This window comes from Chenopodium album, chromosome 26 (assembly GCF_948465745.1).
Source record: "Chenopodium album chromosome 26, dcCheAlbu1.1, whole genome shotgun sequence".
Classification (NCBI taxonomy): domain Eukaryota; kingdom Viridiplantae; phylum Streptophyta; class Magnoliopsida; order Caryophyllales; family Amaranthaceae; genus Chenopodium; species Chenopodium album.
In genome coordinates, this window is record NC_137859.1 from 13,450,438 (window position 1) to 13,521,582 (window position 71,145).

The 71,145-nt window shown below is 34.6% G+C and overlaps 4 protein-coding genes across 5 annotated transcripts; all 4 read left to right on the plus strand.

Annotated features, from left to right (window-relative positions):
- The first annotated feature begins 2,799 nt into the window (after positions 1 to 2,799).
- Positions 2,800 to 11,964, plus strand: LOC145616476 (SAGA-associated factor 29 homolog A-like). 2 transcript variants are annotated; one of them, XM_081671204.1, is made up of 10 exons: positions 2,800 to 2,934; positions 3,377 to 3,577; positions 5,654 to 5,747; positions 5,855 to 5,931; positions 6,683 to 6,792; positions 6,886 to 6,971; positions 8,175 to 8,228; positions 10,703 to 10,856; positions 11,019 to 11,032; positions 11,502 to 11,964. In XM_081671204.1, exons 2-10 carry the CDS (start codon positions 3,460 to 3,462, stop codon positions 11,605 to 11,607), a joined length of 813 nt encoding a protein of 270 aa, XP_081527330.1. In that variant the 5' UTR covers positions 2,800 to 2,934; positions 3,377 to 3,459; the 3' UTR covers positions 11,608 to 11,964. The 2 variants fall into 2 exon arrangements, with proteins under 2 accessions (XP_081527330.1, XP_081527331.1); XM_081671205.1 differs by having other exon boundaries at positions 6,686 to 6,792.
- A 21,000-nt stretch (positions 11,965 to 32,964) lies between these two features.
- Positions 32,965 to 43,173, plus strand: LOC145616257 (uncharacterized). Its single transcript, XM_081670953.1, has 15 exons — positions 32,965 to 33,245; positions 34,558 to 34,630; positions 34,766 to 34,787; positions 34,882 to 34,960; positions 35,076 to 35,108; positions 35,274 to 35,422; positions 35,565 to 35,721; positions 36,550 to 36,790; positions 37,006 to 37,247; positions 38,101 to 38,364; positions 38,830 to 38,940; positions 41,645 to 41,869; positions 42,193 to 42,396; positions 42,487 to 42,663; positions 42,762 to 43,173. Exons 1-15 carry the CDS (start codon positions 32,988 to 32,990, stop codon positions 42,951 to 42,953), a joined length of 2,427 nt encoding a protein of 808 aa, XP_081527079.1. The 5' UTR covers positions 32,965 to 32,987; the 3' UTR covers positions 42,954 to 43,173.
- Positions 43,174 to 48,998: 5,825 nt separating this feature from the next.
- On the plus strand, positions 48,999 to 54,701 carry LOC145616327 (zinc finger CCCH domain-containing protein 58-like). Its single transcript, XM_081671026.1, has 7 exons — positions 48,999 to 49,508; positions 49,649 to 49,791; positions 50,646 to 50,711; positions 50,813 to 50,932; positions 51,046 to 51,336; positions 51,430 to 51,738; positions 53,833 to 54,701. Exons 1-7 carry the CDS (start codon positions 49,436 to 49,438, stop codon positions 54,199 to 54,201), a joined length of 1,371 nt encoding a protein of 456 aa, XP_081527152.1. The 5' UTR covers positions 48,999 to 49,435; the 3' UTR covers positions 54,202 to 54,701.
- Positions 54,702 to 55,262: 561 nt separating this feature from the next.
- On the plus strand, positions 55,263 to 56,462 carry LOC145616851 (F-box protein CPR1-like). The gene has a single exon (XM_081671573.1). It carries the CDS (start codon positions 55,263 to 55,265, stop codon positions 56,460 to 56,462), a length of 1,200 nt encoding a protein of 399 aa, XP_081527699.1.
- Positions 56,463 to 71,145: the final 14,683 nt, after the last annotated feature.

Consider the following 71,145-nt stretch of genomic DNA (forward strand, 5'->3'; position numbering starts at 1 on the left):
ATACAAACAATTAATCCAATATAATTCAACATGCTTGCATCCATAATTCCATACAAACATAATCAATTCACCAAAACATGTTTCATAAACATAAGCACATGAACTAAATCAATGTGTAACCAAACAATTTCCATCCAAGTGTTCCCTAATCATGAAACTAAGTTCTTTCCTTTCGGTACCTAACATGATACTACTTATAACGAAGTAGACATGTACGTACCTCGTACAAACAATCCTTTGAAACACTTTTAATCACTTAAAATTCTCCTAGGGAATAATCACTTCCTAGAAAACAACCAACAATTAATATTACTAACCCAAGTAATTTCCAACAATATAATATGATGAAAAACTTTATTAAAATAAAAAAAAACATATTTATATGCTTAATTAACTTTAAACATAATTAATTTTATTAATCAAACTCAAGGATAAAATTTTAAGCATAAGAAAAACTTCGTTAAAAATGAAAAACTTCCCAAAAATCATATTTAGAGGCAGAATTTGGCCACGAGAGAGTGGTGCACACTACCAAAGGTAGTGATTCTTTCTTAAAACATCGTTTCCACATGGAAAACACTACTCTTTTGTCAAAATCGGATGAGTTCAGAACCTGATCGGGATTAAAACGGGATTAAAATTAACGAACCGAAATCTAAACATTAAAACACGAATTTACGTGTTCAAAATAATCTGGAAACTAATTAGTATTATAATCACCAAAATTTCAAAATATCACTACTATAAAAGCCCTAAATCAATTGTTCATAAAAACCCTAAAATCATGATTTTCAATAATTAAAAACCCTAGGTTATTAAATTTACAAAATTTGAAAATTATAACATTTATAAAATCTGAAATTATAAAGTTTAATCATCAAAATACAATTTGATACTAATTAAATTGATTTCAAACAATAAAATCAAAACCCATAATCAATAATTATAATTACACAAATTAATAAAACAAAAGAGAAAGAAAATAAGACTAACCTTTTGTGTGGGGAAATTTTGGGGATGTATGGGGTATTTATAGGAGAGAGAGTGGTGTAGGGTTAGTTTTAAGATTGGGCCTCATAAAATTAATGGGCCAATTAAGAAAGTAAAGTGGGTTTGGTTTGTTTGTTGGACATAAATTATTGAACAAAGGTTCATAAAAAGTTCTTTGTAATAAAATCGTTCATCAAACCCAAAAATAATTTGAAACTTTTAAAATTAAATCCGAAAAAATATAAATAAATATTATGAATAAAATATAATTTCATTAATAATATATTTAAAAATACGAGGGATTACACGGGTGCACTATGCTCATATGCTCATCATTATGAGCAGAAGGCAAGAAATAAGTTTTATTTTAAAGAAAAAGTTTTTTTTCCATACAAATATGATTCAATAGTAAAAAATGTTATACAAGATCTACAAAAATATTAAATCATAACAAATATATGACAGTTAAATCAAATACAACATTCTTTCATCAAAGCTACGATCGGGGTTGCATATCTTATATTCTTGAATGATTTCCAACGAAATCGTTAAAACAAAAATAAATTCCCAAAATACCGTCCACGTAGGATCGGTGTTGGGTGTCAAATTTTTTTAATTTGGTTTAACTCTAAACTGTTAATGGTATTAGCGATTTTAACTTTAAAATTGTTAACAATATTAGTGGTTTCATGAAAGAGACATCCTTTTACATTAACAGATCTCTTTTCCTCCTTACTTTGTGTAACGCAACCCACACCCTCGAAACCCTAACTATCGCAGTGTCATCAGAGTTGGAGTAGGTTTGGGTTAGTTTTGAGGATGAAGCAACTGGGGAAGGGTTGTAGGGGAAGGCGATGGGCGGGCAGGGGATGGAGGTGGAGTAGTAGGGAAAGGGTATGGGTGACTGGCTAGGGACGGAGGAGGGAGAAAAGGTGGTGGTGGTGGGAGTTGGGTGGTGAACTAGTGGTGGTAGGGTGGTGGTGAGTCAATAAGAGTTTGTGTAAAATAATTTAAGGGGTAGGTTAGTAATTTAATGAATTTGGGTTAAAAAATGAGTCCAAATCAGAATGGTTAATAATTCTTGGGATCACTAGAAATTATGACATTTTTTTTGTCCACCTTTGTGAAACCTATAGGCCTTCCTTACAATTTAATTTGATTTGCAAGCAAGTTCTTTTTGTAAACCATTGGAGATGCTCTTATGCACTCGATGAACATAAAAGTTCAATTAAAGAACATAGAAACTTTAACAAATGAACATAAACCCTAAAAGAACATGAAGTTAAAACAAATGATCATGAATTCAAAAGCAACAAAAACATACTCCATATTCAATCTTCATGTTCAAATATTAAGAACATGTAGTTAAGATTCAAAATACAATGTATAATATTGCGAATATTGTAAGTTTAAATACTTCATATTATATACGTAGTAGTTTAAAACCAAAGAATATAGGGCCTATTCAATTCAGCTTAATTTCATTTCAGTTCAGTTTCGTTCAGCTCCAATCAGTTTAGTATAGCTCCAATCAGTTCAGTTCAGTTCAATTCAGCTCCTAATTTCCTTCTCTCATAAAATATTCAGTTCAGCTCCAATCAGTTCAGTTCAGTTCAATTCAGTAAATGTGAATAGACCCATAATTCAAATGCAAAAAAAATTAATTGTTATTTTGACCGTAAACATTTATATTTATATATTCATAAAATATTACGATTGCATTAAAATCTAAAAATCAAATACAGTAGATGACTTTAACCTAAAATAGATGTTGCATTATAAAAACGATCATATTAATAGATAAGAACAAAACTTCTACAAAATTTAATTTTATCCAGTATAAATATACTTCATACTCCATATATTTTTTAACTACTTTTAGATCTTTCGCTGCACTGACTGTGCACATCCCCTCTCTCTCCTACATTGTTGCGGTTATTCAAGGTACTATCAAATTGTTTAATCATTCAATTAATTAATTATTGATCGTTAATTTAATTTCTCATTATAATTTAGGGTTCGTTTAAGGTAGATTATTGAATTATTGGTTATAATTAATTAATTATTACTGTAATAATGAAATGTTATAATTACCGTGTTTTTTTTTAATAATTCATGTTCGTAACTATGAAAATTTATCGTGATTTTTCGATCCTACATTTGATAATTAAGTCAAATTTGGTTGCTTATTATGTGATTATGTTATCCTTTAATGTTTTAAAGAATCATGTAATTATGTAATTATGGAAGAATATATTTTTGTTTGGTAATAAATCAATTCATAATCAGCCCTAATTATTCTTGATTTTTTTCCCAATAATATACAATTAATTTTTTTCCCTTTTTTGTCAATTTTATTGATGATTTATTTCTTTATAATTTGTAGATTGTGCTGTTTATAAATTCAATCAAATGAAAAAATACAAAAGAGAGGAAGTATAGTACAATTGCAAGAAGAGTTCACCAACAATGTCTACATCGGAAATTGCCAGCATTCTGGACAACTCGAAGGAGCTCGACCGCCTTCGGAAAGAGCAGGAAGAAGTGTTGTCTGATATTAATAAGCTTCATAAGAAGCTCCAAACCAGTGTGTTACTATTCTCTCCTTTCAATTTCAGTATATGATTCATTTCTGCTATTTTTGCTGTTTATTTTATTTTGATTTGTTTATTATTTTTTTTTTCTTTTTTCAATATTGTATTGATCAATTTCAATTTGATTTAGTTTATTAAATTGTAGAGGGTAATTATAAGTAATTGATTTGTGCCGCTTAATTTCTGATTGAAATTGAAAAGCATGATTGATTACTCGAATATGGTATTATAGAGTGGCCGGTTAGTATGGTTGTAAAGCTGGAAAAATAATAATGTGATCAACTCCTATGTGTTTGGTTTGGGCTTAAGCATTATGTGGTACCGTTGATGGTGGGATTATCTAATTTATTTTCCAATAATTGTTTGTGTCTAGCATGGGTACATGTTTAAGTGTCAAACTTCGGTATTATTTTTTATTATTATTATTATTATTTTTTTTTTTTTTTTGTAATAAATTCTATGATTTTGGCTTTTGATTGAACTGTCAGAATTCCTTGAGATATAATGCAAAGTAAACTTTGTGATAGAAATCATTTTGTGGTTTGATGGATAGATACTTGTTAATGGAGAAGCATAACTTTTTATTCTTCATAATTGATATTTTTTGGGTCGTTTTTGGCCGAGGAGGCTAAGACACCAAATGCCCTGAACATCTTGTGATACTGCTTTGGCTAAATATGTGAAATCATGAGAAGTATTTCATAATATATGAAAATTCTCTTAGGATTTCGGGGGGTGTTATCCTTTGAGTGTTTCTTGAATAATGTCTTGTGAATATGATTTGAGATTTTTTGGTCTTAGGGAATGGTATAAGGAGAGGTCAAGGTGACATGTTAAGATATATTTTTGGAGACTTTTATAGTGAGTTGTTTTCTATACTTTGTATAGAGGTCCTTCTGGTTGCAGCAAGTAGAGTAACCTTTAGCTGCACAATGAAGTTGTTTGTCATATCTATAGACCAATGGAACTTTTTGGGAGCATGATACAAGAGATAAAGGCCCCGTTTGGTTTGATTTAAAATATTTTCATGGAAACTGATTTCCCTATTATTTCCCATTTTCCTTTGTTTTGGTTTTTGAAGGGGTGGAAAATAATTTTCTCAATGGTGGAAAATTGCATGGACAATGGTGAAAACATTATCCTTCACAAAACAAGGGAAGCTACATTTTCCTCTCTTCTCCTTTTTACTTTCCTCTCATCCATCTCCACATTTCCACCCCTATTTTAATTTCTCTTTACCTTTTCTTGTAAGAACCAAACAAAGGAAAACTATCTTGCAAGTGTGGTTTTCCTTGAATTATGTTTTCCATGAAAATTAATTTTTCATTGAAAATGTTTTACATCAAACAAAAAGAGGCCAAAGTGCAAACACATGGCCAGGTTCATTTATAAGCTCATTGGTGTTAACTTCATTTTATTCTTTTGTAATTTAGTCTTTTATCCTTTCTTTTACTCTTGTAGGAAAATTTATAAGCTCATGTGACCTTATATGACCTCGATGTGTAGAGTTATACATGATTGATCGGATGAAAGCTTTAGTCATGTATCAGTTTCACGTTTAATCCTATCTCTGCATTTTTTTTGTTGCTGTTGAGTTGGATGTATTTGCAGTCTCTTGGAATTGTTTTAACAAATTGGAATGGGTTTGTGGTTGTGAGCAAGTATATTGTCCATCTTATTTCGATATTATAAGAATGAAAACAATTGGAAAAGCTAACTGTTGTTCGAGTAGCTTAATGCAATAGACCCTCCATTTGTAAATCACCAACAGATTCTACACTCTTGTAAATGATGTAATTAATAATAGGTAGAAAGAATAGTGGAGTAGGAGTTGCATATAAAATTGCTGACTACACAAATTAAACAGATCCCAAAGAAAGTGGTTTTAATAATCGTAAACAGCAAATTGCTTCTATTATCAAATGAAAAATGCTTAAAAAAAAAGGTAACAATGTAAGAGGGTAATTTTTACTTTGGTTGATTGATTGAGCTACTTGTTGATGTGCTTTATAGAAGTTGGAACTCAGGACATTTTATTTGAAGAATAAATGGTGATTACTTTGGTGCAGATCCTGAAGTAGTTGAAAAGCCTGGGGACACATCTTTATCGAAGCTTAAGCACTTGTACACCCAAGCTAAGGAACTAGCTGAAACTGAAGTGAGGTACATAACATTAGCTATATGTTAACAAGCATTTTGCCTAAGCTTTATTATGGAAGTTTATTTTTTGATATTTTTAGAAGAGCTGATTATATGGTTAAACCCTACAGAGTATCAAATGTTTTACTAAGTCAGCTGGATGCTTTGCTCCCCCCTGGGCCGCCTGGGCAGCAACGAAGAAGAGTAGGTGTGTATATTATTCATCTATAACAGCTTGGCCTTTTCGCTAAACATGACTCTTTAAGAGCCCTAATGTGTGTCTAAAGCAACAATTTAATGTAAATTTTGAAAAATGAAACAACATAGGATAGGACTAGGCCATGATATGTTTTGACTTAAATTTTTTATTAATATTCCTTTCAGTCCCCAAATATTTGTCCTAGTTCACCCAATAATTTTTGTCCCCCAATAAAAAGTCTCATTTCATTATTATTATTATTTTTTTTTCCTATTGTTTTGGTTTCATATTTTATTCTTCCTCTGAAACTCCCTTGTGAATTGTGATATATAATTTAAAAGAACGATTAAATTTGAATCATGCCCAACCATTTTTTTTTTCTTTTTTAAATTTCTTATCATTCATCTTTAGTTTACCAAACCTAAAGTGTTTTGCTTTTGGGACTTAGTGTGCGGTTTGGGTGTATGTATGTTCTTAATTTTCTCCCGAGTGGGTTTATGTATTTTGACTATTTTCTTAAAATACTCCAGAGTAGGTGTTGGTATTTTGTTAGTCAAAAGATAAACTTACCCAAACAAAAGGTTGGCATACTTGAATACTAGTTTTTAAGAGACTTGTCAATTCTAAAAGCATCATATAGTATAACTCATATTTTTTCATGAAAGAAATAAATTTACTTATTGTTTAGCATTAAGTATTCATTTTGTTAAAAACCAAAAAAATAGAAAACTGTTTCCTTATTTCTGATTTTGAGTTGCAGAAGGTAATGAGCAGAAGAAGAAACAGAAGAAAAATGATACTGATATCCCAAGGGTCTCTCCTTCCATGAGAAACCAACTTGATAACTTTGCTAGTTTGAAAGGTGAACAGGTATATATCCGTTTTACTTTCTACTGTACATTGAATTTTTAGTTTTAAATGATTTTCTTCTAAGATCTTAGTACTGGGCTGATGTGTCTTCAGGTAGCAGCTAGGGTTACAACAGATGAAACAGAGAAGGACGAGTATATTGTGGTGAAAGTGATGCATTATGACAGGGAAACAAGAGAGTGAGTACAAATCTTACTTATTACCTTGTTTTTGAATGATCTGTTATTTGCCTTTGCTTAATTCAAAGTATATATTTTGCCATATTGTACCAGTTTTGGATAAGCCGCAAAAGCTATTTTTGTTTCTCTATAGATAATCCACAACTAATTTAGGAGCAAAGATTACCATAACTCAATATCTTTTGAGTGAGCACCTTGGCATTTGGGCATGATGTCTTCATTTACTAAATAAGCCCTCTTGAGCACTATATTTGGGCATGATATCTTGGTGTTCATTGTACCTTTCACAAGTGTTCAATTAGGAAACATATATGGTGTTTTCTCGATTAGAAGTAACACATGATTTCCCAGTGAGATTGAATGAGCTATGGATGATTCATATTGTAAAGGAGAACATTTCTCATGATTCTATAGGTACATGGCAATGAGGAGAGAACTAAGAGTGAGATGCTAACTAATTCAAAATCTATCTTTGGTAGTTGGTACATAGGAATGGGAACGGATTAAGGGGACGAAGTGAAAGCCAAAGGCCTTTATCTCCATTATCCTCCTTTGGGAGGAGGCAAGGTTTTCGTTGTAAATATGTAATCACGGTGATGATTATGCATCATGTTAGTACTATATCACAGTGTTGTTTAAGTGGTTGCAATGAGAGAGAGAGGGGGAGAGAGAGAGAGAGAGAGAGAGAGAGAGAGAGAGAGAGAGAGAGAGAGAGGTGTTGATCTCCAAAGGGTGTAAGACCTTAGGTTGAGTACTCTACCAATTTCAAAGAGTCTTGAATGCTTTGCTTATTCTCTCACCTGACCTATTAATGAAGAATTCTCAGTTTCTTTTCCTAATCTACCCTTCTCTGTCTCAGGTTGCATCACTTGCTTGCTTATATAATTATCTGGGGTAAACTTATGGAAGGAAGGTGCTTAGGTGGATGCAGTACACTATAGCATAGGCAACTTAAAAATTGTTGTAGCCTAGTAGTTGATATGCTAACAAAACAGTTTTTACTTTTTTTTAAGGAAAATGATTAGGGTTTTAAAATATATTGTAGGGTCTTGGCATGATACTTGGTTTTAGTAGCTAATTCCATTAAAGTTTTCTGTGATTGCTTCCACTTAGTCATTTTCAACACTTGTTGCTTGTTATTTTCTGAACAATTCTCTACACCTATTTCACCCATATTCTAATTCTCAGTATTTCCAATCTCAGATTTGAAGTACTTGATGAGGAACCTGGTGACGATGAAGAGGGTGGTGGCCAAAGGTAGCCCACTTCATATCTGTTCCTGGTTGGTTTGATATGGCGAATCATGATACTTCACTACCTTCATGAATGTCGGCTTTTACCATTCTAAATGCTGGGGAATTGAACTGATTGCATGCCTTTTTGTATTTCTTTACATGGTAGATAAAGATAAAAAAAAGGACAGGCAAATCTATTTTCTATCACCATCGTAGCCTACACAGAGTACTCATTGGATCCACAGTGTGCAGTATTTTGATATCAACCATTCTATATCATGGGAACTCGTTACTTTTGGGAGATACTTGTTGAAAACTTCCCTGGATGTTTTCGTTGAACAATGCAAAAAGTCAAGTTATAAAGATAGTTGAAAGTTAAAATAATGAACTATTGCAAGAAAATTTAGGGCCCATTTGGTATCATTGCCAACTTATGGTACTTGTCTTATTATTATTATTATTAAAAGTGAATTTATATAGGTTTTATATTGAATTTTATTTAGTCATTCTTCACTAAAAAAAATCGAATACTGTCCCTAAAGTTCCATTTACATTATTCCACGGTTGCTCTTGTCTTGCTGAAACTTGTTCAATCTAAAATCTTGTTCAATCTAAATTTTTCCATTTTGCCAATGTTGAAGGAGATATCTAAGGATTTTGTACTGACTGAAAAAGGATGATAAACTCCAAGAAAATTTATATTTCTAAATTACCTTTAAATGCCTTTCTTTTCTGTTGGGCACAGTGGGGAACTGTGGTCAATCAGGGAGCTTGAAATATCAATTTCTTGTGCTGCTCTTTTTTTTGAGTGTTTGAGTGGTTTTGTTAAGTATTACATATTGCATCTGCAATTGGGATAAGTGCTATAGTAAACTGTCAATGTCCATTAAACCATATTTTTCATGTTTTTGGAGCTCCTGATTTTTTTTATAATTTTATTTAAATTCTAAGTCTTGTTATAGTGCTTTAAACTCTACCCTAGTAAGAGGTCATTGTTTTGAGGTAGGCATTCAATGTCTTTTTTTCAATCAATTGATAATTATAACTTAGTTTTGCTGTGAGTTTTTAATACTGAGACAAGTAGCTGAATCTCAATTTTGCAATTGAAGTACACACACATTATTGAAAGAAGATTCTACCACAATTACCATAGAATAATAATTGTTTAAAATGTATTTTGATTGATTACTTATGAAGTTGATTTGGCTAACGATTTACACTGTAATCTGATTTTTTTTTTTTTTTTTTTTTTTTTTTTTTGGGCTGGTGTTGTAAATGTTATACCCATGCTGCTGCTTTTAATCAACCCTTAATTCAATAGTAGCTTACTTCAATTACATTACTACTGATGAAATCACAGCTTAATTAGTCATCACAATTCACAAGTCCATTAATAATAAAAGGCCAAAAAATTGCGGAGGATTGACTCCATTAGAAATCGACAAGCGTTGAAGGGATTGGAATTATGTATTCATAGGCTGATTAATGAATTGTTTTGGTTTAAAGATATGAAACATAAAATAGGTTTTGACATTTGTAAGCCTTGTTGATTCATGGAAGCTTCAATTGTTGATTTGATGTGCTTAATGCTATTTTAGATACTTGACAATTCTACTGCAAGAGAACATGCAGGCTTCTGAAGCTTTCCTCATATTTTGTAAAATAGGAATGTGTACCTACACTGATCAGTTAATCAGTTTCAGTTTACGGGATAAGTTGTACCTCTTATTGGTGAATATTTTTCTAAACCAAATCTATTGGCTTCATTGTGTTGAGTTGTTTGTGATTTAGCTTCCTATTATGTTGCCTTTGGTTCTGAATTCCATGATCATGTTGTCTTGCATCTGGGCATTTAATCACTTTTCTCTTAGATGCTAATTTCTCCCTTGTTTGACCTACAAATCAAAAGTTCTTTCTTATTGTAGTTCTCGTTGATTTCAAAAGTAAATGATGCATGGCTGAGGTTGATATAAGCTTCTTTACACTGCATTTATGGACATTTGGAACGCCTTATTTCTAATTAGGTTTTTTTTTTTTTTTTTTTGGGCGGGGGGGGGGGGGGGGGGGGTTGTTACGTACTGTTTCACTTTTTGAAGTTTGATTTATATTCTGAAGTATCATAGCTTCCAGGACTGGATTTTATGATGCATGGCTGAAGTTTATATAATCTTCTTTACACATTGCATTTGTGGACACTGGAATGACTTATTTCTAATTTGGTTGGGAGGAGTGGGGGGTGTTGGGTTTACGTGTTGTTTCACTTTTTGAAGTTTGATTTAGTGTGAACATATTCTGAAGTATCATAGCCTTCTTCCATGCCTGGATTTATGGCAACTGCTTTCTTTTTCCTTGTATGTTTGCAGTGAGCTAATTGCTTCCTCTTTTATGTCCCTTCTTAGATTGCATGTTTTACTTTTGGTATATATTTGACTGATACTTAATGTGTCATAATTGCTTGTTTTGCATATTAAATAAAATTGCTTTTCCCTTGTATAGAAAATATAAGCTTCCTGCTTCACATATCATACCTTTCCCCAAACGGAATGATCCTTCTACTGCTCTGGACTTCCCTCCTGGCAGAGCAGTTTTGGCTGTGTATCCTGGTACAACAGCATTGTACAAAGCAACAGTAGTGAATCCAAATCGCAAGGTATATCAAATCAATCGTTATTTTGGTTTCTTTATATCCTGTACAAAAAACTGCAGCTTCTAATCTAAGAAGCCAAATATCATGGAATGTATCTGACTGAGATTGGCTTCATATCACTGTTTCTTGGTGTGGTGTTATTGCGGTCCATATTACCTTTTCCAGAGGAAGACTGATGAGTGAGTACTATCTTGCCTCTTCAAAAATTTTCATTTGGTGAATAGATTGAATTTGCAGAATTCTATGTTTTGCTTGAAGAAACTAAAAAGGACGAGATGCTAATGTAGAATGATCTAATATGTAAATGCACTTGAGAAACTATGAAGAAACTATGGAATTGTTTTACCTCTGCTGCGTTATTTGTTACATTTTTGTATTTTAGGTTTGGGGAGGGGTGTGTCTTAGGCGGAGTAGGAGAATAATTTGCTGCTTTGATTTTGTTACCCCAAATTTCAAATGGAGATCTTATTTCTCTGGGTAGCTAGAATGTGAAACAATTTGTAATTCTATTTGAGTCTGATCAATGAGGAATACGCTGATATAGGATTGTTAATTAGTTTGCTCAGGAAAAAATAATTGTATTTGATTTGTGTATCTGACATCTCATAGATGACTGATTTTAATTGCAAATAAACTGTTTTTGTGCAGTTATCTCCTTGAGTTTGATGATGATGAAAGTGAAGATGGATCCATGCCAAAAAGGACAGTACCATTTCATAATGTGGTTGCCTTGCCAGAAGGACACCGACAATGATTATGATTTGCTCTTTTTTTTATTGAATATTATTATAACTATTCAAACGAATAAGGCAATGTTAGGGTTTGTGCCTAGAGTGTCTTGAGGTAGCAGAGAGGGCATGGCCTGCCTATTATGTTGATGTCTTGAAGCTATGGTTGTGAAGAAGGTGAAACATCTAGATTTCCGTGCATTAGAGTGGTTTTAACATGTAGGCTTCTGTAGGTGTTTGGTTGGTTTGGCGAAGACAAGGTAGTTGTATATGATGAATTCTGGTTTCTAGTGGTTATGCCACGCATTTACTGCTTCCGTTTGAGATCTGCAATGTTGCACACATTGCTCAAGTGAATAACTTATGAATGAGGATTTAGTTTGCACGTATGTAGTAGTGGTAATCTGCCAGAAAAGCAAGGAGAGGAATTAGTTTGCAAGTATGTATTAGAGTTAATCTGCCACAAAAGCAAAGAGAGCTTGCTGTATTAGAAATTGTAAAGTGGCATATCCTTGTATTCTGGAAAGAACTTGTAATGCTTTGAGTAGTGATTTGTACAAGAAACTGTAAAACACGCATTTGTATGGTTTATATGCATCACAGAGATCTGCGTGAGTGGGTGTTTCTTCCTTGCTCCCGACCATGCTTTGTTTAGCTCGTTGAGGGACCTTTCCATTCTTAAAAACAGGTTGTAGAGAGGTTGATTATCTTCTTTATTTAAGCAACTTCCAAACCCAATTACCATACTATGATAAACACCCGGAGGAACTGTCTCAATTACAACTGGTACAATAAATTTCATTAGCTCATTTACAAGTGAAAACAATGTCAATCTATTAAACACACCAAAAAAAGGACCAAAAGTTTTGACATCCTCACATAATTTTCAGCTATACTACTGTCAAAACTTTCTGAACATCAATTTGTTATAATACCATTTTTTTTAGTCTTTCGAAAATATATACGTAAATCGTGTTATTTTGATTACATATTATTTTTGTGAGATGCCGAAGCGAAAGTTTGGCAATTGAATTTTCAAAATATTTTTTGAGTATACATTACCTGTTTAATTTTTATTTTATTTTACCACCCCTTAAATCGAAAAAGTATTCAGTTTCCCACCTTTTTTGAAAATCAAATGAACTTTCCGTTACTAGGACCCACATAATGGCTATATTGAGCCTTCATTACTAATTCCCCCTCGATTATTTCTATAACTCATTTCCTTAAACTTAATTTGTTGTCTCTACCCCAAATTCTCACAAATTTTGCTAACTTGTATTTGAAGACGAATCTCCCACAAGTGCAAACGCTCAATTTGCAATCAGGTATCCTCAATTCTATTTTAAAATTAGGGTTTTACACACATTGTAATTGGAGGAAATTGGGGAATTTCATGAATTAGGGTTCTTCGCACAAAATAATTGGGGGATTTCATGAATTAGGGTTCTTTGCACAAATTAATTTAGGGAAATTGGGGAAATTCATAAATTTGGGGTTTTTGCACAAATTAATGGGAAAATTGGGGGAATTCATGAATTAGGGTTCTTCGCACAAATTAATTGGGGAAACTAGGGGATTTCATGAATTACGAATTGGGGGATTTCATGAATTAGGGTTCTTTTCACAGATTAATTGGGGGAATTTGGGGGATTTCATGAATTAGGGTTCTTCACACATATTAATTGGGGGAAATTGGGGAATTTCATGAATTAGGGTTCTTAATGATAGATGAATTTCAGAAATTAGAGAAGATCGATGGTTTTTCAGAGATTTGATGAAGAAATTGAAAAAAGGAAGGGTTTAGTTGAGTGCAATAGAATAGTGAGAGGGTAAATTGAGAGAAAAGAAGAAAAAAAAGGAGGGAAATAAGTTAGGTAGCCGCCATTGACGGAAAAGCCACCGGATTCATGAAAAAGGTGGGAATCTGAGTACTTTTTTAATTTAAGGGTGGTAAAATAAAATAAAAATTTAAACGGGTGGTAATTTCAAACAAGTCTGCATTTGGGTGGTAATATACAAATTTTCCTATTTTTTATTTATTTTTTTTATCAATATCTTTAATTTCATAAAAAAAAAATTTGAGCAATTACGAATCTAATAAGACCACACTTAATATTTTTTTTACTTATAGATTAGCGTACATATAAAGTCAAAGTTGAGTAAAAGCAAACAATCAGATTAGAAAAATACAAAGTATTGGGTGCGGCAAGCTGCACCCAACGCATCGTTAGTCGGAGGAGATGACGATGACGATAAAGACAACAATGACGATGATGACAACAATGGTGTCTCCCCCTCTAGACGACAATGACGATGATAATGACGACATCAATGGTGAATGAGAGAAGCGAGGTCATTCATGGTGAAAGAGAGAGAGAGAGTTTAATTCTCGTTTTTTTTCCGAAAATGCACACAAATCGAAGTGGGGCTTTCTTATGTGATGTATAATTGTTGAAATTGATTATCCCATATGATTGTATGTTGAATCGTGAGCATTTTGATAACATATGCATGTATTTTGCTTGAGAAATGAGCAAGTTATGTTATACCCATGTCCTTAGTACGAACACTTCAATGGAGGTTCCACCATTGTTATGCATATTATCAAACAAATTATACATATCATCAAATAAGTTATACATTTGATCCATCAAATAATTTATATATCCTCCAATAATTTGTACATATCCTCTACTGGTTGGATGATATCCAATTAGTAGAAACATCATCCAACCAATAAAGGATATCATATAACTAATAAAGGATACCATCCATTTAGCAGAGGATATCATCCAGCCAATAGAGGATATCATCCAAGTAGTAGAAATATCATCCAGCCAATAAAGGATATCATCCAGTTAGTAGAGGATATCATCTAGCCAATAAAGGATATCATCAAGCCAATAAAAAAAGGATATCATCCAGGTAGTCGAAATATCATCCAGCCAATAAAGGATATAATCTAAATAGTAGAGGATATCATCCAGCCAATAAAGGATATCATCAAGTCAATAAAGGATGTAACACAGTTAGTAGAGGATATCATCCAACCAATAAAGGATATCATCCAGGTAGTAGAAATATCATCCAGCCAATAAAGAATATAATCCAGTTAGTAGAGGGTATCATCCAACTAATAGAGGATATCATTCACCCAATAGAGGATATCATCCCGCCAATTGAGGATATCAAATTTCCGCATTTTGTCAGTGCGGACTGACGAAACATTTCATTAGTTTGGACTGACCTTCTCTTAGAAAAATAAAGTTCATAATAGATCAAGTTAGAAAAATAAATTTATTTTAGGTTTGACAAGCAAAATAAGGTGAAACTAAACATGCCAAAACACATATATACCGGTAGTATTCTCTCCATTTTCATTTAAATGTCATGTTGATTTTTTGCGGTGTTGACATAATCTATTACGGAGTATGTACAATGTTATATAAAAAAATACAATCATATAGATATTTGTTGGAATCGTCTTAATGTATATTTTTCAAATATTGACTTTTCATAATGTATACTTATTGATATTCAAATTTATATGATCAAGGTTCTGCATAGACATACGTGCTCCGCGAATTAAGGGACTTACCAAGTTAAAAAAAAAACAAAGAAGTGGAAGAAAAAATAGAGGAAGTTTTATGTTGGCGTATCTAACATGCTACATTGCTACATCATCCACTTAGTCATCAATTATAGCAAAATTTATTCCTATATTTTTGTCAGGGAGAATGTAGTTTTAGCTTTTATCTTTGCTCAAACCATTAAACCCAACTTAGGAGAAAAGACCCTGCCGCCCTTCCACTTACAAACCTATCAAAGGTTCCATACTAAGGGGCCGTTTGGTTGTGGTTAATTAAAGGGAATGAGAATCAACTGCCCTTATTCCCTTTCTTGTTGTTTGTTAGACCATTTTTCCCATTCTCTTTACCCTCTTCATTCCCCCAAATCCCTCTAAGTTCATTCCCCACCCTCCCCCAAGGTATTTACATTCTCATTCCCTAGCCACCACCATACCACCACATCACCACCTTCCTACCTACATACACTACCGAGAAACCCAACCACCGCATCATCCACCGCATCACCGCTCCTCCCCTGACAGTCGTCGCACCGCCTCCGCCCCTCCCCTACTTGTCGTCGCCCTTCCCGTTGCCCCCCAAATCTGCCCCCTCCCCGTAAAACATCCCACAGCCCCCCGCAAAACCCTAAAAACGCTTCTCCATCACCTTAACATCGTTAGCCACTTCTCCCACCACCCTCGAAACCCTAGCGCCTAGGGTTTCGAGGGTGGGGGAGGGCTAGCCGATGGGTTTTACGGGGAGGGAGAAGAGTTTTTAGGGTTTTCTTGCTAATTTAAGGGAGGTTTTTTGAGGGAGGGATGAGCCGCGTTAAGGCCAGCGAGGGGCGAGGGAGGTCCAGCGAAGGGCGGCAAGGGGCGGGGGAGGGCCAGCGAAGGGCGACAAGGGGTTTGGTGGCTGGAATAGGTGGAAATTAATGAAATGTGTGGTTGTGTGGTGGTTGTGGTGGTGGCAGTGTGGTGGTGGGATTGTTTCCCTTTGTTTTTAAAACAAACAACAAGGTAAAAATAAGTTATTTTCATTCCATTCTCTTTGTTCATTCCATTCCTATTACCCCGTGCGAACCAAACGACCCCTAAAATCAATTATTAATAAAAGCGACTCCTGTTAACTTATAAAATGCTTCTTTTTTCTTTTTTCAATGTGGGACTACTAACGTTAAGTACTTTGCTTTTTCAACAAATGCATAATTTTATCATCAAATTAACCAATCAACAGATGGTCACAGCATGAAATACTCTTCTGCACTTGCATCACTCACCTCATAAGAAGTAACATTAAAAATGGGGGTAAGGTGAAAACACCAAATTTGCCATAAACATAACATACACGAGCCCAACCACCCATTCAAACACTCAAAATAAAGAGCTCGCATGTCCAAACTAAATGCATAAGTAACACATATTTAAACACCAGAAATAGAATTAAGTTGCCCCGGGTGGCAGCTGCATCCGATCCACTGTAATATGTGAACCTAACCAAGATTTCGCCGAAGAGAAATATCAGAAAACTAATCTTAAGCAACGCTTAGAAAGATACATAGTTTACACCAGAGACTCGGCATGACAAAAACTCACCAAGGCTTCTTCATAGATAATATTCATAATAATACTGTTCTATTTTTCCTTCAAAAGAAGAGCTTGAAGAGAAGTGGGATCAAAGACAGGAGGCATGCAGGAGAAGTTTTGGCATATGAGACCAACAACTTTATCCTCAGAGAAGCCACCTTTTGCCATATTTGCAATTTTGGCGTTGTTTGCTTCCCAAAATTTTCTCTCCTTTGGATCGCTTGGATCGATGTGGATCACCTACAAAGTGTTCCACCATGGAAGAAAGCATTGCATTATGGAAGATAATGTAGTAAGGAAATAAATGCATGGATTTGAAATTATAAATTAAGCACGTATTGTTTTATTAAGATCGTAAATTGCATGAGCAGCAGCCAACATGCTGTCAAACTCTGTTGAAGATTTATGTCCAACCAAAACCACCTGTTTTCTGGAAGGGATGGCAAGCATGTCAGCTGCACAACACATCAAAGGTACTGCCATTGGCATATCTTTTAGTCTTGTTTGGAATGTTGCCTGAAACCAGAAAATTTGCAAATTAAAAAAGAAAAAATACTTGAGTTATATAATACAAGACTCAAATAAAGGAAATAGATTATTACTAGAAGTAGATCAGCGTTTTTCCTGTAGCGATCAGATTGGCTGTCAAAATTATTGAGGTCGACTTGGCGAGGTCGATTGCAGCAACGAAATTGCCCGAAGGCTCAGCACCATCATGATCTTCTTTAACACGCAAAAGAACAGAAGGATCTTCCCCTGGATTGTTGAAATAGCCTCCACCTTCCTTATCCATGAATAACTCATCCTAAAATATTTCCAGCAAAGAATCAATGGGTTGGACACCGGACTTCTACATTTAAGATAGAACTAAATAGTCATTTTTCTTTCAGTTCCTTTCTCTTCCTTCTCGTTACATTGATTGATTACTTGATTGACATAAGATATACTACTTTAGCTAGTTTGCCTTAAACAACCTTAGTTGAAGAAGCAATGATGCGATTGACGCCCCCAAGAAATTCAGATTATTTAGAAAGAAACTTGAGCATTATTTTATAATTAAAGGCAGAATTCCTAATATAAATATGTGACTTTTGTGATGTTAAAATGGCAAGGGTCATGAGCAATAAGAAATAAGAAACCCATAGTCATCTTGAAAACCACGGGCTTTAGCTGGCCCATTTCGGAAGCTGTGTTGCAGTCTCTTTATTTCTTCATCATATAGATTCCTCAAAGATGTCGCCTTTTCAACCACTTCAATGTATTCACTAGGCTGAATAAGATCAATAACTTTCAAATTATGTAAGGTAACTTCAGTAGCTAAAAAAACTAAAATATGCACCAATCAATTGATTACTAAGCATACAAAATTTCAAGTAGATTCCAATCTAGAGAGTGATGAAACCATATAATATCTGAAAGTAATCCCACTTGGACATACTCATGAGGTTGCTCACTACTTCTTTCTCATATAATTGTAAGTCAGGTAGGCAATTATACTGAGAGGAGTAAGCTAAATTGAACATATGGAAGAGTGAGCAACTCAAAACATCCTCTAGTAGCATGTCTCAACTTACGCATGTAAACTAAAGAGCAGAAAATAGTTTTTTATTTGATTTATTTTGTTATGGTACATTTTTATTATGCAAATTGACGTATAATGTTTGAAACTCTCACCTGATTAATCAAAACATAGTCTCTTTTAACACTTTTTGAACTCTAGTGGATCTCTCAGTTGGATATGTAAAGATGAAGTTCTGAATACTTGCTAGGAAAAAATAACAAACTGATTCCTTTTAAGGTTTTTTAATTTCTTCTAGAAGCAGTTATGTGATTCTGAAAAAAAAAATCGGGATATAAACTTATATAGATAAAAAAAACGAGATATTGAGAAATTTCTAGATAGGCAATTTGGTAACGATCTTTTCGGAGTCAGCAGTACCAATGGGTAGCTGCTTTGGTACACTTGGAAGTATATATTAGGCACAACTTTCTCAAATAAACTACTTCAACTATTTCAAAATAGAATTTCCATTTCTAAGTGGCACTTAAATTACCCGGGATTTCCTCCTCCCATACACAAAATTCCCAAGATTAATGTGCCAAATCATGAGTGACCGACCTCATCACCATTAGGCTCAACTAAAGACCAAACTACATTATCAAAATACCTCTAAAATATCTTCAATATCATAAAGAAAGCACTAAGACCCTTCAGCTTCTTTTGTAGAGCTTGTATAACCATGAAGCAGTCACTTTCAACCACAATCCGACGAAAACCAACATCCTTTGCCACTTTTAGGCCCACATAACGCTTAAGTTTCCGCCACAATCGTCTCCAATTTCTCTAACCACTGAACCACTATGCAAACCAACACCTCATCCTCATTGCTTTGGATCATAGCACCTACACCCAAGCCAGCTTCAGCCAACAACCCTGTGACAATATTCACCTTTAACCACCCAATCTCAGGATGTGCCCTTATGAAAGCTCCCATCACCCGCACCCCTCTTGATACAGTCTTAGCAGCTGCAACTCATGCAGTCATGCCTCCCCATCAAATTTTATTGCATAGCTCACCATCTTATCTGGCTCAACCACGACATTCTGAATCACATACATTTACAAGCACCCCAAAACGCCTGACACATTGTTAGGAAGTTTTCCATATAAGCCTCCAGCTCCTTGAAGGATCGGAACACCCCAGCCAAATGACACATTTTTTTAGAAAGAAGAATAAGGATGTCAATAGGACATCAAATTATCAAACTCCCTCCTTTGTACCCAAGTAGACCACCAAACAGGCCATAACCACCACCAAAACAAGAAAATTATTGGCACTACTAACCCATTCCTACCACTCACCACCACAACCTTATTACAATCACCACGAGAGAGAGAGAGAGAGAGAAGGCATTCCATCTGTTACACAATAACTCCACTACATCCAAACTTCCAACTCTTCATCCCCCAAGTCTATGATTATGTTTTAAGACCTCCAGTCAATTCTGACCACCAAGAGCTATAACTTAGCCATAGGCTACAACTATCTTGAAACAGAGGAAGTATGAAAGAGATGCATGACAGACAAACCACTTGTTAGTTGAGACAATTAATACAAGAGGGGGGGTGAATTGTATCGAGTTCCTAATGACTACTTTTTGCGGATTAATAAACAATGCATATAGGAACTTGGTAGAACACACAGATTTTACGAGGAAACCTTTCAGGGCCCAATTAGAAGTAAAACCTCGACCCTGCCTTAGGGATTTCAAACACACAAACTCCACTATAATAGGGCAAACACCAAGTTACAACCTATTAGACACGGACCTTTAGTTTCACAAGATCCTTACTGGACTTGCTACTTGATAGGACCCTATCCTACCCAACCTAAGCACCACACTTAGATTTACTCATACCACCAAAGTACTACACGTACTGCCAAAATAAAAAACTCTCAGCCTCACCAAGAAGCTTACAAAACTGTGTGTAAAATAAACAATAAACTCACCCAAATAACCCAACCCAATACAAGTGTACGACACCTAGTATGATAGGTAAGCAATGCACAAAATCCGAAACTAATATGACAAGTTAGAAGCTTGGTAAACTTACTCAATTATAGCACAATGATTTCCTCGCGCATAAACTCACAAAAACCTAAAACCATTTTGCTCTCTACTATTTATACAAGTAACACTCGTATAGAAAGTAGGTTTTCTAAAAGATAAATAAGTTAACTTAACTTATCTTTAAAACACGGTTTTATGTAAATCAAGTGAATAAAATCTTTTCCGGAAAATAAAGATAAAAAGATATTTTGTTAAAAAGAATTATCTTTTTAACAAACCGATTTAAAGGAAATAAAACGTTTAGAAAATCTTTTCCTAAAATCTATCTTTTATGACTTTCCATATTATTTTATTTACCAAGCCAACTTGTCACGCTTCTAATAAATTTCGTACAATAACCTACTTAACATATTAACAATAATCTAGAAGAAAAAAAATTAACTAAAATAATTGTTGCGCTGCGCCTTTGTTCAGGTAGATTACTTGGGCTCCAAGCTTATTAAGTTCCACCAAAGAACTTAAGCTTGCTGTCTTCAAGTTCCTGTTAGGGAACTCAGTTCCTGTTGGGGTTCTAAGATATGTACATTACTACTAGCAAATTTAATTAAGCGTTTAATGAACTAACCTCCAGTGATCAACAACGGTGACACTTCAGCTATGTTTAGCACACCAAAATTGTGCTAAATGCTCTCTTTGCTCTATTTACATTATTTTCGACTTTGCCATATCTTGGAACTTCAGAAGCAATCAATTCAGCTTGATCATCTCAAGTTCCAGTCTCAATTTCTCGAATCTTTCTCTGTTTAATGCAAGTTGATATTCCGTATTACAAAATTCCAATTTAATATTCCCTTGCTCCACATTATCTTTTAGAAAGTGATGTCTAATGTGGATTTGTTTTACCTTAGAGTGCTGAACTGGATCCTTAGAAATACATATAGCACTTGTGTTATCACAGTAAATAGGCACACATTCAAAAATAAGACCAAAATCTCTAACATGTTGCTTTATCCAGAGTACTTGTGAACAACATGCTGCTGCTGCCACATACGCAGCTTCAGCTGTAGATAATGCAACTGTGTTTTGCTTCTTGGAACCCCAAGAAACTAAACAAGGTCCTAAAAATTGTACCATACCTGAAGTGCTTTTTCTATTAACCAAGTCACCTGCATAGTCAGCATCATTAAAGCCATTTAAATCAAATGAGTCACTTCTAGGATAGAAGAGACACAAGTCATCAGTTCCTTTCAAGTATCTAAGGATTCTCTTTACTGCTTTCAGGTGAAACTCCTTTATATTTGCTTGGAACCTGGCACACAAACCTACACTGAAAGATATGTCAGGTCTACTAGCTGTTAGGTAAAGTAAAGATCCTATCATACCTCAATACATAGGTTGATCAACACAAGTTCCAGTTGGATCTTCATCCAATCTAATTACTAAACCCATTGGAGTATCATTGGTCTTAGCATTTTCAAGCTTGTATTTCTTGATCAGTTCCTTGATGTACTTTTGTTGATGGATCATGATTCCTTCTTCAGTTTGCTTGATTTGCAATCCGAGGAAGAAAATTAATTCTCCCAACATACTCATTTCAAACTCTCCACTCATAAGGTCACAAAATACTTGCACAAAGATTCGTTAGTTGCACCAAATAAAATATCATCTACGTAAATCTGTACAACTAGGATATCAGTTCCATTTGACTTCAAAAGCAAAGTTTTATCAATTTTGCCTCGTTTAAAATCATTTTTCAAAAGAAACTTTGATAACCTTTCATACCATGCTCTAGGAGCTTGCTTCAACCCATAAAGAGCTTTGTCAAGCTTATAGACATGGTTTGGGAACTCTTGACTTTCAAATCCAGGAGGTTGTTCCACATAGACTTCTTCATTTAGAAATCCATTTAAAAATGCACATTTAACATCCATCTGGAACAAAGTGAATCCCATATAGGCAGCAAAAGCAATAAGTACACGAATAGCCTCTAACCTGGCTACTGGAGCAAATGTTTCTTCATAGTCTATTCCTTCTTGTTGATTGAAACCTTGTACAACAAGTTTGCTTTATTTTTGACAATAATACCATGCTCATCCAGCTTGTTACTAAACACCCACTTTAAACCTATAGTACGTCTTCTTATTGTTCCAGATGCCAAACTTTATTTCTTTCAAACTCATTTAGTTCAGCTTGCATAGCATTAATCCAGTCTGCGTCAGTTAAAGCTTCAACATAGTTCTTAGGTTCCATAGAAGAGAGGTTGCATAGAATGCACAGAAGTTTATAAGCTGAGATCTGGTTTGAGTTCCTTTTGAGATATCACTCATAATTGCATCTTCAGGATGAGACTTCTGATATTTCCATCGCTTAGGTGTAAAGTCCTTGACTGGATACAATCTTTCCTGATCATTGTTAACTGGTTCTTATGTAGGAACTCGTTCTTGAGTCTCAGCTGGAACTTCAACAAGATCTCCCTCATTCTGATTTATATTATGTTCTTGAGGGGGAGTTCCTGGTGCATTCTCCATTTCTTGACCTTCATTTGCTTCAGAATTCGTTTGCTCAGCAATTTCAACTTGCTGCTTCTGCAATGATGTTGATTCTTCATCTGGATCTGTCTTGTGTACAAGTCTAATTTCAAAATCATCATCACAATCCTGCATCATTTAATTGTTCAGTTTCATCAAATGTAATATGTACAGATTCCTCAACACACATTGTCCTTTTGTTATAAACTCTATATGCTTTACTATTAGAGGCATATCCTAAGAATATAGCCTCATCACTACGTTCATCAAACTTTCCTAAATTCCTTTTACCATTGTTATGAACAAAACATTTACAACCAAAAGATCTAAAGTAAGAAATATTAGGCTTTCTCCCTTTGATTAGCTCATAAGGAGTTTTGTTGGTGATAGCTCTAACTGATACTCTATTTAGAATATAACATGTTGTATTCACTGCTTCTGCCCAGAAGTTCCTAGGCAGACCACTTGAGATCAGCATTGTTCAAGCCATGTCTTCAAGGATTATGTTCTTGCGTTCCACCACTCCATTTTGCTGTGGAGTTCTTGGGCAGAGAAATTGTGATCCATTACGTGCTCAGTGCAAAAATCATCAAATTTTGAGTTTTCAAATTCTGTTCCATGATCTGATCTGAGGTGAACCAATGGATTACCTGTTCTTCTCTGTTCTTTGTTTACAAAAGCTACAAATTCATCAAACGTTTCATCTTTACTAATAAGAAAGAAAACCCAAGTAAACCTTGAAAAGTCATCAACAATAACCATAACATATCTCTTACCACTTCTGCTTTGGATTCTCATAGGACCACATAGATCCATATGAATGAGTTCCAAAGGTCTTTTGGTACTTACCATCTTCTTGGACTTAAAAGAAATTCGAGTTTGTTTTCCTCTAACACAAGCATCACACACTTTGTCATACAGAAACTTAATGCAAGGAAGTCCTTCCACTAGTTCCTTAGATCTCAATTTATCAAGTAAAGTAAAGCTTGCATGGCTAAATCTTTTTTGCCATAATAGAGGATCATCCTCAATGACAGTCGGACTTGTTAGACTGCTGTAAGGAACCTCGGTAAGATCCACAACATATGTGTTCCCTTTACGAGTTTCTTCTAAAATAATGTTCCCAGTGTCATTGTGAATGATTCTGCATTTATTGGAAGTAAAGCTTACATAGTTACCTTTGTCACAAAATTGTGAAATACTTAACAAGTTGTGCTTGAGACCCTCGACCAAAAATACATTATCAATAGCATGGGAACTTGACCTTCCTACTTTGCCAATCGTAACTATATCTCCTGTCATGTTATCACCGAAGGTCACAGTTCCCCCATAGTAGGCATCCAGTGAGAGAATTCTAGATTTGTCCCCAGTCATGTGCTTAGAATAACCACTGTCGAGGTACCAAGTGTTGTTCCCCCTCACTGGAACCTGCATGAGAAATCAAACGTTAGTTTCAGGAACCCAGGTTTCCTTGGGTTCCTGTGTAACAGCAGCAGGTTCATCATTCTTCTTGATCCAAATCCGTTCTACATGTTTTTCATTTTTCTGTGTACTCTTTTCTTTCTTAGGACACTTAACCTGTTTGTGTCCAGTTTTGCCACAGAAATAACAAACAATACTACTAGCAGGTCAACATACTTCTTTTCCTTTTGGAACTTCTTTTTGAAACCCAAACCTTCTGTTCTCTTAGTTTGGGCTTTAGTGATCCAATCTGGAACTCTATAGTCTATAGGTTGTTTACCTTTCCTGGCTTTCTCAAGTTTCCCCTCAATTCTTGCCCTATCCGCTTTTACATCTTCCAAATCAGATTTTAGTTTTTCAATATTCGGATATTGAGCAGTTAGAGGAACTTCAGAATCAGGAGTTTTAAGACAGAGTTTCATCAAGGATAGTTCCACATTTAACATTATGTTATCATGTTTCAACCTGTCTATAGTTTCTTTCAAATAATTATTATTATCAAATAGACTAAAGAATCTATATTGAATGTCAAATTTCATATTATCGACCCACTCACTGTTTTCTTTAAAAGTTACCAAAGCTTCATCACTTTGCTGTTTAGCTCTATGTAATTCTTTCGATTCTTTTTGAATTTCTAAAACAGCAAATATCAAGTTTTCTTTAGAGAAATGTCTAAGTTCTTTTTGAGAAAACCATACCTCAGATTCTAACTCCTTCAATTTTGCTTTTTCATCAGTTTTTGCCATCAAGCATAGATGTGCAGTTTCTTCTGATGGTTGATCTTCCTCTGAATCTAAATCTGAATCTCCCCAAGCAGCTAGCATGGCTTTCTTCACATTGTCCATGTTGAAGTAAGGCTTATAGACTCTTGACTCTTTGGATTGCTCCTTGCCCTTTGTCTTTCCTTTCTCACCATCTAGTAGAGGACAATCTTTGATGAAGTGATCTTTAGACCCACATTTGAAACAAGTTGTGTTTCTGGAACTTGCATACTTCTTGTTCCTATCAAACTTCTTGTAGTTCATCATCCTTTTGAACTTTCTAACTAGCATCACCATTTCTTCCTCATCAGCTTCCGATTCCTCTGAGTCGATCTTGAGCCTTAAGAGCAAGACTCTTGTTCTTGGAACTTTCAGTGTTGGAACTCAGGTGAAGTTCATGAGTCATCAATGATCCAGCTAGTTGTTCCATGTTAAACTTCGTGAAGTCCTTGGCTTCTTGCATGGCAGTAACCTTGGATCTCCATCGCTCATCTTGTGGTAGGCTCCTTAAGATCTTCCTAGCCTGTTCATCAATAGGAATGTGTCTGTCAAGGGAGTTCAATTCAGTAATAATATCATTGAACCTAGTAAACATTTCCTCTATAGATTCCTTTGATTGCATTTCAAACCTTTCATATCTAGACATCAATAAATCAATTTTAGAACGTTTTACCTCATTGGTACCTTCATGAGTTACCTCTAGTAGATCCCAAATCTGTTTAGCAGACTTGCATCCCATGATACGATTATGTTCATGAGGTCCAAGTCCTCAGTGCAAATACTTTATAGCTAAAGCATTTAATTCAAGTTTCTGATAGTCTTCCTTATCATAATCAGAAATAAGTTTAGGAATTACCTCTTCTTGTGATTGGTTGCAGTTATTTCAAAATCACCAGTTTCAATAACACGCCAAACCTGATAATTTTCAGCCTTGATAAAGATCTCCATCCTGTTCTTCCAGTAGGTGTAAAACTTACCATTGAACATGGGTGGACGTTGGGTGGAATACCCTTCTTCAAGTTTCTCCTTGTAATTCATCTCTCCAGGAACTTACTCAGCAAAGTTATCTACTTACACGTGAGAACCTTGCTCTGATACCAATTGTTAGTTGAGACGATTAATACAAGAGGCAGGTGAATTGTATCGAGTTCCTAATGACTACTTTTTGCGGATTAATAAACAATGCATATAGAAACTTGCTAGAACACACAGATTTTATGAGGAAACCTTCCAAGGCCCAACTGGGAGTAAAACCTTGACCCTGCCTTAGGGATTTTAAACACACAAACTCCACTATAATAGGGCAAACACCAAGTTACAACCTATTAGACACGGACCTTTAGTTTCACAAGATCCTCACTGGACTTGCTACTTGATAGGACCCTATCCTATCCAACCTAAGCACCACACTTAGATTCACTCGTACCACCAAAGTACTACACGTATTGCCAAAATACAAAACTCTCAGCCTCACCAAGAAGCTTACAAAACTGTGTGTAAAATAAACAATAAACTCACCCAAATAACCCAACCCAATACAAGTGTACGACACCTACTATGATAGGTAAGCAATGCACGAAACCCGAAACTAATATGACAAGTTAGAAGCTTGGTAAACTTACTCAATTATAGCATAATGATTTCCTCACGCATAAACTCACAAAAACCTAAAACCATTTTGCTTTCTACTATTTATACAAGTAACACTCGTATAGAAAGTAGGTTTTCTAAAAGATATGTAAGTTAACTTAACTTATCTTTAAAACACGGTTTTATGTAAATCAAGTGAATAAAATATTTTCCGGAATATAAAGATAAAAAGATATTTTGTTAAAAATTTTAACAAACCGATTTAAAGGAAATAAAACCTTTAGAAAATCTTTTCCTAAAATCTATCTTTTATGACTTTCCATATTATTTTATTTACCAAGCTAACTTGTCACGCTTTTAATAAATTTCGTGCAATAACCTACTTAACATATTAACAATAATCTAGAAGATAAAAAACCTTAACTAAAATAATTGCTACGCCGCGCCTTTGTTCAGGTAGATTACTTGGGCTCCAAGCTTATTAAGTTCCACCAAAGAACTTAAGCTTACTGTCTTCAAGTTCCTGTTAGGGAATGTTCCTGTTAGGGAACTCAGTTCTTGTTAGAGAAATCTTCTTCTAATTAGTTTAACTTCTTTGATAAAGATCTCTCCATGTCTTCTTAGTTCCAGGTACTTCTTCCATCACTATGATCAACTTCACCTAAACTAATCAAACACTTGAAAACCTTTATTAGTCGAGTTTGCTTTAGTTTAAGTTCCTCATTATCAAAACCTTTATACTTCAACACCACTTTTATAAATTAGTTAGCAGAGAGCAATCAGTTCAAATTCAAGTGATTAAGGTATTTAGTTGTGCTTTAAGTGAAAAACGATGGGGCGAACCACATATTGGTTGTCAATATGTTTGCTGGTCCAAATCTAGCTCTTCCCCAAAAATCACTGATCTATTAGGGCGTTGCAATATGAAGATTTTATGCTCCTAAAATGGATGATAGAAAGATAAAAGTGTCTATCTGTCATTTACTCATTCTAGTTAAACATTTTGCTTTCTACATCGGTAAAGTTGATGTCAATGGACCTAACACCATATAGTTGTTATGGGGTATGTAAATTTTTTTTACTATAGTGATAAAATAGATTCATATTATGATCAATTAGGTTCACCAAAAATGATACATACAAGAATGTTCAAAACTTCTCAAACCCCTTACTTTATTGGAAGGAAAAAAAAAGAATAGAAATCCAAAATTTCTTGGGGGTAGTAAAGCCAAAATATCAACATTAGTTCTTTAATTAGGGGTGAGTATAATACAATTAGGTGACATACGAAAATCTGGCTTCCTGTAAAAAAAATCCATCAGGCATCCTGACTAAAAAGGCAAAGGAGCAGATTTTGAAGAGCTATTTTTAAGAAGATTTAAAGAATACAGCTTTCAACAGTCACAGTTGTACAGAAAAACTAGAGAATAGTACCTTGTCATCCAGATTTGGACGTAGTCTCTTAGATCTCACATCAAAAAGTTTTTTCCTGCACATCCCCAAAATATCAAGATACTGCTCAATATGCATGCCGTGTTTCTTTGCCAGTGTTTTTGTGCTGCTTCTCTCAATAAGCACGTTCTTGTATTGCCTCTGAATTCATTGTGAGGGTCACTTATTCTAGATAGATCACAGTTCCCAGCGGGCTTTATATAGTAATGTTCCTTGAATAGATTAGCATGCTCTTTAAGGATGTCCTCAATCTGAATATATTTAAACAAAAAAAAGGTAAATCAAACTGGAAACAAACATATAAGCTGTGAAGTTACATATTTAACAAGTCAATAAACAAAGTCTCAAGATCAAAATATCAGAAAATTCAAAGGGTAAGAAGAAATCAAAGGACACCGTAAGAGACATAAGCATCTTTTAAGTGGAATTTATACATTACTGATTGTTAATTGTAATTAATACATTACTGATTTTTCATGTGTAGTGCATTGGGAAGTAGCGCTAAAGTTATAGTTGCTCTGAACAAAGTTGATTTGGTTGAAGGAAACTGCTTAGAGCGCACCCCAACCTCTGTGTTGTGATATCGGTTTTGGTTTGTATATGGTAATTAAGTTAAAACCCAAAAAAAAAAACGGAAACAGAATAATAGATTTTATTTTGGTGCGAAACCCTAAAATCTTTGTCACCGCCGCCGCCAAAACCACCCATAAAACATGTTGTTGAGACTTGAGAGCGGTTTTATTACACGAATAAAAAATGTTAGACCTTTTTTTATTTTTAAATAACAAAAAAAACAAAAAAAGAAGTTTTTTTTCGGAATACATAATTATCATTATTGGTATCATTATTGCACCAGCAGCATTATATTTTTTTTTTTAAAAAAAAAATGAGTTGATTTAACAATTATCTAAAAGAGTTAGATTTTTTTTAATATATAATGTGTAATATAATATATATTTTTAATATAATATATACTTAGTTTCATGTAATTTGTTAATTCATAAATTATTATAATATAATTTATTTAATTTAGAGTTAATTTGAACTCATTTGTATAAAATGTTGTATTCGCCACTAGTTATTACTAAATAAATTACTATGCACCCCTAATCGAATTTCATAAGATCCCTATAAATATTTGATAATGAAATAATAAAATTTGAGACAAAATAAAAAAATTAAACCAAGCAAAGTCTCAACATGGGTAAACTCAAACATTGTCAGGTTCATTACTTTTGAATGTCCGGAAGAGTGGTTGAGCTATCTGGTTTTTTGGTTAGTTGTATTTTAGCCTTTGATTTTAATTGAATTTGCCATGTATACTTATTAAGTTTGTATTTCCATAACACAAAATAAACGACGAGTGACAAATTTAGACCTTATTCTCTATGTATTGATTGTGCATATAAAATAATTTTAACTAGTCATTATCAATCCGTACGGTTTTTTTTGTTATTTATTTTTTTTATTCAATCACATTTTCATTATATTTAACCATATATGCTTTCAGTACATATATGTATTTTTATCTTAGAAGAAGTTATAGATATTTAGAAGGAAAAAATACACTTTAATAATCCAAACTTTGCTCAATTTACTTTAAATAATCCAATTTTTCGATTATTTTGCAATAATCCCAACTTTCACCTGGTTTTCTTTCTTCAATCCCGATTACAAGTAACCTGGAAGAAGGAATTTTTTTTTTTTTTTTTTTTGTAAAAAATCATAATTGTCACGTGTCGCCTGCTTAATGGTTCAAAAAAATTAATAACTTTTCTTTTAAAAAAGAATATTTTTTTAAAAAAAAAACATCAAGCCTACCATGATCACCTCCATTGACCACAGCTTCTCCATCCTAGTCGGATTTCCAACCTAGATTTCCAGCGCCAACCACCATTTCCCAGTTTGTCCTTTCCCCCATCCCCCAAACCTACCCCACAACAACCTAGCTAGCCCCAAAATCATAGCCGTTGGGACCTAATACGAAGGTGGGGGAAAGGAGGGAGGGTTAGCTTCGATGGTATGGGAATGGAGGGGACGCCAGTTTCAATGGTGTGGGAAGGTAAGGGGTTTATTTCGGGGATTGGGTTGGGGATGAGAATGGTATCGTGACAGCGTTGGTAGGGGTTGGGGTGGGGCCGGGTGCCGATTTCAGGTGTTAGAGTTGGTTCGGTGGCGAGATTTGATGACGGGAGGCTGAGAGGAGGTGGTTCGGGCTTTGCGAGTTGGGTGGGGAGTAGGGCCACCATTGGTGGCTGCGTGGCTAGATGTTTGGATTTAAAAAGAATTAAAAAAAATTACTTTCATTTATTTTATTTTTTTTAATTTTTGACCAATCACGTGTTGACACGTGTTAGGTAACCTAGAGTAAAGGGTAGTTGACTTTTGTTGATCGGCTTGGGATTAAAGAAAGAAAACTCGGGTAAAAGTTGGGATTATTACAGAATAATCGATAATTGGGATTATTTAAAGAAAAATTGGGCAAAACTGGGATTATTAATGTAAAGTGTATTTTTTTCATTTAGAATTGGAAAAATTGTCAAGAATATTATCATCTTTGCCCAGTCTTCCAAAAATAAATCGACCTTTTGATTATTCTCCAATAAAACGACATTTAACATGCATCTTCCATAAATAGGATGAAACTAGTTGGTAACTTGTTTAATAAGTTAGTGTGAAACGTGTCAGTAAGTGATGAGCAAGCCCTAGTTTATAACCTAGACAAACAAATTATGTTTATCAAATGACATTTTTCGTAAATACGTTGCATTGAAAATCTTGTTTTTTGAATAAAAATTATAAATTTTTTTTTTCTGTTTGTGGGCCACTATGACAAGTTGGACATATTTTCAACGTTAACGATGTCAACTCTTTGCTTGCTACTATTCATCATCTTCTTCCTCCTCTCACATTCTTCTTCTTCATTTTCATTTTCATCTTCTTTAATTTCATTTTCTTCCTCTTGTTCATATTTTTACTTCCCACCCACCTTAATCTTCTCCCTCCAATCTCTACCCACTTTCACCTTCTCTTTCAACTCCGTTCGATTCCATTTTCACTGGTTTCGTCGGTGAAATTAAACGAAAGCCCTAATAACAAAAGGAGAAATTATGATTACCCTAATGGGTAGCTGAGTTTTCCTTCTTACATTAAATTCGCCTTCGCACCACCATTTTCGGCGTTGAAGTCGCCGAAATTAAACGAAAACCCAAACAACAAAGTGAGAATAACAGGAATGGTTAATCCTAAAGGGTAGATAAGCTTTTCTCCCTCCATTGAATTTGACTATCATATAGTGAAAAGATGTACTTTCTACCAATGAAATTGAAGGTTGAAGAAGGAGAGCGAAAACAACAAAAGGTTGAAGGAGGAAAGAGAAAATAAGAAATACCAAAAGTCCAAAAGGTTGAAAGAGGAGAGAGAAAACAATAGTTAACCAAAATTAGTTGTAATTTACATATAAACCCCTTAAAAAATAATTCTTGTTTATCAAGGTTATAAACTTGTGTTTTCTTGTTATGAACAGGGTCACTTATGCTCTAATCTTGCGTACTGAAGCCAATCAAAATGAGCTTGGCCCGCTGCCCATGCCGATTTTGGGCAAATTTTTCCGGCCCGACTCGATTTTTAAAATTTTTTGACGGGCTTGGAAAAGTAATCTTATGCATTTTTAGTTGATTTTTTTGCCCGACCCAAAAAGTCTGCGCGACTTGATTAGTTTGGGCGGAAAATTTTAAGATGCACCATGGTGCACCTATATACTTTTGAGCAATTAGTAAAAAAAAATCTGAACAATTGCAAATTTTGAACATGTAGTAAAAACATCTGAACATCGCAAATTTTGAACATTTAGTTAAAAAATCTGAACAATTGCAATGCATCATGCCTATACTTTTGAACATTTAGTAAAAGAAATCTGAACAATCAAAAATTTTGAACATTTAGTTAAAAAATCTGAACATCACAAATTTTGAACATTTAATAAAAAAATCTGAACAATCGCAATGCACCACGCTTATAATTTTAAACTTTTAGTAAAAAAAAATATGAACAATAACAAATTTTGAACATTTAGTATTTTTTTTTGACAAGTTTTTTTTTGAACATTTAGTAAAATAATCTGAACAATCGCAAATTTTGAATTATTACGAGTCAGACAAATTTTGAACTGATTCGTAATAACTCAATAGTTTTGTAAAATAAACTGAACATTTAATGTATACAAAATGAACATTTCTTGATAAAATATGAACATAAAAATTGCATGTTTATGTTCAATTTTTGTGACGTGTTCATATTATTTTTACTAAATGTTCATTTTTTGTAAAATGTTCAATTTTTTTTACTAAATGTTCAAAAGTATAATCGTGGTGCACCTATTTCTAGGTGCACCATGATGCATATAATACTAATTGAGTTTGGGCGGATTTGGGCACATAATTTCCACCCCCAAGCTTGGCCCGGCCCGAGAAATGGGCTGATTTTTTGGCTTTGGCCCTACTTGGCTCGCTCAAAAATCACCTCTATTGTATACTACCAGTAATAAATTAATACTATACCACAAAAGTATTAAAAACACATACAAATGGTTAAATGTCATTTAAAAAAAATTTGCACTTACACAACTACAAAAGTGACAACCTGAGGCTAGTCATTAGTTATAACTCTTGTCTGTTACAAGTAAATAAAAACGGACGAAAATCTTTATAATATAATCGGCACGACGTGGCGAAACATAAACCTTAACAGAAAATTAGAGCCAGGAGTCGAACCACAATCCTTCCACATGGCTAACTCAAGTCATGGCAAACCTCTTACCATCTTCTTCTTCTTCTTCCATTTCTCTCTACAATCTTCCTTTTCTCTCAACCTTCAACAACTCCATGCAAAGACACCTCTCCTTCTCTCTCCACCGCTTTCTTTTCCTTCGAAATTCCCCCAAATTCCCGCCGTTTTCTGGTAGAAATTCCCCCTTTTCTCTCTCCTCCATTGCTAATTTCCGACGACCCATTTCGTTTTTCAAGGTGGTTTCAATGGCGGATCATTCATCTTCAAGTTCTGCTTCCGGGGTTTCTCATAAACATACTAATCGTCTTGGTTTGGAGCATAGTCCTTATCTTCTTCAGCATGCTCATAACCCTGTATGTTCCGTCTTTCTGATTATGTTGATTTGATCATTTTTTTATATGTGTTGAGATAATTTCTGTGTGTTCGGAATTGGATTAAAGTAATGAAACTTGTCGAAAATAAGTTTGAATAAAATTGACATTAGGTTCTGTTTGATTCAAGTTATTTTGTCTAAAATTATCTTATTTGTGTGTGATTTTGTCTGAAAAAAATCGAGCTTAAGATCAAACAAACAATAGCTTAGTATTATGGAGTTTTATGGACTTTTGCTTGCGATTATCGTGACGAATTACTCATTAATAGGGTGATCTTTTGCTTAATTATGAGGTTTGCCAATTTTAGGAGGTGTAGCACTGTGAATGACAATTGAATTTAAGCCAAAAATATGGGGAACTTTGAGCTGAAAACAAATGGCTGTTAGCTCAGAATGATAAAACAAACTATGTTTTTTTTTTTTTTTTCCATGAATTTTTTTTGGGAATTGTCATTATATAATGTCCTTTCTTGTTCGATCGAGAATAGGAATTGATATGTGGTTTTTAATTTGTTTCCCTAACTGCATTTTAGGCTAATTTTCAATTAGCTTAGAGTTAGTATAGTAGGAAAGAGAAAACCAGGGAAAATAATACGAGCTAGGATATTCGACGTTTTCTGTCAGTAAGAGAGTGATATGAATCTAGTTTTGTGTTTGACATATTTGGAAGTATGTCCCTCTTATAGTTGATGACTAGTACTCTAAAGCGTTAAGGCTAGATAGCCTAGAATGCGTGATAAAGTTCTAATCTTCCGAAAAAGAAAATTTTAAATCAGCAGAGAACGATTTTTTTTTTGTGAAATACAGCATAGAATCTGAGGGATGGTGGGTACAGGCAAGCTGCGCTCCGGGCTAAGATAGATATGAGTCATATGGCTAAGTCATATATTGAAATCTTAATGACTAAGTCTCTATGTGATGATCACCTAGCCCTCTAGGTTAGACTTGCACAATCTGTATGTACCCTAAGATAGATATGAAACCTTCTTAGATTGCATGAAAGGAATCAACTACGTTCTGAAAATACCTGTTATTCTTCCGTTTGCTTTAATCAGCATTGCATATGGTTTGGGATTCTTTTTCCATTAACCTGTTTTGGGTGCAAAATTTATGGGTTAGAGAGCTTTCATTGTGCCGGATAAATCTCTATAGTTGTAGTTTGTGTCCAAAGTAGCAGCCTGGCAGGGATAGTCGCATTATTCTTTGAAGCTTGTTTAAGTATTTATCATTTTTCCTGCTTAACCTATGACATCTACCATTCTTCCTGCTTAACCTATAACAAGTGATTATAGGTTAACTGGTATCCCTGGGGTGACGAAGCATTTCAGGAAGCTAGAAGAAGGGATGTGCCCATATTCTTATCAAGTAAATCCACTAATTCAAATGGCAACTAATGTATATCATTGATTCATATTTTTTTTTCTTTCATATCTGGATTATGAAATATTATTTTCTTCTGATAATGTTTCATCATTGGCATGACATTTCTGTTGACTGAAGTTGGTTACAGCACCTGTCACTGGTGAGATTTCAGCCAGTTTACCTTTTAATTTAGTGAAAAAGGTGCAGAGCTTGTTCTATGCATGCAATGGTGATTTGTTTCTTTTTCTGCTTAGGTGTCATGTGATGGAGGTTGAATCCTTCGAGAGTGAAGAAGTTGCAAAGCTGCTGAATGATTGGTTTGTTAGTATTAAGGTCAGTACAATTGTTGATTTGAGTCTTTTGTTTGTGTAGAATGTTATTTAATTTTTCTGGTGGCATTGACATCCTTCAACTATTTCTGTTTAATGATATAGTGTCTTCATAACAGGTTGACAGGGAGGAACGGCCGGATGTTGACAAGGTATATGAATAACTTTCTTAAGGCGTATGTAAGACTGTCTGAGGGTTAAGTTATACGATATAATTACTGGCTGTCTTTAGCTATTTAAAACATCTCATTTACTTATTCTGGTGTCATTGGTATGGAGTTGTGATGTGGCTCTTAATGATTGTATCCTGTTTTCAGGTATATATGACATATGTTCAAGCTTTATATGGTGGTGGAGGGTGGCCTTTGACCGTGTTCCTTTCACCTGATCTTAAGCCACTGATGGGTGGAACATATTTCCCACCAGATGACAAGTATGGGAGACCTGGGTTTAAAACTGTGCTTAGGTAAACTTTGGAACACTGGCAGCCAGTGTATAAACATGATTTCTGAAATGTCGTACTTCGTATGTCTTAGAAGATCTCTTATCCAAAATGTTGACCTTGTTATTCCTCATCTAATTATTTACAAGTTGTTCGCTTCTGTCAGAAAAGTTAAAGAAGCTTGGGACAGTAAAAGGGATGTGCTTGTGAAAAGTGGATCTTTTGCTATTGAACAGTTATCAGAAGCATTATCTACCAAAGCTACTTTGGATAAGTTGCCAGATAATCTACCACAAGAAGCCTTGGATCTGTGTGCAGAGCAGGTATGTAATTTATTTAGCTTGTGCACATGTGTTGCTGGCAGTATTCAGAATTCATAAAACAAGTAGAAAGTTTATCCACTATGATGCTAAACCAAATTAGACATCTATTTTGTGACTGTTTCATTCTGATTATCGTAAATCCTTTTCTCACCTAAAGCATGTCCTTAATTTAGGATGTAAAGAAGATAATTAAGTTTTATACCCTGAAATTTGGTTCATAAAATTCCACTAGAAGAAGCCTAATACCACTTCAAGCTCTGCCACCATTATAATGACTTAAATATAAGTGAAAAAGCCAATAATGAAAGATATATAAGGAGAAGGTGCCTATTTTTTATCTAGCCTTTCAAGCACAGCTACAACCTAACTTCAAGAGGCAATGCCTCCTAGCATAGAACTCCTGATTGATTAATTCTTGGGCTTGACATATATTTAAGAACAACTTCTATGAAGACAAGGAGAGCATATAATATCTGGAAAAAAGAGCTACACGTAGTCATTATGCATTAAGAAAGAGAGAAATAAACATTAATGTGCAATGGCCTTTCTCTGTTTTCTCTTATGTCTTTCATTGTCAATAACTAAAATTATTTATAAGTTGGTATTTGAAATTACACATTGATACAAATCCAATAATCGTGTTTTAACCTTTCTCTTAAGTCTTAACTATTAAATCTTTTTGAAAAAGATGCTGCAGCTTAGAATAAAACAAATTTTGTCCCAAAACTTTTATTTGTCAGTTCTCTTGATATATAATATTATTCTGCATTTTAACAACTTAAAATAAAAGTATCTATCCAGTGACATCTGAATTATTGTGCTTTGTAGCTTTCTGGAACTTATGATTCAGTAAATGGTGGGTTTGGTTCTGCTCCAAAATTCCCAAGACCTGTAGAGATCCAACTGATGCTTTATCATTCCAAAAAGATGAAAAATACTGGAAAACCTGGTCAAGCAAATGAAGGTTTTCAAATGGTAAATTTTACCCTGCAATGTATGGCTAGGGGAGGCATACATGACCATATTGGAGGTGGCTTTCACAGATATAGCGTGGATGAGTATTGGCATGGTTAGATCTACAATAATATTTTTCCTTCTTGCGCGCTTCTGTGTGTGTGTTCTCAAGTGTGAGAGAATGTGATTGACAACAATTCTTTCATTGGTATTGCATTGTTCTGAAAATAGCATGCATTCTATGGATGTGCTTTTCCTATATATTTACTTGACCATGCCTAGTGCAATTAATATATTGTTCATTAGTAAGATAATGGTTTTCACTTGCAGTTCCTCATTTTGAGAAAATGCTGTACGACCAAGGGCAGCTAGTTAATGTTTATCTTGATACATTTGCAATCACAAGAGACTCCCAGTACTCTGATATTGCAAGGGATGTTCTCGACTACTTAAGGAGAGACATGATTGGAGAAGAAGGAGAAATTTACTCTGCAGAGGATGCTGACAGTGCTGAGACAGAGGGTGCAGCTAGGAAAAAAGAAGGTGCTTTCTACGTTTGGTCTAGTGCAGAAGTAAGTGAACTGTTGATGTGCTCCCTGTCACATTTAGTTTTTTATATATGAAATTAGGTTATAACTTGCTGGCAAATAACCTTTTTGGAGTTTCTGGGGTGTATACATTCGCAAGGTGGCTTTGGTGTGGCAATAATATTTAGGGATACATGACATATATCAACATCAACTGTACCCAAAACTTTAAAGGGCCTTCACAATAGGTGAGGTTTGGGGAAATGGGTGGCATTCTTAGGTGCTGTAGCTGAAGTATCAAAAAGTGTTTTTTTTTTTCTTCATTTGGGGGGGTGGGGGGGGGGGGGGGGTTGCGGGTGGAGGTGAAGTTGGATTTGTTAAAATAGGCATGTTATTGATGGACTGATGCAATAACCCTTGATGGTGTTCTGTTTTAACAGTTTCCCTTTCCATCTTCAAACTGTTGCCCACTTAAAAGATGCTTATGTCTCTTACGGTGTCCATTTTACGCTTTTAAAGCATACTTCATTACTTCCTCTGTTTTTTAATAGTTGCAACACACACTTTTTCACGGTATTTAAGAAATGTGAGGTTCACATGATATAATACACTTTAAAATGAGATGAGTGGTTGCTAGGAGTGTAATTTAGTGGGCCATGTGCTTTAAATAAGGAATAAGTAGTTCTTTCCTAAAATAACTTTCCATTATAGTGTGTCACAAGTATTGTGACATTTCCATTTTAGGGAAGTGTTGTATGTATTAAAAAACGGAGGAAGTATATGATTTCGCGGCTTTTGAATTTTCTAATAATTTCATCTTGAGAGTTTGTTTATTGATACAACTTATGTGGTTGTTTTCAGTTTGATTTACCTATTTTTTTTGGTTACGTAAATTCAGATAGAGGACATCCTTAAAGAGCATGCTACCCTATTCAAGGAACATTACTATATAAAGCCCACTGGGAACTGTGATCTATCTAGAATAAGTGACCCTCACAATGAATTCAGAGGCAAGAATGTGCTTATTGAGAGTAGCAACACAGAAGCACTGGCAAAGAAACATGGCATGTCTATTGAGCAGTATCTTGATATCCTGGGGTTGTGCAGGAAAAAACTTTTTGATGTGAGATCTAAGAGACCACGTCCACATCTGGATGACAAGGTACTCTTGTTTTTTCGTGTAACTCTGGCTGTTGAAAGCTGTTGAACCTTCTATAAAAAAGCTCTTCAAAATCTGCTCCTTTGTGTTTTTAGTCAGGGTGCCTAATGGGTTCCTTTGACTGGAAGCCAGGTTTTAGGACCATTTACGTTTGGCTCTGAGCCTCTGACTCTTCCTAGCTTAGTGACTTGTTGTCATTAAAAAAATTACTGCCCCTTTATTCAGTGCATACCAACATATTTGTAACTCTGCATGTATGATTTTGATATTGCTACAACCTTCAAATGAAAATATTATGAAATAACTTTGTGTCAGTGTGTCAAAAATAAATTAAAAAAATAAATTACTGATACATCTGGTGTGTCTTGGTTTTGTTTTCTTCGTGTGTTTAGTTTCAAACCTTACACAAGTTGTGGCTTCATATATTCTTCTGCCCTGTCTGCATGAATAATATGGCACATCTTGCAGGTGATAGTGTCGTGGAATGGACTCGTTATTTCATCCTTTGCAAGAGCTTCTAAAATTCTCAAGGGAGAACCTGATGGACTTAAACATTACTTCCCTGTTGCGGGTACTGATGTAAGAACTCTTTCCATAGACTATAAACTTGCCTTTAAATCTTTTTAATTGATTGCACTTTTATTTGTTCGTTTTTGTTCGCCTACTCACTCTACTGTGAGCTGCTCCATTATTATTTGAGCTGTCATGAACTTTTTCAGTTGTTCATTTCTATAATTGCAGCTTTTTGGATGTCACCTAATTGTATTTAACTCACCCCTAAATAAAGAACAAATGTTGATATCATGGCTTTACTACCACCAAGAAATTTTGGATTTCTATTCTTTCTTTTCGTCCAATAAAAGTAAGGGGGTTGAGAAGTTTTCAACTTTCTTTGATGAAACATCTTTGGTGAACTTAGTTGATCATAATATGAATCTATTTCATCACTATAGTTACATACCCCAGTACAACTATATGGTGTTAGGTCCATTGACATCAACTTTACTGGTGTAGAAAGCAAAATATTTAACTAGAAAGAGTAAATAACAGATAGTTTGAATCTTTTATCCTTCTATCAGCCATTTTGGGAACATAAAATCCTCATATTGCAATGCCCTAATAGATCAGTGATCTGAAAAAATAATCTATCTTGCTCTGATCAATGGGCGGACCAGGTCGAGTTCGGCCGGGCTGAGGCGTAAAAAATATGCCCATTTCTTGGGCTGGGCCGGGCCTAGCTTCGGGCCAAACTTTCATGCCCAAAATGGACGGGAGATGAAGGCTTTTTCGGGTCATATTTGGAACAGGCCAAAAAGTGCTGCCCAAAATCAGGCCGAGCCAGCGGGCCGGGCTAGGTGTAATTAGCTCTATTTGGGCAGAGCAAGATTTGGACCGGCAAACACATTGACAATCAATATGTGGTCCGGCCCATCACTTTTCTCGTAGAACACCTATGAATACCCTAATCATTTGACTTTGAACTGATTGCTCTCCATTAGCTTAACTATAATGATGGTTTGTCTGTTGTGCATCTCTTTCATACTTACTCTATTTCATTATAGCAGGCTAGCAGCCAATGGGCTATATCATAGCTCTTGGTGATCAGAATTGACTTGAGGTCTTAAATCTAAATCATAGGCTTGGGTGATGAAGAGTTGGAAATTTGGATGTGGTGGAGTTGTTGAGTAAAAGATGGAGTGCCTTTCCACCTCTCTCTCTCTCTCTCTCTCTCTTGGTGATGGGAATAAAGTTGTGGTGGTGGGTGGTAGGAATGGGCTAGTAATGCTAATAATTTTCTTGTTTTTGGTGGTGGTTATGGGCTTATGGCCTGTTTGGTGGTTAAGCTGGGAACAAAGGAGGGAGTTTGATAGTTGATGTCCTATTTACATCCTTTTTTCCCCTTTTAAAAAAATGTTCCATTTGGTTGGGGCATTGCGTCAAGGAGCTGGAGGAGTATATGGAAAACTTCCTAACAATGTGCTGGGCGATTTGGGGTGCTCGTAATATGTATGCGATTGAGAATGTCGTGGTTGAGCCAGAAAAGTTGGTGAGCTATGCAATGAAAATTGATGGGGAATTGGGGAGGCATGAGTTGCAGCTGCAAGACTGTATCAGGAGGGGGTGCGGGTGATGGTGGCTTTCATAAGGCCACAGCCTGAGATTGGGTGGTTCAAGGTGAATATTGTCACAGGGTTGTTGGGTGTAGGTGCTGTGATCCAAAGCAATGAGGATGAGATCTTGGTTTGCATGGTGGTTTTGTGTTTGGAGAAGTTTGAGACAATTGTGACGGAAGTTAAGGCGATACATTGGGCCTAAAAGTGGCGAAGGATGCTGGTTTGCGTCGGATTGTGGTTGAAAGTGACAGCTTGATGTTTATACAAGCTCTACAAAAGAAGCTGAAGAGTCTTAGTGCTTTCTTTATGATATTGATGATTTTTTAAAGTTATGTTTTAGCTTTGATAATGTAATTTGGTCTTTTGTTGAGCGTAATGGTAATAAGATCACTCATGATTTGGCACAATAACCTTGGAATTCTTGCTTATGGGAAAAGGAAATCTCGGGTAATTTAAGTGCCAATTAGAAACGGAAATTTTTTTGAAACAGTTGAAGTAGTTTATTTAAATAAGCTGTGCCTAATATATACTTCCAGTGTATAATACCCATTGGTACTGCAGACTCCAAAGGAATATCTAGAATTTTTTGGAAATATGCAGAATCACATGCACTGCTGCTAGAAGAAATTAAAGAACCTAAAAATCCCAAGTAATCACTTCGTTATTCTTTCCTAACAAGTAGTCAGAATTTCATCTTTACATATCCAACTGAGAGATCCACTAGAGTTCAAAAAGTGCTAAAAGTGACGATGTTTTGATTAATCAGGTGAGAATTTCAGACATTATACGTCAATTTGTACAATAAAAATAAGTGTACCGTAGCAAAATAAATCAAATAAAAAAAAAATACTTTGCATGTGTAAGTTGAGACATGCTACTAGAGGATATTTTGAGTTGTTTACTCTTCCATGTGTTCAATTTAGCTTACTCTTCTCACTATGATTGCCTACTTGTCTCACAATTATATGAGAATGGAGTAGTGAGCAGCCTCATGGGTATGTCCCAGTGGGATTGGTTTCAGATATTAGATGGTTATTACATTACTCTCTAGGTTGGAATCTACCTGAATGTTGTATGCTTAGTAATCAATTGATTGGTGCATATTTTTGTTTTTTGTAGTTTCTGAAGTTACCTTACAGAGTTTGAAATTTTTTTGATCTTATATTCAGCCCAGTGAATACATTGAAGTGGCTGAAAAGGCGGCATCTTTCATAAGGAGGAATCTATATGATGAAGAAATAAAAAGACTGCAACACAGCTTCCGAAATGGGCCAGCTAAAGCCCCTGGCTTTCTAGATGACTATGCGTTTCTTATTTCAGGACTGCTAGATCTTTATGAGTGTGGTAGCAAAACCAGGTGGCTGGAATGGGCTGCTGAGTTGCAAGATACCCAGGCAAGTACTTCAAATTGCTCACGAGCCTTGCCATTACACAACAGAAAGTCGCACATTTAATGAAATCTGCCTTTAATTATAAATTAATGCTCGTGTTACTTTCTAAATAAGCTGAATTCCTTGGGGGCGTCATTGCTTCTTCAACTAAGGTTGTTTCAGGCAAACTAGCTAAAGTAGTATATCTGATGTCAAGGCAAACTAGCTAAACTAACAAGAAGGAAGAGAAAGGAACCGAAAGGAAAATAACTATTCAGTTCTATCTTAAATGTAGATATCCGATGTCCAAACCATTGTTTGCTTATTAATTGCTGGAAATATTTTAGGATGAGTTATTCATGGACAAGGAAGGTGGAGGCTATTTCAACACCCCAGGGGAGGATCCTTCTGTTCTTTTGCGTGTTAAAGAAGATCATGATGGTGCTGAGCCTTCGGGCAATTCTGTTGCAGCAATCAACCTCACCAGGTTGGCCTCAATTTTTTCTGACAGCCAGTCCGATCGCTACAGGAAGAATGCTGATCTGCTTCTGGTAAAAGCCTAAGATTATCTTTATTTAAGTCTTGTATTATATAACTTTCGTTCAAGCGATTTTTTTAATCTGCGAACTTTTTGGTTTCAGGCAACATTCCAAACAAGATTGAAAGATATGCCAATGGCAGTACCTTTGATGTGTTGTGCAGCTGACATGCTTGCCGTCCCTTCCAGAAAACAGGTGGTTTTGGTTGGACATAAGTCTTCAACTGAGTTTGACAGCATGTTGGCTGCTGCTCATGCAGTTTATGATCTTAACAAAACAGTACGTGCTTAATTTATAATTTCAAATCCATGCATTTATTTCCTTCCTACATTTTCTTCCACAATGTGACGCTTTCTTCCATGGCGGAACACTTGTAGGTGATCCACATTGATCCAAGCGATCCAGAGGACATAAAATTTTGGGAAGCAAACAACGCGAAAATTGCAAATATGGCAAAAGGTAGCTTCTCTGAAGATAAAGTATTTGGTCTCATATGCCAAAACTTCTCCTGCAAGCCTCCTGTCTCTGATCCTGCTTCTCTTCAAGCTCTTCTTTCGAAGGGAAATTAGAATTATTATCTATGAAGACTTGAAGGCTTGGTGAGTTTTAGTCATGCCAAGTTTCTGGTGTAAATTATGTATCTTTCTGAGTGGTGCTTAGAATATTTTTCTGATATTTCTCTTCAGCTAAATCTTGGTTAGGTTCACAGATCACAGTAGATCAGAAGAAGCTGCCACCCAAAAAGGGGCACAACCTTTATAATTCTATTTCTGGTGTTTAAACTTTAAATATGTGTTAATTATGCTTTTGGTTTGGATATGCAAGCTCTTATTTTGAGTGTTCGAATAGGTGTTGGGCTCGTGTATGTTATCTTTCTGGCAAATTGGGTGTTTTCGCCTAGCCCCCATTTTTAATGTTACTTCTTGTGAGGTGAGTGACGCAAGTGCAGAAGAGTATTTCATGTTGTAACCACCTGTTGACAGTTAATTTGATGATAAAATTATACATTTGTTGAAAACCAAATTACTTAGGAAAAATGGAAATAAATAATCTACCTTTGCGTGGTCTGACAATAACAATCCCACCTTTTGATTATTACGTGACAATCCCACCTTAGTATTGTCATCTTCTTTTAACAGACTTTTTTACATACAACCTGACACCTGTTAAACAGGTTTAAATGTTTATTTTTTATTTTTTGTAAAGCCACGTGTCGCTTAGCAATTGGTCAAACAGTTTTTGTAAAGAAGATGGCATACCAAGGTGGGATTGTCTCGTAATAATCAAAAGGTGGGATTGTTTTTGCAGACCACGCAAAGGTGGGATTATTTATTTTCATTTTTCTAATTACTTATATGTGAGTTGTTCGATATTGGAAAAAGAAAAAGGAAAAATAGCACCTTATAAGTTAAGAGGAGTTGCTTTCATTAACGAATGATTTTTGGTGTGGAACCTTTGCTAGGTTTGTAAGTGTTAGGGACTTTTCTCCTACGTTGGGTTTAATGGAGTCGTCTCCGACAATTTGGTGGCCCTATTCTAACTATTAAAATTGGGCCCTTTAATTTTTAGAGGACTATTTTAAAAGGTTAAAAATCTATACTTTATTATTATCTATACTAATCTATTAAAAGACGTTCCTAAGAACGTCCACGTGTCACATAAGCTCTCCTCACTACGCCACGTCACCTACTCAACTGTTCATTACGCCAAGTGGCTCTCATTCCATTTGTTTTTCATTCCATGTCATGGACTCATCATAATAATAATAAAAAAATGTTCTCCACAAGAATTGAACCCACAACCTCTAAAATTCTTTCACTAAGAATCTTACCACCAAGCTAGGTAATTTTTTATGCAATCATTCGAATACAAAATATTAATATGTAGCAAATGACAATATGAACAACAAATTTAATTACAAGAAAAATAAATCATACATTACAATGTATATTAATGTTCAATTCCATGTAATAATCCGGGGCATCGCCCGTGCCCAAAAACTAGTTTTATATATTAAAAAGCGTTCCTAAAACAAAATAGGCTCCGCGTGTCACCTTTTTTAAATTTGACATGTCAGCAATATGTGCCACATGATGACATGTCACCTTTACAACATGTATTAGGTTTGTATCGATCTAAAAATTGTTTATAACAAGACTTGAACTCAAGACCAACAAGTCTTAAGTTACAAGTCTTACCATATTATCCATTTATCAATTGTGTATTTTTATACAACAAAATAATAGTTAACTTAGATAAGTTAATTGGTGTTTTATTATACTATTTGTTTCCATTATGTGATGATTAAGTTTGACAGCTAAAAAATGTTTATAGTAAGACTTAAACTCGAAACCAATAAGTACAAACTAGCAACGCGGGGCATCGCCCGGGCTACACACTAGTTTTATTATTATAAAATGGCTTTTCTTTTTCTTTCAAGTACAATACTACAAATTATTATAGAGCTTAAATATTCATATTACTAAGTTTAATAGTAATTCAATAAAACAACAAACAAAAACTTTTTATTTAAAAGTGTCATTCATCTAATATTTTTTGAAGCAAAATTCTCAATTATATCTTCATAATCAAAGATGAATTTTTAGGCTTTAGTTTGAAAATGGTGGTCTTTTACGAGAAAGAAGGTGAATATGTAAGGTTATAATTTTTAGTTTTTTTAAATTATGGGCCCCTAATTTTTAGGGGCCCTGTTCCGTGTGTGAGAAAAAACATGTCTAAAGACGGGCCTGATTTATTGATTTGAGCAAAGATGGGAATATTCTCCCTAACAAATATCCACGCTATTTTTTTTTTCTCTTATAATACATTGGTCAAAGTATATTATGTGAACATCACAAAAAATCAATGTAGGATATTTAAATGAAAATGGGGAGGTATTATGTGTTAGTTGTTAGGGCTTGTTTGGTTTACCTTATTTTTGCCTATCATATTTAATATAACTCCACTAATGGGTTTTCTGCTAACTGTTGTTAGGACTGGTTAAAGGAAAAGAGTTACAATAGGCAAGTGACAACCAGTTTAACACTTTGTCACATCTCTTAGCATGAGCCACAATGATTGAGAGTAGTACTAGTATGGGTGACCTCTTGGGAACTCTTTATGTTGGTTCATGTAGCCAACCCCACTAATGGGATTAAGGCGTTCAAGGCGAAGAAGAAGAAGATATCTAATACTAGTATAATTTTACTTTTCTGATTTGATCTAATTTGAACTTTGTTTTTCTAATTTGATCTAATTGTTTGTTTGACTCAACTTTGACCTTATATGTACGCTAATTTATAAGGAAAGCATATACTCTCTCCGTCCTAGTTCATAGTTTCTTTTTGTGTTTTTTTACGGTATTTAAGAAACGTAAAAAGAAAGTGGATGAAGTATATTAACAAAAAGTGAAAAATACAATTATAGACAAAAGTTAGAGAGAAAGTGGAAAAAAATACCAGGCAAGTGAAAAATTCATTGTTAATTTAGGAATTTTAATGATAAAATTTAAATAAATGATGGTCTTTACATACTATTCAAAAAAAAAAAAGAACAATAGATTGGTAATGATGTGTTCATAATTTTTTTTCAATACGAAATTAAAAATATCGATAACAAATCACACATAATAAAGTATATCATAACTGATTTTTTCTTATATGAGATGATTTAAACATGGCCTTAGTCATAAGTTCAAATCGTGTGTCATGATTAGAAAAATTGTACTCCCTCAGTCCCCTTTTGTAGTCCCTTATGGACAAATTTTAGTCCCAAAATGTTCACCCCATTAGCTTTTTCCAACAACCATTAATATTAAATTTTTACTAAAATTCCCTCCAATTTGCAACAATAGTTGTGCAAATTTAACTTTCCCATGTAAATTTTATTTTCCGATATACTTTTATTACTTTCTCTCTCTACTTTTTGCATATCCAATGCCAATTTACTTTTTCAATGTACTTTAACTATTCTTATTTGTGTTTATTAATTCCCGTGAAAAATGCCCATAAAAGACTATCAAAAGGGGACGGAGGGAGTATGTCATATTCTAATACACCTATTACGTTACACGATTACATTACACTTGATAGAGTAGTGAGTTAGTGACATCACTCTCAACTTTTATATTATTTAATCAAATTTTAAGGGCTAATTGAAGGAATTCAATTATTTTACCCATTCTATACATTGTCTAATCTATATTACATTAATGTTGATATAGGATATAGTTCTTAACTTCTTATTATATTGATTAAGATAATCATAGTTTGATCGGACAAATCTAAGACTAACCAAAAATTATTAAGCCATAAGGAACTAACTAATGATTTAAACTACTCACTTAGACATTCTCATTAGTTTTTTATTTTAGTATTGGAATTAAAACTTTTTAACTTAACCTAAATCACTAAACATTATATTAGAACAATATTCTTCAAAATAAATTATTTTGTCGGAATTAATTCGTACCCAAATCACTTATTTGTCCTTTTTAACAATGATATGACATGCATAAAATAATACTCCTAATAAAATTAAATAAAATAGCATGTCTAGCTCAATAGACTGACATTTAATTTTAATGCTCTCACCATAAAGATACGGAGTACTACAAGTATCATTTTTACAACTTTACCCCCACTCAAACTCCCCACCTACCCAAAAAACCAGGGGTAAAATCGTAAATTACATTCACAAACGTCGGTACTACGAATCTCTAATAATTATTTTTAAAAATTTGATTTTCAGGTGCGCGTTATATTAAATGCCAAAACAACTCCCACAATTTCACGCTCTTCCCACGCTTTGGCGGGTATCTTATTCTATTATTTTGCCAACAAACAAACAAACAATCTAAACGATTTTATTCATTTTTCTGTTTCTTCCTTTAATTTAATTTAATTAATTTAATTATTTGTTTTTATAAAAAGGGAACATTAATAAATTGAGCCTGTGTGATTGACTGATTTATGTTTGTTGACGCTTTTTTTGTAAGTAATAGGAGAATCATATACTATGATAAAATATCATATGATTTTGATTAAATTAATCTATAGAATAGTTACACTAGCTTATGTGGTGGCCAACTTTTGAGTCCTTTTCAGACATGAATAACATTAGTCAAACCAGATTTTTTTTTTTTTTTTTTGCCCTTTTAAAAATTTTCATTTTTTGATGGAAGAACTTATTTTTTTTTTTTTTTTTTTTTTGACAAGGATGGAAGAACTTATTATTGTGACAAGTAATGTCAATTTCTTTTTATTATTTTCGAAATTTGGTAAAGGTATCCTATGTCTCTATACGTTTTAAATTTTTGATATTAGTTGTCTAGGAAAAAAATTTAATTTAAAATTACTAATATACGAGCATTTTTTTATTTTTACACTGAAAATTGATATATTTATAGTTGTAAGGAGCACCACATAAGTACTAAACTTGCTTGAATAAAACAAAAATAAAAACATCATATAGTATATAATAATATCATCTTGAATCGATTTTGTGAGTTTTATGATAAAAGATTGTTCCTTATTTGGTTGTTGGCTGTTTAACTTGGTTGGTTTGACTGGCTGTTGATATTAGCTGTTTGTAATGGTTGTTTGACTATTGATTATGTACAAATACATTTGGTAAAATCAGCAGTTAGATGTTGATTGTAGTGTTTACACTTTCAACTAGTGGATCATGCAACCATGCACACATGCATATCAATTTAACCTATAACATATGAGATCACTTTCTATTTTTTTTCTCGCAATAAAGGCATGGCAATAGACAATAATTTCCAAAAATAATCTCATTAGATTTTAATGTCCAATATAGGAAACAAATAAGAAAAAAAATATATAATTTCATATTTGTTTTCAAAAATTTATTTCATTAGATTTTTATTCTTTTTTCTCATTCCAAATGGATTGAGAGACTTTGAACATGGTACCTACCAATCATTGGTTCTTATATCATTAGACGAGTTAAAAGTTACAATAAGATAGTCCAATTTCTTTCAAAAAAAAAAAAAAAAAAAGATAGTCTAGTTGATTTCAACCCAATCTAATTTGATATCATGAATCTATCAATCATCGGTTCTTATTATAGCATTAGACGAGTTAAAAGTTACAATGAGATAGTCCAATTGACTTCAACACAATCTAATTTGATCTCATGAATCATGGTATTCATGAACTCCAACCAGATTTAATAAGTTTAGGTCTTTAGGAGGAGAAAACAAACCTTCAATTATTATAAATCGAATTCGAACAACTCGTATCTAGAAGTGTTAGAAACTGACCCAACCCGACCCTAAAGTAACCTGATCTCAATTTTGACTTGTATAGGCAATCTGATTAAACATGACTCAATTCCAAGCTAAACCCAACTCGATCTAACCCAACTAAACCAATTCTGATATAATTATCCAAATTGACACCTCTAGAAACGGCCTCCACCTTTAACCAAAGCGAAGCCATAAAGCGAGTGTCGATTACATCGCCTTCAGTTCGAGCTGGGAAAAGGCACAGAAAAGAAAAGGAATTAAAAAAGGGGGGACCAAAGAGCTTACACACTACGAGTAAGGAAACCACACTCACTCCAATTTTAGTCCGTACTACTACTACTCAACTACTGATCTCCAACTGAGAGAAAGAGAAAACACAAACAACTGCTGCAAATTTCTCAGAAAACCCAAATTAAAAAACCAAAAAAAAAAAAAAAAAAAAAACCAAAGAAAAAAACCCCAAAAAAACTCAAAAAAAAAACACAAAAAAAAAAGAAAAATAAAAAAAAAGAGACAGCATTTCCATTTCCCGCATCTCTTCTTTCTCTCTCCTCTTTTTTTTTGTGAATGATCACTCTGACAGTAGCCAAACCCCCATTATTTCTCTTAATTCCTCTCTAATTTTACACTATTATTCTTCAATTTTTGGGGAAAAAAAATTGTAGATTATCACGTTTTTTTATTTTTTTCTTTTTGTGTAGAATTATTTGTAAAAACCCAAAAAAAAAAAAAAACCCAGAATTCTCGATTTTTCAGTAGAAAAAAAGAGGGGAAAAAATGGAGTTGTATGGAAGAAATCAGGGTTCCGAGGTGGATCCGCCAGCTGAATGGGGGGAAACTGGACTCGAAGGTAATACAATAAAACCCCTCATTTTTAATTTTGATTTTGTTTTTGGGTTTTTTTGAATTTTTGGATGATTTTATTTCTAGGGTTTTGTAATGTTGTTGGTTAATTGAATGATTTGTGGTATATTGTTGATGGAAATGTAGAGTCTATGTGGAGATTGGGTCTTTCGGGTCGAGAGACGTACCCGGAACGGCCTGGTGTATCTGATTGTGTCTATTACATGCGTACTGGGTTCTGTGGATTTGGTACCCGTTGTCGTTACAATCATCCTCGTGATCGTGCCGCGGTAAGCCCCCTTTGTGTTTTTAATTGTATATTTTGTTGGATTTTGTGTTCAATTTGAGCTGCATTATGTGTTATGATTTGGGAAATGGGGTTTAATGAGTAATATGGTGTTGAATTGTGGGCTGATTTTGTGGTGATCTTATGAAATTCGAGCTTTTTCGAACGTTTTAATGTATTTATTGTGGGTTTTAGAGAGAATGTAGTTTACCAAATGTTCGGATCAAAAGAGATTGTTATTGAAATTTTTTCGCGTAGATTGTGTTGAATGCTGGAGGGTTGTTTTTTTTTTTTTTTGTTTGTTTGTTTGTGTTGAGAAAGACAATGCCTTTCCAGTCAAGGGTGTAGTTAAGACACAATGGTGAATCAAGGGGTGCATAATAATTTAAGTAGTAAAAACCTAAAATGATACGAAGGGTGAAAATGGGGTTGTTTGAATGTTACTTGTGCATAAAGAATAGATAGAAATAATGAGCTTCTCAAGACTTGAAGTTGTGGCCTTGAAATTCAAATGTATGTACTAATCACGAGGCCACTAGCAATCAATGTAACCTCAATGAAGTCTTTAATTGTTATAATAATTTAAGCGAATTTACATGTACACACCCTTTTATATGTGGACTCACCACTGCTAAGAAAGTCGTCATTTCATTTGTGGTTTTGTGAACATTTGACCTCCCTTTACTTTGCTATACATGGAGGCATAATGAATGTGTGGGATCAATGCACAGCTTGCTTATTGATCTGTTTTCTGAGTTTATTATATGATCAGAAAACTTTGATGTTACATTAACTCGTGTAAGAGACACAAATACGTTTAATTCTTTCTTCTAGTAATTTGGATTCAATATTGTCCAGGCTGTTGCGGCTGCAAGATTAGTTGGAGGAGAGTACCCTGAACGTCCTGGTGAACCTATTTGCCAGGTGAGATGTTAGTATGTTACTTTATATTCAATGTTTTCAGTTATGGAATTTGTTAATGCTTTATGCAAATAATAATATTAGTAATATTTCCCCTCGTGCAGTATTATCTAAAGACTGGAACTTGTAAATTTGGTACTACTTGCAAGTTTAATCATCCACGAAATGCTGGTGGATCATTGACTAATGCGCCACTAAATATCCATGGTTACCCACTAAGACCGGTTTGTACTTATCCATTCTGCTTGCATTCAAAGTGTATTCATGTGTTTATTTCTTCAAGTCTTCTTTTACAATGTTGAAAGTAGCGCTTATGACGTGTTTCTTTTCTCAATAGGGTGAGAAAGAATGCTCCTATTATTTGAAAACGGGGCAGTGCAAATTTGGGATAACTTGTAAATTCCATCATCCTCAACCAGCTGGCATGTCAATGCCTGCAGCTGCACCTCCATTTTATCCGACGGTGCAGTCGCCTTCAGTTCCTATACCTGAACCAGCAGCTGGGTCATCCCCCAGCTATAGGGTAGCTAGGCCTCCTCTTGTACCTGGTTCTTATGTTCCAGGGTCTTATGGTCCTGTGCTTCTTTCTCCTGGAGTTGTTCCCATGCCAGGCTGGGGTTCTTATTCGGTAAGTCTCTAATACTGTCTAGTAGCATGAGTTACTGGCAGGAGTTAATAAACTCTTGGCCTCTTGGGTGATCCATTGGCTTAATTGCTGCAGGGGCCTGTAAGTCCCGTTTTATCGCCTGGTGGTCAACCTGCTGCTGGAGGAGGTTCCGTATATGGAGTAACCACACTATCACCTTCTACACCTGGTCTAGCTGGATCTTATGCTCCTCTTCCATCTTCTGCTGGGAAGTCAGTCACAGAACATAAGTTTCCAGAGAGACCAGGTGAACCTGAGTGTCAATACTATTTGAAGACCGGGAGTTGTAAATTTGGTGCCTCTTGTAGATATCATCATCCACCAGACCGGGGTGCGTCTGCTGCAGCCTGTTTTCTTGGGCCTCTGGGTCTGCCCCTTCGTCCGGTAAGCTTGATCTTGAGCTACTTTTATATCTGTTAATTATTTTTGTTTTAGGGAGTATATAATGCTTCTGTCTAGTCCTTTTTTATTTTTATTTTTTATAATTTTTTTTATGTACATTGTTGATTTTGATGCTTAACACCTGATAAATTTAAGGACTAAATATTCATATTGATCCATGACAATAATGTTTAGTTCACAATTTGCTATTGCCGCATCATATGATGGTTAAAATATCAAAATACTGAGCATCTTAAATTAAGGATATAGACTTTCTGGTTGCTATATTAACCTTTTTCCAAGTTTGAGAATGTTAGAATTATTGCTCAGCAATTACTATGCAGCCTAGATTGTCCCCCCCCCCCCCCCCCCCCCCCCCCCTCTCCTTCTCTTTTCCTTTCAAAAAATTCAATAAAAATTGTTATGTACCCAACATATATATGACTTACTAGAATGTGTCTGGACTGGGATCATTTCATTTTGATTTTAATGAACTCAGTTTGAGCTGGATGTCAAACCCTCTCCTTTTGTTCATTTAAAGGTCCATTTATAACTTACATCCTCCTTGAGTTTATTGTGATTTTGCCATTTTTACAACTGCTTGGCATTAGAAGACGTGTCTTCCACATAATATTCTATCATAAGGGCTTGACAACACGCCTTTTTTTTTTTTTTTTTTTTTTTTTTTTTTTTCCCCCCTATATGAATTATATTGGTATTGTCAATGAATTCATATCAGTCCTGCATGCAATAGAAGCTTTACCGGTGTCTCTACATCTGAAGGGACATTCTTTCCTCTTAGACAAGCACAAACCATAGATAGCTATTATACTTATAGAATTTCTGCTCTTTACGCTAGTCCTGAAACCAATGTATTTTTTTTTAACGTGTCTGAAAACATGTGGTCTAGCCTACCTCACTCGTTCCAAAATTCTCAAATTAGTCTCGTTGTCAAAAACCTCTACTATAGCACGACGCATGCATCAGGTGATATCTCTAATTGATCTTTGTCATAAGTGGTCACTTGATGTTTCTTTGATCTTGTAAATCCTTGGCGATTGCAGTAATTATCAATGAGATTCAAACAACATCATATTTGAAATGTGGCTCTGATGTGGATATCATGCATTTTTAGAGGATTTCTGAACCTTTATCACTGACTTTTGAGGAAATTGTTGAACTTGGATCAAATAATAATAAATTTTTTGCAGAACTAATGTATCATTTGTTCATTTGAACAATATGTTCAATGGGGGAGTTCCTCCATGAAAGTAAGACGCAATATTCCTTGTAAAATTAACTCACCAAGTCACCAGAATGTGTATCAAAGACGTGTTGGCAATATAGGAAATGCATGATCTAAGATATTTTATTTTTATTTATACCCTTACAAGAATTTATTTGATATAAGAGTGATGGATCACCTACTTACCCACATGAAAGGAGTTCAGATACGGTACTTCATTGAAGTAAAAGTAGCTAAGGAAATTGTCACTCCAATTTTCTTTCATCCTATCGATCAACCTATATTAAAAAAGTCTCATTCCAATGTACTTTCAATTTCCACATGATTCTTGTTTATGGAATAAAACATGTAAAAGTTTGTTGCTGAGATGTCTCTGTTTTTGCTGAATGTTGCCATTATGCCATATAGTTATGTGATTACCCTGGTATGATTGGTATGCATGCTGGGCATTTAAATGACGAGTTACTCCAAAACTTCTATGTTCATTTGTTTTAAGCACCCATGCCAGCCATGTTGCTAGAACTTCATGGATTTCTAGTCAGCGACATGCCAACCCCTAGGCTTTCGTGTACAAACAACTGGTCAGCTAAATGTATCATCTTCCCCTTCCCCAGTCCACATCCAAGTCCCAACCATACACTCGGAGACCTAAAAATGAGAAGGTAAAAAAAATATTTCTGAAGCTCTGTTATTGAAGATAATGCAAATTTTCAAATGAAGCTGTAAACTTGCACTCTATATGGCCTACTATTTCTGTTTGGACATGCACCATTTATTATATGTTTTTTTTCAATTTGTTTTCTTTAATATAATACACTTAAAGGATGACTTGTTATTATCTATTTGAACAGGGTACACAACCTTGCACCTTCTATATGCAAAATGGATACTGCAAATTTGGGCCCACATGTAAGTTTGATCACCCAGTGGGTATGATGAAATATAGTCCATCAGCTTCATCTCTTGCTGAGACACCAGTTGCACCCTATTTGAGTGGACCTCCATTAGTTACTTTGCCTCTTTCACCATCATCCACAGAGCTCCTTCCAGAACATGCTTTAGGGTCACAGAGGGATTTACAATCAAATAGAACACTGTCATCCGGTAGCTCTTCTGTTGGTATAACTTCGTCTAACGTCCAACGGTCTGGCCAAGGTCCTGCACTATTAAGTAGTAGCAGAAGCATGGGAGAAGATGATGAAGTTCGTCACTCAAGTTAAAAGTACATTCTTGATGCCATTCTCTTTTATTATCGAGACCTTAAAGCAGCACATACCAAGCCACCCATCCACCATTGCTCAGTTGTTATATTATATATATATATATATATATATATATATATATATATATATATATTGTATATAGCTTGCAAGTCATCTATCCTAAGTGACTTCTATTGTTGTCAAGTTCAGGTAATTACAGCCCTATCGAATACCTCTCACTTTAGGACTGAAGTATAATCCTTACTGTTGATAATAGCTTTCATATATGCTCAGAACTTAAGAATGCATAATAAATTAAGGTAGCAAATAGCTATGCGGACTTGTGTCATCGCTATTTGGTAATAATTCAACGGAAGCGTGTTCTATAGCCCTAGTTGCTACGCTTACCTGTGAGACACTACTCCTTTTGCCAGACATTGTTAGACATTCTGTAAATTTAACTACTCTTGTGAAGTTATTTTTCCATGCTAGTTTTATTTGATCTCTAATTTTTTTTCCATGGATTTTGTGTAATATATTGCATAAATTGTCCTGCCCCAACGTAATGCATAATAATTGGTAATGGAAAATATTGAAGAAAATCATGTTCGCGATTGAAGATGCATTACTTTGGACATTATACAGGACATACCCATATCAAATTACATTTGTACATTGCCATTTGCTTATTCCACAGCTCTGTAGCTCGTTTTCTTTTGATTTTTTAATACTCCCATATTAATTATTGGGAAAGTTTAATTGAAACTTTAATTAGAATAAGAAAATATTGAACTTCTCACTTTATATATATATATGTGATTTATTGTTCTCGTCAAAAAAAAAAAAAGATTTGTATAGTTGGTATAATATTGCTATAATCTATCTTTCTTTTTTTTTTTTGGGAAAATAGTGCTCAATTTTTTTTGTAAATTAAAAAATTATGAAATTAATAATGGAGATTGTTTGTCAAAAAAAAAAAAAAAAAAAAAAATGGAGATTGAGTTATATATAGTGAATTCCATCGGATATTATCAGTTATTTACTGATACTCTCCTTCCTAAGAAAAAGAAAATATGAAGATGGTAAAAAAATCCTACCTATCTCTTGAATTGGCGATTCCGGAAGACATTATAATTCCCCATATCCTAATGAAACTACCCGTTAGATCACTCCTTCGTTTGAAGTGTGTTTCCAAATACTTCAAAACCCTAATATCAAGTCCGGAATTCATCAACTTTCACCTCCATACCCTAAATTCATCGTCTGATGATGAAAAACTTTATATTCTCCAACCATACGATCACCGTCTCTACTCTTTAGATTCAACCTCTTTATCACCTTCCTCACCTGTTGAACGACTCGAACTCCGTTATCCTCGAAAACAAGGTGGACGTAGTGTTATATACTACAAATTAATAGGATCTTGCAATGGCTTGCATTGTGTTCAATGGAATGACGGATTTTACTTAGATTACGTGGTATTCAATCCATCTACTGGGGTTTACAAGAAAATAGGGTTTCACTTTGTGGATATGGATCTTCCGATCAATGGACTATTTTCAGTACATTCTGGATTTGGTTTCGATGATGTTAGTAACGATTACAAGATTGTTATGCTAGTATCAACATGTTATGTTTCGTGTCAAATATTTGTTTACAGCTTGATGGCCAATTCCTGGAGAGCTTTGGACATCCACTTTAACTACTATGAGAATTTAAAGAATGACCCGGCTGCAGTGATTGATAAACATCGATTTCATTTCCTATTCACTGAAGGTGGTGTGGTTGGTTGTTTCGACATTCGGACTGAACGATGGAGCAAATTCGAGTTGCCTAGTTTCATTATTAGAGACAATACATTATTCTGGGAGCTGGGTGTTTTGGATGGTTGCTTGTATATAATGGTACATGATTTGGTTCCGGTAGAATTCCTCGATTTCGATACGAAATATGAAGTTTGGGTGATGAAAGAGTACAAGGTGAAAGAATCATGGAGTAAAATTACAAGCGTATGGAATCAAGAATTGTGGCCAAAGGAAAGGAAATATATTAATGATAGTATTTTGCCTCTTAAATACTCTGACAAATTAAGAGATGACCAGATTTTGTTTTGGAATGAGTATAATTCTACGTTTACATTTTACAATGTTGAATCTAAAGTACCAAATATAGTTGAAATCAATGGTGTGGTTTCTACTTATTCGAAAGCTTATTTTTGTCACGAAACCCTTGTTACCATTCCCGGTGGTAAACAACTTCCAGGAATTTTGAGAAAATAACGCAGAATTAAGAAGAGTGGAGGTATGTTTATGATAATAAGAAGATTAAACAGTTTTAGGCCCTGTTCTTTTGCTCTTCTGGGCAGAGCAGATTTTAGCAGATTAGAACAGATTGAAGCAACTATTTTTAAGCAGATCAGATTTTTCATTATTAATTAATTTGATTATTACTCGTATTCTTTCTCTCAAGAATCTTCAGTATTATTGTTACAAAAAAGAATTTTCATTATTTTTTTATATAATTTCATAATTATTGATTTTATCATGTTTGTTTAATTATTGATTTTACGTTACAGGGTAGACTAGGCAATCCTAACCCGAACGACCTAACTTGTGAGCCGAAACCATTGACCTGAAAATGACCCGAACAACCCAACCTATGAGCCGAAACCATTGACTTGAAAATGACCCGAACTAACCCGACCCTACCCGAAATGGAGTTGATCGGACTCCCAAAATGACCGACCCAAAACCCGAACTTGACCTTACCTGAAGTGACCCGAAACCCGAAGTGGCCAAACCCGATTTAAACCTGAAATTGACCCAAATTGACCCGATTCTCAAAGTGGATAGGGTGAATTACTTATTTTAGGGCGTTTTGCATGATTTTTTTTTCCTTAACGATTTTACTTGATTTTTCCAACTATTTTTTTTTAGTGAATTTCTTTCAGTGACCCAAACCAAACTTGACCTGAATTAACCCAACCTGAATTGACTAGACCCGAAATTGACCCGATTGACCAATGTTTAAGATGCATTACTTTGGACATTATACAGGACATGCCCATATCAAATTACATTTGTACATTGCCATTTGCTTATTCCACAGCTCCGAAGCTTTTTTTTTTTTTTTTTAATTTTATTTTTTATTCCCTTAATTAATTATTGGGATTGTTTAATGGAAACTTTGGTTAGAACAAGGAAATATTGAACTTCTCACTTTTATACGAAAAAAGTAGTGCATGTGTTAATAATGTACGAGTACAAGTAATTAAGGAATATTTAGATTTGGAGAATATATTATTTCCTAGGATATATTTTCTAAATTATATTTTTCATATTTATCATGTTCCTTTTTTTTTTTTTAAGAAAATTTATCATGTTCCTTGGTTTAGCCGTAGAGTTATAGTTCTACACGGCTAAGCAAAGCTTTGTATTATATATTTGCCTTGTTTGTGCCAATGAAAGATTAAGGGCCTGTTCACATTTACTTAAATTTCAGTTCAGTTCATCCAATCAGTTCAGCTCCAATCAGTTCAATTCAGTTCAGTTCAGCTCAGCTCCTAATTTCCCTCTCTCATAAAATATTCATTTCAGCTTAGTTTAGTTTAATTCATTTCAGTTCAGCTTCAATCAGCTCAGTTCAGTTCAGTTCAGCTCCAATCAGTCCAGTTCAGTTCAGCTCATTTCAGTAAATGTGAACATGCCAGCCAAGTTTATCAAATTTACAGTTAAAGATATACTAGTACAGTAGTACTTCGTATGTTAGGATATTATATGATAATATTATTTATCCCTATATGATTTGCATTGATTTGTATAGTTGGTGTGATATTGCTATATATATATATATATATATATATATATATATATATATATATATATATATATATATATATATATTATATTTTTTTTTTTTTTTTTTGAAGATATTGCTCAATTTTTTTTTTACAAAAAATAAAAAAATTAAGAAACTAATAATGGAGATGGAGTTATATATAATGAATTCCATCAGTTACTATCAGTTATTTACTGATACTCTCCTTCCTAAGCAAAAGAATATATCAAGATGGTAAAAAAATTCTACCTATCTCTTGAATTGGCAATTACTGAAGACATTATTATAATTCCTCATATCCAAATTAAACAATAACTAACAATGGAAGATATTTTTGTAACGCCCAAAATAATATATGGACTAACAAATTGAAACAGAGGGAGTACTATGTTCTTTCCGCTTTATTATGCATGGTGCACCTAGGTGTACAAACCACCAATTTAAATAAATCGGTCATAGTTAAGATTATTAAAGTGTGTTTTTCCTATAAAAAAAAATTGATGTTTAACAATGTATTTAAATTATGTTACATCTTGGTACTTCAGAAATTCAATATAAAGTTAACCTGTGCAACCTAAAAACTAGTTATAATATCTTAAACATACTAGGTTAGCTTTTGTGCAATGCATGGTGGTCTACCGTTATATATAATTATAGATTATTGATTGATAAGTATTTTATTATAAATTAGTCGAGAAATAATAAAAGTATGTGATATGTCAATTTTTTAATTGTAGCTTCTAATACACAACTAAAACAAAAGTAGGCAAATAATCAAAGCTATAGATTTTCTTGCTATAAACAAATTACTGCGAGTATGATTTTTGGTTTATATTTTAGAATGATTTGTGAAATCTTTTTATTGTAAATATTATGATTACTACTTATTAATGTGGAATATGTATATAAAATAATGTTATTTTTGTAAATAATTTGATTTTCTTAATCAATAATTTTTTATTTTTTTTTTTAAAAATGAAAAATAACTAAAGACACACTAGAAGATGACACGTGTCATTGCTGGTGTGTCTTCTAGTATATAGTTATTGATATTGATTGATTAATTATAGTTCCTAAAACCTTTTATGGCATAATATCTTAGCACATACTACCTCCGTTTTTATTTAGTTGACACGTTTTGACTTTAGCACTATTCACACAACTCCCTTTGACCTTATTTTGTACTTTATACGTAATGAAAAATATAGTCATGTGGGATCTTGTTAGATTCGTCACGTTATATACTTTCAAAATATCAACTTTTCATAATTTTTGTTTATCAATAATTAAAGATATTAATGATTGAATAAGTGCATTGGCAAACGTGACTAAAGAAACGTGTCAACTAAAAAGAAACGGAGGAAGTAATATCTTATTGTATATGTGTTAAGATAATCATTTTTTTTTTGAAACCGAAGATATTATAACATGGTATTAGGAGATACTAGATGAAGCCCGTGCGATGCACAGTTTATTTGATTTTTTTTATATATTTTTTTTTGTATTTATGAGCGAAAATTTGTTATATATTTAGAAAATATTCCTAATATTAAAAGATAATATGTAACTAATTTAAACTTAAAAATCTCATTCGCCAATTTTGCTTGCGTGGCATTTGAATTATTTAATTCTAAAAGAAATTAATGTGTTAAGTTAGGCCATATACTATGTATAGTTAATTGGCCGTTATTATGTTACGAGCCTGTAGAGAATATTTCAAGCATTATGATCCCAAACTTGAACCCCACTGTGATCATACACTAAAGTATGGTGGCGTTCCAAAGGGAAAGAAAAGAGAGCAAAAGAGTCGCCAACAAGTTTTAGGAACTTGTAAACCCAAAAGACGATCCAAAGGACCATCAACTCCATAAGGTCTTGAACCAAACAGGGTTCGGGGATGAGGGTACGAATCCAATCTACAAAAGAAAGGACCCGCCCTATAAAATAGGCCTCTACTTTATTCTACTCGTATTCATGTGCGCTTTCTGACTAACATGCAAACATTAGATTAACCCTAACCTGTTTAATCTATGTTGGTTGAATATTAATGCACAAATAAAACTATTATTGGCGATCACTTGAGTTAAAATCATATTAGCCTAAACCAAATTATTAATTATCTTATTAAGCGTGATTTCAAGTACAAATTCCCTTTAACATGCATAAAAGGCGTGATCAGGCAATAACAATAAAATAAATCAAGCAACATAATAATAAGCATGAATAACAATAATAATCATAATAACAATAATAATAATCAAAATCATGTTAAGGCATAATAAAGCTTAATAAAATAGCAAGATCCTAAGCATGATACTAACAAGATTAATAACAAGCCCTAGCATGTCACTAAGCAATAAAGATCAAAGCTTTAAACCTAACATGGTACTAACATGATATTAGAAATAAATAAAGGTACCCTAAACATGATACTAGAAAGCATTAAAAACATCCTAACATGATACTAGGAATTAAACATAATGAAACATGCTTTCTACATTGAAAGAGAGTAATAAGATTACATACTTTGAAGCCTCGTACCTCTTTCTAATAACAAAATACACAAGTTAGTAAACTTCAATGAAAATAATAAAGAATAATTAAAGAATCAAAATCAAATTAAATAAAGTTTAAACTAGATTTGGACCAAACCCTCAGAAAATATCAACCTTGCACGTCTAGGGCGAAGGCAACTTCGAACTTGGCTAGATGATTCTAAGTCTTGTGAATGCGGAATATTGTTTGTAAAAAAGGTTGGTTTAGAAAAAGAGAGAGAAATCAAGTAAGCTTTGATGAGAGTTGATGAATGAAAACGGAGTTTTGGGACCCTATTTATAAGGAAATAATCCGGAAAAGTATGGAATTTGATAAAGAATAAAACTACACGCTGTCGCCAGGAATTCACTCTGTCGCGAGGCGACAGACCTGTCGTTTGGCGACAGTCTGACTTAGACGCGCTTTTCCACGCGGAATCCGATCTTTAATCAACTTGATCTACGGAATCCGTACAGGAGATAAAAAACGTGTTTTCAAAGATAATAATAATAATAATAATAATAATAATAATAATAATAATGATATTAAAATAATAATATTTTATTCCAAATAAAAGTCCATCTTAAAATAAATAATTATTAAATCTAATAATATTAGAATTAAAAGGAACCTTCTAGAAACTTCTAGAAAGTTATAATTAATCCTAATAATTTTAGGAATAATAATTAACATTGGGCCCTCCTCTAGATCATTGGGCCGCATGTAAATAATTAACCGGGTCCAGTTTAGTATTTTGATAAAAAAAATTAAATAAATCTTAAGTGTCATACTAATATTTAATTTATGTCTACATGATGCGACAATTGGGGCCCTTGACGGAAAATTGAAACACCAAATGCCGCTGACTCGTGACCTGACTTAAAATTTAGTTTTATTGGTATTTGGTACAGAGTACTTGAGTTTCACCATTTTGTTTAATTGACTCCAAGCCAAAAGATAAATTATTACACGTTTGTTGTAATGCAAATTTGCTAGAAAGGGACTTGTATGTTCACTTTTTGTGAGAAAAGATCTTTAAAGTTAAGAGTTGAGAGTGACACGAAAGGACCTTATGAGCGGTTTTTTTTTTTTTTGAATCTCTCCTTATAACAACATGTCAACATCCATTTCTGACAAATTTTCTTTGTTGTTAAAAAAAAATACCATGGAAGTATGGAACTAAGGGTCTGTTCTCATAAATTGAAATTCAATTCAGTTCAGTTTAGTTCAGTTTAGCTCCTAATTCCTTCTCTTATAAAATATTCAGTTCAACTCAGTTCAGTTCAGCTCAGTCCAGTCAATGAGAACAGGCCCTAAGACCAAAACACTCTTACATTCTTCCAAGTTCCACACCATAACGACTCCTCCCATTGATCAACCATAACACAAATTACAGTTGTAAGTCATATTCTTTATCAAATATATTTATATATGAACTTTCGGGTAAATTATTAGCAAACAATAATCTGGGTATTCAATAAACAAAACTTACTAATTGAAAATTTTATAATTACTAGGGCGGCTAACGTGCACGTCATAGTTAGTTATGTCTGGCGAACTTTTTCAGTTTGGTCTCATGTCAAAATTTTAGTTCTTGGCAAAATTTATATGGATACATGTAAACAAATAAATTTTCAGGGATATAGATGTTGGCACAGTATTCATAAAAGTTCAGAAACAAATAAAATTGATATCGATGAGGGTAACAAGTAAATAAACATGTTAAAGGATATAAAAAGATAGGGATAGACCATCTATCAGAAATTCAAGACCTAGGGGTGCTTGCTTTAAAATTGAAGAAAGAACTAGTAGATGAACATCAGGCAAAAGTTATGCAAATAGGTCTCAAAATCTTGTGTAACGAGTCTAATATTATGATTCCATCACACCAAACTCATAGTAAGTACAGTAATCAGTTAATCACCCAATACTTTACAACCCACAAACTCATGCATATGCTTCATAAAAAGAAATATTGGACCACATTAGTTTACGTGAGCTAAGTAATTATACGAAGTATAAGTAGCTTAGTTCATATAATTAAGAAGAGATTATAAGATTATAGTATAGTTGTTGCTAATCTATACTTAATTGTAGTCAATCAAGTATAAATCTATACTCACATTCCTAATATCATTTCACTGACAAAGTAAGATACACAATAATACTATCAATATGCACCTAAAAATGGTCCCCTCCAATGGCACAAGGTTATCCATTAATATTAGCTGCCTTAATCAACACTAATTACTTAATTAACAAACCTTTAATTTTCTTACCAAAGAAATTTATACATACCGACCATATAATAAAAAAAGTGATGTTGATGAAAACATCATTACATACACTTGTTAAGTCATGATTTCAACCATGTAACACAATAAAAAGTGAAATGGTAGTACCCTATATAATTGGTACCATGGTCCTTTGGTCCCCAAACTTGTTCATTGAAACATAAACAACAATTATGAAAGTGATTTCATTTGTAAGAAAAAAAAACAAGAGTTTGTCACAAAAGAAAATTTGACAAGATTTTTACTTGTCTCATACATTCACTGACTTGTTACTATTACTAGAATGTAATAAAATCATGAGCAAAATGATTTGGAGACAAACGGGGAGTGATCGATGGATTATTCATTTAATTGATTGGATCGGATCGGATTGAATTAGATTCCACAACGTGTAATAGGGAAAAGAAAATATGGTGTGATGTTGATTGGAATAGGAAAAAAAGGTGGTAAAATGCTGATAAGAATTGTAATTACCCTAATGTATCTACGTACAAATGTATAATACCTCTGCTGTCTTAGGGCCTGTTCTCTACAGATTAATTTCAGTTCAGTTCAGTTCCTAATATCCTCCTCTCATAAAATATTCATTTCATTTCAGTTCAGTTCAGCTTATTTGAGTCAATCAGAATAAGCCCTTATAGTTATTATCACCATAATAGTGTAATTTGAACTATTGAAGTGATGATAAATGCTGATAATGGTAAGAGTTTCATTCTATATTTCTAAGGCCTTGTAGCTCAAAATTTTTTATTAATATTCATAAAAATCAATGATAATTAGTATTAATAGTAAACGTTTTAATTTGTAAATTACTCTAATTTTTAGTTACTCAGTTAATTTAAGTTTTAATTAGCAAAGTATTATATATTCGTTTAAGGGAAATATAATCCTTTTATGATCTTATGTGAATTTTGTGAATTTATCGGAACTTATTGTAGTTGTAAATTGAACTTAAATATCCCTTATTAGGCCCCGTTCTCTTCACCTTATTTTTGTTGAATTGGAATTATTTATACTGAACTTAAATTATTTTTACTGAACTTAAATTAATTTTACTGAACTTAAATTAATTTTACTGAACTGAAATTATTTTTGATGAACTGAAATTATTTTTATTGATTTTCTTTTAAATTCTACTTTAAGAAAACTGAATTTTACTGAACTGAACTTAGTTTTGATGATCTGAAATTATTTTTACTGAAATGAAATTAATTTTACTAAACTGAACTTATTGTTATTGAACTGAAATTATTTTTACTTAATATTATTCATGACAATAAGTAGCCTAGACTTATCCGAGGTTAGTTTTTGAGCATATGCATTACACATCTATAGATGATCATATGATTTGTTATTTATGTTAATTATGCAGAATGCTACGGAGGTTACACCAAATTTTGTCAAGGCCGGTCTTCATTCTCTTGGATGACATTATAGCACCTTTTCGAAACTTTTCAACTAAACTTGCGTTTTATTCATCTGATTTTTACTCATTTATAAACTTTTTTGAATTTATTTGACTCATAAGTTGACCTTTGGTAACCTTAATTAACTCTTATTAATCAAAATTTTAATTTCGTAAACTTATATTATATGAACTACTCATTAATTAATCTTTTACCTGAACTTCTTATATTCATAATCCAACTTAGATGTGTCAAAAAATGATCTAACCATCTAGATTCGAAAAAACCCAAATGTAACTAGATTTAGAATCCAACTTGCATGGATACAATGATTTAGCATGACCCAAATCCAAACTAGGCCTACCCAACCCGGCAAATAAACCCGAAACCATCCTAGTGACCTAACCCAGGCCAATTCCCACTTAAAAAATAAAAGGTTGAGCATTAGAAACCACTCACAACAAGATAGCATCAAGGGAGAACCCATAATAGCAAAAATTGTAGACTTGTAGTACTCCCTCTGTCCCTAAATTACATTCCTACTTTTCTCTATTATGTGAGAACTGAGGAATAAGTGCTAGAAGTAGAAATGTAATTTAGGGACGAAGGAAATAGTGAATAAAATCCAAAAGACCCAATAAGAGGCTCACGTGACCCATAGGCAATAGCTAACAAAGGTGGAATATGTTAATCCAAGACTAATTTAAGCATTGATTAACACAGTCAATCTAGCTAATTAATTATTGTTCATAGCCTTAAAATCAGCTTTTTAGTAGCTTACTTTATAACATCTGGTACAGTAATTAGGCACTAATTGGTCCCCCCCTGGTTGGGGGGTTAGGGGAAGAGACTTTATATTATATTGTGTTTATTTTAAGTTCAACTTCAAGCATGCCAATTCCAAATATATATAAAATCATGATGAATTTGTATCTCTGTCTTGATCTACAAATTATGCTTCCTCCGTTTTTATTTTATTGCACCATTATGACTATTACACTATTTCACTTAATCAATCTTCTTTGACCATTATTTGTGATTTATCCATTAGGAAAAATAGAGTCATGTGGGATCTAGTTAGATTCGTCTCGAAATCTTCTTTTCAAATACGGAGTATTATATTTTTATAATTTTTATAATAGTATATTGAAGATATTAATAGCTAAAGTAATGCATTGACAAGCGTGAAATCACTTGTGGTGCAATAAAAAAAGAATGGAGGAAGTATATGAAAACACCTTTATCTAGCTAATGAAATGTGTAATTTTTATAACTTTTTTTAAAATTTGGGGTGTTTTATAAGAACAAAATTAGTTTTTTTTTTTTTTTTGGAACAAAAGAGTTGTTTGACCATTTATAAAGCTCTTTAAAATGCTTGGTAAATTAAAGGTTGTTTCAAGGTTTAAAAAAAAAACCCCAAATTCAAAACAGGGCCTTTGAAGTTTTTAAGGTTGTAAAATTGTAATTGTGTTTTCATAATTTCATGCGAACATTTTTAATTTTTATATTTTTTAAATCAGAGTATTTCATCATTTGTTTTGTATTGTTTAAACAAAGAAATCAGATTTAGTGTATTTTTGGATGAAGTTAAAAACTTGACTATATGTTTAATCTTATTGATAAATCAAAAAGGCTAGTAAAAAAAAAGAGTTAGTGAATAGTGTCAAAAGTCAAAATGTGTTATCTAATTTGGAACGGAGTAAGCTGGATTTTAGAGAAAAGTGGATATAATTACACTGTTGCAAGTAAAGTCATAAAACATGGCGTTTTGTGCGCAGCTGGCCACACCATGTGACCACTTGTAAAAGGAGAAATTAATCCCTATAATACACTAGGCGAATAACCTTGTAGCACTAAACGAGTAACCTCTATAACACTCACGAAGTAACCCCATGATGACTGAACACACGTGTACATATAAGAATTTGTGTGTATCTTTTGACTATCATATATTACCAATACCTTACTAACTAAGCTAATTAAGCTACGGTAAGTGCAAGATAATTAAACTAAATTCTTGTCGGCAAAAAAACTCCCTCGAAAGATAGGGTTTGCTCCCTTGCGAAAAAGGCCGTTCTTCCTCTTGAACGATTGGACTCTGGATTCATGGCAGAGGAATTGATTGAAAAGTGCTCGTCCCTTCGATTGGACGAGGATGATAGTAGTGTGATTGATCTTGGTGATATCGAAGGTCCAAAAACAGAGGAAAACCTTGAATTGCTGCTAGTAGGGAGATTGTGTACTGCTCGTCCCTATAATGTTGAGGCTTTCAAACGAACAATGCTGAAGGTCTGGGCTCCATCTGAGGGATTAATTATTAGAACTTTAAGCCCTAACCTATATGCATTCCAATGTTTCCATTGGCGTGACAAGGAGAAAATTTTTAAAGGAAGGCCATGGTGTTGGGAGAATCACCTGTTGGTTTTGAACGAGGTGAGGGGAGATGAACAACCTAACCAAGTGAATTTGCAATTCACTCCTTTTTGGGTGAGGGTGAGTAATTTACCTTTCAATTGTCGATCGGATGAATATGTCAAGGCCTTGGTGACAGGTTTAGGGGATTTTATTGAGATGGAGGAGGATGCGCTTGGACTGAACAGATACAGGAGAGTTCGAATTTTGTGTGATGTGAACAAACCCTTGCGGAGATACCAGAAAATTCGAGACAGGGGAGGGAATGAATTAAAATTAGATTTTAAGTATGAGCGTTTGCCATATGTTTGCTTTGCTTGTGGTGTTATCGGCCACTATGAGAAAGATTGTCTTTCTGTTTCTGATGAAGAGAAGGAGAAGAAGTTGGGCTGGGGACTTTTCCTTCGTTCCTCTCCTAGGAAGGGAAGGGCGAAGGAAACTGAGGAGTTAGAGTTAGTTACAAAAGGCAAACGGCAGTTATTTGTAACCAAGGAAGCTGACCCGACTCTCAAGTGCATTGAACAACCAAGTGAGAACCTGACTACTTGTGATCGAGATAAGGGTGTGCTTGCTGTAATTGATGAAGTGGAGGTGGGGAGTGTAGGTGCTGCTATGATCAAGGAGGGAGGAGGTGCTAACGTGCAGGACTGTGGTCGTAGTGTTGGCACTCCTGAAGTTCAAGAACCAACTGGGAAGTCTGGTGGAATGAGAGCTTTCAAGAGGATTGCCAGAGTTGGAGTGGGGACATCAGGTGGGAGTAGTAATTTGGAGTTGGGGCAGAAAAGGGGGGTTAGCTTGCTGAAGGATGTTCTCGAAGATGGGGTTGCAAATGAGGTGAAGCGTTCGAAGGTGGGTTTTGAATACCAAGATGATATAATGACGGAGGTTGGCGTGGACCAACCCCGCCAGGTCCAATGAGTCTTTTATGCTGGAACTGCCGAGGGATGGGCAACCCTTGGTCAGTTCGTAGGCTCCGTAAGTGGAGCAATCTCTATGCCCCTGACATGGTGTTCATTTCGGAGACTATGATCAGTAAGTTGGTTTCGGAAGGTGTGAAAGATAGAATTGGCTATTCGAATGCTTTTGGTGTTTCGAGTGTAGGAAGGTCGGGTGGTATTTGCTTGTATTGGAATGCTGATAAGGTGGATTTTTCCCTTGTTTCTTTTTCACAAAACCATTTATGTGGGGATGTTACAAAGAGTGGGGTGAAATGGAGGTTCGTGGGGTTGTATGGGTGGCCGGACTCTTCGAATAAATATCGTACGTGGGAGCTCATTCAACACTTATGTGAGGGGAGTTCTTTGCCAATTATTTTTGGTGGAGATTTTAATGAAATATTAACGTATGATGAGAATGAGGGGGGTTCGGATCGTGATAGAAGGGAGATGGCTAGTTTTCGTGAAGTCTTGGATACGTGCGAGCTTCGAGATATTGGCTTTCGGGGTCAATGGTGGACTTGGGAGAGGGGGGATGCTGCTGCCACTAAAATCAGGGAAAGGCTGGACCGTTTTGTTGCCTCTCCTTCATGGCTCAATCTCTACCCCGGGGTTTATGTGGAACACCTATTGAGATATTGTTCGGATCACACGCCCATCTTGACTCGTTTTGATGATAATGGTGCCCGAAAGAAGAAGAACAAAAGAAGATTTATGTTTGAGACAGCTTGGCTTCTCGACAAAGAGTGTGAAGAGACAGTACGCAAGGTGTGGTCTGATGGTGTTGGTGATAATGTTGTGGTGAAACTTCTAACAGTTGGCAGCAAGTTGTTGGATTGGAGCAGGGAAAAATTTGACGATCTTGGGCGCAAAATTGAAGACATTGAAGCAGCTCTTCGGGCTGCTCAGCAGGCCGTGATTTCCCCAGCCAGTTGTGATGAGTGTGTTCGTCTTGAGAAGGAACTTAATGCCCTCCACGAGAAGCAAGAAGCGCACTGGTACATACGCTCTAGAGTGGCTGAAATTCGGGACGGGGATAAAAACACGAGTTACTTTCATCACAAAGCCTCGCAAAGGAAGAAAAAGAACACTATCAAAGGGATCTTTGATGAAGAAGGGGAGTGGCAGAGAGATGGTAAAAAGATTGAGAAGGTAATCACCAATTATTTTCAAGGTATTTTTGGGTCAGGTTTGCCTTCGGATTTGGGTATTGATGAAGTACTGCAGCATGTTCAAAGCACAATTTCTACAGAGCAAAATCTCAATTTGCTCAAGCCTTATACGAAGGATGAAATTTTTGCGGCCCTTAATCAAATGCACCCCTGCAAAGCTCCCGGACCCGATGGTATGCACGCTATATTTTATCAGAAATTTTGGCATATTGTTGGTGATGATGTGACTAGTTTTGTTAGTGATATTTTGCATGGTCATTCATCTCTTGATCTTGTAAATAGAACTAACATTGCCTTGATCCCAAAAGTGAACGAACCAAAAACTACTACAGAGTTTAGACCCATAAGTCTTTGTAATGTCCTCTACAAGCTTGTCTCGAAGGCCCTTGTGATGAGATTAAAATTAATTTTTCCTGGAATTGTTTCTGAGAACCAGAGTGCTTTTGTTCCGGGGAGATTAATTACTGATAATGCGCTGATTGCAATGGAATTATTTCACACTATGAAGAAAAGGAGTAAGGGTCAAAAGGGTACGATAGCCCTAAAATTGGACATGAGTAAGGCTTATGATAGAGTGGAATGGGGGTTTTGCGTAAGTTACTGCTCACTATGGGATTTGATGGCAGATGGGTGAATCTTGTAATGATGTGTGTGTCGACGGTGAAGTACTCTTTCATTATTAATGAGAGAGTGTGTGGGGAGGTTGCTCCTACCCGGGGCTTACGGCAGGGAGATCCTTTATCCCCCTACCTTTTTATTCTGGTGGCAGATGCTTTGTCTTTCATGTTGCAGAATAGAGTCCAGTCCGGGGTTCTTCATGGAGCAAAGGCAAGTCGTAATGGGCCGATTGTTTCTCATCTCCTCTTTGCAGATGATAGTCTTCTTTTTGCTAGAGCTAACCGACGGGAATGCAAAGCCATAGTTGATATCCTCAACAAGTACGAAGTTGCATCCGGGCAGAAAATTAATTATGAAAAGTCGGAAGTTTCCTTTAGCAAAGGTCTTAGACAAGGGCAAAGAGATGAGTTGATGAGTGTTCTGAATATGCGACAGGTCGATAGACATGAGAAGTACCTTGGGATACCTGCGGTGGTTGGTCGTTCAAAAAAAGCTATATTTGCGGCTCTTTTGGATAGAATGTGGAAAAAGCTCCAAGGATGGAAAGAGAAACTTTTATATCGTGCTGGGAAGGAAGTACTTTTAAAGGCAGTCATCCAAGCTATTCCGACATATTTGATGGGAGTTTATAGATTTCCATGCTCGGTTGTTGAGAAGATTGGAAGTGCGATGGCTAGGTTCTTTTGGGGCCAAAAAGGTATGAGACGGAAGGTTCATTGGCGGAGTTGGGCAGCGATGTGTACACCTAAATGCCTTGGAGGGATGGGCTTTCGTGACTTGAGTGTCTTTAATGATGCTCTCCTTGGTAGGCAAGCGTGGCGGCTTGTGTTCAAGGATGGCTCTCTTCTTAGTAAGGTCATGAAAGCTAAGTACTACCCAAATTGCGATTTTCTTGATGCATCTCTTGGCTATGCGGGTAGTTACTCATGGAGGAGCATATGGAGCTCAAAATCACTGGTTAAAGAAGGAGTTATTTGGCGCATAGGGAATGGTTCGACGGTGAATGTTTGGAGGGATCCATGGGTTGCGGATGAGCTCGGGAGATTCATTACAACTGAGCCTTGTGAAGGTATTAACCAGGTTAGCGATTTAATTGATTTTAGTCGCTTTGAGTGGAATGAGAACTTGATTTCTGCTCATTTTAATGAGAGGGATCAAAAGTGTATTTATTCTATTCCGCTTAGTTTGAGGGAGCCTAAGGATCTATTAACTTGGGCTTTTTCAAATGATGGGTTATATTCTACCAAAACTGCTTACATGCTTGGCAAAGGTTGTAATATGGATGATTTTCTTCGTGTTTGGAGGACTATCTGGGGATTAGAAGTAACCCCTAAAGTCAGACACTTCCTATGGCGTTTATGTACAGGAACTCTTCCCACTCGTGCTCTCCTTGCTGAACGTCATATGCTCGAGGAAACTGCCTGCCCTTGGTGTAGGGATGCGGTGGAATCAAGCTCCCACACTTTGTTTGACTGTCAGCGTGTTCAGGGGCTTTGGGAGGACAGTGGCTGTGCTGAGCTGATCCAGAGGAGACCTGCTGATTTGTGCGAAATGGTGGTGAGTTGGGAAGATGTGAATGTGAAGCTCAGGCAGCGAGTGGCTTTCCTTATGTGGTGCATTTGGGGGGAGAGAAATCTGAAGGTGTTTGAGGGCAAGTGCACTCCAAATGCTATTCTCTTGGCTCGTATGCAGAGGTATGTTGATGATTTTGGCGCCTATAGCAAGAAGATTTATACCCCTGCCCCTGTTAAGC

Bases quoted from the DNA above. Each gene is read 5' to 3' on its own strand.
- LOC145616476 (XM_081671204.1), top strand. From the start codon at position 3,460: ATGTCTACATCGGAAATTGCCAGCATTCTGGACAACTCGAAGGAGCTC. The intron at 5,932-6,682 runs GTGTGTATATTA...TTTGAGTTGCAG, and splicing joins GCAGCAACGAAGAAGAGTAG to AAGGTAATGAGCAGAAGAAG. The intron at 6,972-8,174 runs GTGAGTACAAAT...TTCCAATCTCAG, and splicing joins TATGACAGGGAAACAAGAGA to ATTTGAAGTACTTGATGAGG.
- LOC145616257 (XM_081670953.1), top strand. From the start codon at position 32,988: ATGCAAAGACACCTCTCCTTCTCTCTCCACCGCTTTCTTTTCCTTCGA. The intron at 35,109-35,273 runs GTATATGAATAA...TCCTGTTTTCAG, and splicing joins AACGGCCGGATGTTGACAAG to GTATATATGACATATGTTCA. The intron at 42,397-42,486 runs GTAAAAGCCTAA...TTTTGGTTTCAG, and splicing joins AGAATGCTGATCTGCTTCTG to GCAACATTCCAAACAAGATT.
- LOC145616327 (XM_081671026.1), top strand. From the start codon at position 49,436: ATGGAGTTGTATGGAAGAAATCAGGGTTCCGAGGTGGATCCGCCAGCT. The intron at 50,712-50,812 runs GTGAGATGTTAG...CCCCTCGTGCAG, and splicing joins CTGGTGAACCTATTTGCCAG to TATTATCTAAAGACTGGAAC. The intron at 51,337-51,429 runs GTAAGTCTCTAA...TAATTGCTGCAG, and splicing joins CAGGCTGGGGTTCTTATTCG to GGGCCTGTAAGTCCCGTTTT.
- LOC145616851 (XM_081671573.1), top strand. From the start codon at position 55,263: ATGGTAAAAAAATCCTACCTATCTCTTGAATTGGCGATTCCGGAAGAC.